This window comes from Colias philodice, chromosome 6 (assembly GCF_061535455.1).
Source record: "Colias philodice isolate Cphi_HAF_F1 chromosome 6, ilColPhil1 Martin Lab GWU primary, whole genome shotgun sequence".
NCBI lineage: Eukaryota > Metazoa > Arthropoda > Insecta > Lepidoptera > Pieridae > Colias > Colias philodice.
In genome coordinates, this window is record NC_143091.1 from 5,339,492 (window position 1) to 5,411,580 (window position 72,089).

Sequence of the window (72,089 nt, forward strand, 5' to 3'; positions counted from 1 at the left end):
AAAAATTCAGTATAATTTTATCTCAATTTTATGTATGGCAATGTTAAAAAATCAAACGGAACTAAAATTTAACGTATCTAAACTTCTATTGATATCCAATAATAATTAAAGCTGTAAAAGTTAATTAAACCTCAAACACACATTATGTCCTTCAATATCCTGAATTCGTGCACTTTCTTCGAGTATTGCCAGTACAAATAGATAGAAATAAGAAATAAACAGATCCCTTCCCATTTCGTCAATGTTTACACGAGTAAGTAATAAAGTACTGTGCCATCTCCCGTGCGGTTTGTTATAGCCAAGGGACGGGGCTCGTAATCGAGTTTAGATCAGACATTGCCAAATATTACATCGTTGTGGTTTTTTAAAGGGAGTTTCGAAATTAAATTGAGATCTTTTCTGTTTTTAATATAGTTGCATTTACTCTACAGTCTCTACATTCCTCATTGATACGTTCCTGCAAAACTATAATAAATTGTACCTTCCTTAATCTAATCAAATGTGATTGTTATTGTGTGTGTGTTTCTCATTAGTAGATATTTTAGAGTAAATCGATGTGCTAATTAAGTGTAAAAATATTATAATGCTAATTAGTTTTGTATAACTCACGCTTATGTTATAAAGTTAGACCACTCAAGTAATAAATATAGCTTCTGGAATCTGTTCGAATACGAATCGTATATTTATAAAGTTACAATCTGATGCAGAACACTCTATTAATATGTACCCTATGAATCTCTTGCAGACTGAGAATTTACTGATGTTAAACAACTTTACAATACAAACCTTAGTTGGATCTTGTTGGTTGCTGGTCACGTAGACAGATGCTCGTCGACCAAGCAGTGTCCGGCTTACAATTGAACTGCTTCGTCGTCCAGATAAACGATCTTGTGGCACTGGCAACATTTTGCACACAATATTCTATAGACTATAATGTATTCACTTGGAGATTTAATATCAAATGTTTCACACGCTTTTATATTTTACACTTATTCTTTTAAATTTGTTATGTCTTAAGTAAATCAGTATTTGTACAGGTATATATATTAGAATATCACTAAATCTTTTGCCATAAACGAATTTAACAATTGCTAAATTAGGCTACTGTAAAATCTTATCATATGGGCCATAAAATGTATGTAGAGACAATGTAAGGCAGTGTGGCTACACTATTTAAGCGATAAAGCACTTAATATTTTAATCTTTCTTTCTTTAAATATATTTACACTTTCCATTTTATTTTATTCTGAACGCTGACAATCGCGATTAACATCTGAAACAAAAGAATTGTGATTTTAAGAAACCATTTTAAATAATGAGTCTGTTTTGTAGGTATTAATAAAAGTGACAGTGATTTTAGTTGATGGCGAAAAATAGTGACCATCAACCCTCCAAATGATTCCTCTCCGTAAGCGATCTGTAGAGGGTCCCTTGAATCGATAATAATATATAATAAAGTACGTGTCAATCTGAGTAATCTTGTCATTTATTAGTAAGGTCGAACTTCGAAGATATATTTGGATCATAGAAATGGTAATATCAGAGCATGCGTCTATTACTCATACCCTTTTCGTACTTGAATAATAATGTTCAATCTGCGTTGTTCTTTTCTCTAACTAATATACCTACTTAATATGTATGAGATGCGACATTGACCTAATTATGCCTTATTGCAGAAAGTGATGGCCTAAACATTTTAGCTTTTGTTTTATCCGTACGTATATTAAATATCTGGTGGGAAATTTAACAGTTTAAATCTTAGTATACTAGTAATTCAACATAGCCAACTTTAAGAGGTTGAAACGATCAATAATCAAATAAACTTAAGTACTTAATACTTATAAGGAATATTTCTTTGAGAATAATTATTGTACTTATGATAAACGTTTTTTCTTAGAATTTAAATGCCTACCTTTAAAACACCCATTCGCAGTTCTCTCAAACTAATTACTCGAGGCAAAGAAAATTTCTATGCAGATACAAAGATAAACAAGACAAATAGCTACACCAAGTTCTCGGCCTAAGAGTAATAAATAAAATGAAGCGTACTTAGCTTGCAAAGCGGACGTCGTCGACGTGACGGGAATAACGCTTTCGTCTAGGTCTTGCAAGCTCTATAATGGGCTTGAAAGCTTTCGTATGACTTACATGATTTTCCTCATACAATTACTTTGGAAGTTAGACGGTAAGCCCAATGGTATAATGTAGTGTCCGACCGAAACTGGTTTCCAGGCCGAAACCGAAACCGAAACCGAATGTTCGGCCGTGGCTTCAGTTTCGGCCGAAACCGAAACCGAAACCGAAACTCACGTGGTCTAGTATGAAATTTCTAAAAATACTGAACTTTGGTGCATTTTACCTATTATTTTGCCTTAATTAGGGCATGAAAGGAAAACACAGTATATTAAATTTGTTGTAATCATTTATTTAATATAAAATAAAAAAAATAATATTCTTAAAATATTAATAATAACAAATTTAATTTTTATTATTTTTTCAAATTAAGTTCTCGGTAAAATCAGTCATCTAAATCAAATCAGTAATTGTTACTGTTACTTTAAATACTAAGTTTTGGTATTTTGAGATCTTTCTCTTTATTAAAGAGTCTTTAATACTTTGGATTGGTATTTGTACTTAGAAGAATAATAAGTCTCTTTTAGGTACCTCTTATATAAAAATAATAATTATTAATTACAATTACACCCAGTTCCAATCTCAACATAGATAATCAAAAATTGTTTCCACCAGCGTGGGTCAACCAACGCTTTGACAGCGTCCGTCAAAGCGTTGTTCACAAAGTTCACTGAACTTGCGAAATAAGTTTCGGTTTCGGCAAAAGATTTTGGCCGAAACCGAAACTGCGGCCGAAACTTGATTTTTGGCCGAAACTCGGCCGAAACCGAAACCGAAACCGAAAGTTCGGTCGGACACTAGTATAATGTATCAATCAAACTTGAGCTAGATTTTAGACGTTGAAGCGAAAGCTTTTTCATTTATAGTGTCGTAAGTACACTTGCCGAGTGACGTCATGGTACAGTGTAGTATAGAACTATTGAGCAAAGAAAATGTTTGTTGATTTAGTTGAAACAATATTTTGCACTTGCTCACTCGTTTATGCCTTCAATACGGTCGTACGTTTACGGACTAGTGGGGAAAGGCCCTGAATTAGAGCTAAGTTACGACATGAATGGGTGCAATACCTGACGCTAAGTACCACCTTGCCACTCAAGCCCAGTGTCAAGCAGTTGTATTTAAAATAGAATTTTCTTACTACAGTTAGGTACAAGCTCACTTTTTAATGTCTCACTTTAAATATAGATTACGATTAAATTTCCATTTTCATGAAAAATTTCGCCAATAAGCATAAGCTGAAATTAATGGTCGGGGAGATAAATTCTTACATCATCAGTGAGGAGGCGTTCGAACTATACGAGAAAGGTAATAAATATAAGTATAATATAGATCATAATATTATCTACCATCTAATAATGTCCCAGTTTCAAGAATAATTGCCATTCCAATAATGCTCTACAACGCATACTTGCAGTGAACAGAAGAAAACAAACAACTGTCAACCGCAGTGGATATTCCAAGTATGACTCGTTAACCCTTGCATGGCATAAATACTGAATTCAAAATGTACAAATACGTGCCGAGTTTGGCACGAGGCTTTTAAGAGAACAGATAGTTTTTATACACGAGCGCTAGAAGTTATGAACAAATGCTTACATAAGCTTTGTGAAGTCTGAATGCAGGGATTTTCTTCTCGCTACATTATCTTTTTACTTCTGGGACAGATGGAAAGTTATTTTACTGTTAAGGAAAAAATGCGGTGAAAAATTATTGTGTAATTAGGCTATAAATTATTTTTTATTAAATTTAACATTGAAGATTCTGCATTGGGTTACTAAAATGATATGTAACGTCATGAATAAAGTAGCTTTCTGCAAGTGAAATTAATTTCATGATCGAATACGTGCTTCAAGGTCTATTTATTAATGAAAAAGCTTTCAAAAATCCTTATATAATAGACATTGAAAGTTTTTTTACTCCTTACACAATTCAAGTCTACTAAAGTCAAATACAAAATAATCTCTTGTACCTTTAATGTAAACTAATCAGATAAAGAAAGTATATTACCCACGAGAGTTTGTCTGGCACAAGGCTTGTTATAACACACTTCTTCTTAATTTACTTTCAATAATCTTATATATTATATAGGTATATGTGTACGATGAAAATATGTAGAACGTAATCGTATATCTACCTACGTATGTATCTAGGGACAATGATTATTCTTTTTAATAATGGTCTATGTTTAAAAGAACCACTACCAACATTACCAGGACAAAAATCAATATTGATATTAAAAATAACTATTTTTTTTTTTTAATTTATTATCAGAAACAAAAAAGGTTTACAGATATTATATGTATTAGTGTACAGTTGTGAATTAAAAAACCACTGAAGTTTATAATAATGTTCGTATACAATAATTTATAAACAAAACAATTTCGGTAATAATAACTAGAAATGTAATACATTAGTTTGTATTGAATGTTAATTTTCAAATGAAAATATCTCAAGGACTAAAATTATACTCAGTATAATTTACATTGGATTAGAAATTTAATTATAGTTTACCAAAATAGCGTGGTTATCACAATAACGGATAATTAATTATAGTAAACTCATAACCTACAGTAATCATCTTTTATTGTCATCACTTTAATATCAGTCTCGACTCTAGAAACGATACTTTTACAAAAAATATATTTAAAAACAAGATTTTAAGATTTTCACACTAAGTAGAAGCACATGTATAAAGTTATAAATTTCTATTCTTTATAAAGCATTTGAATGCTATAAAACTAAAAATATCAAATTCAATTTATAAAGTTGTTACAAGAACTAGGTATGTACTAAATAAAATATATGGAAAAAGGGTCTAGTAATATAGTACTTATTTAATCATAATCAAGGTCTATACTTCTGGATTAACTTGGGAAAAAAATTATAAATCTTAGCGTGAACTTTAAATTGTAATTATTTTAGTATATTTACCAAAATTTCCAAGAATATATGTTGGAGCCATTGTAAACACAGCTTCGTAGGAACTGTTGCTGTCATTGATTTATGGCTATTTTGCTTTATGTAAATTCTGCTCTCAATTTGCCTAATAAACAGTGTTCTCGGTATAATAATGTTTATGTATCATACTCGTGTTATGTCAGTCAATCCCTAAACAAAACAAGTGCTTAGCCTCAACATGGCAACATGGTTTTTGTAGCTTGGGCTTGGGCGATAAAATTGTTTGAACAATAACTGGAGAATTTTTATGTGTATGTTTTAATCCTACCAAAAAACAGGTGAAGCGATAGTGCTAGGTATTACATATTATGAGGTGTGAGGACTTAAATACTTGGGTGGTCGCTTTAATACGAAGCTAAAGTCGAAAAAGCAAATAGCTTAGAATGCAAACATAAACTGCTAGGCTCCTATTATCTAATTATTACGAATGTCTCATGTCAAGTGGAATTTAATAAGATTTTTTAGTATCCATATTTCCTGCGGCACTGTCCGCTTGTCGTTATACTTAACGCGAGAATTCGCGTGATAAGAGGCTTTTACGATGTACTTCTCGTTTATGTTCTTTGAATACATAGCATTATTGAAGACGTTTTTATTGCTAGTTTAATAACGAATTAGATGAAACTTCCTTCCTTACTCCTACGGCAATAACCAAACATTCATACCATTTTATAATGCAAAGGATGTTTATGCTGAATAATGCAATATGTAAAGGTTTTTACACATATACCTACAAGGACTCGGTATAACATTATATAACATACATATGCACCTAAACGTTTCCAGTAATTTGATGAACAGTTAATTACCGTGCTAGAACAAGCCCGTAATGGCTACAATTACAACAAACTGTTTAGGGTCTTGCCACTATTACTGCTTCATGAGAGCTTCTTAGCATATTTAACCCATTCGGAGGTAAATGAGCAATGATGGCGCTCGAGTTCACGGGGCCGAAACGAGCCCTAAAATATTCCGTCAGTTCTTAGTTAACGAAACGAGACAGGTGCCCTTTTACGCTCTCACACTCTCGCTTTTTAGGGTTCCGTAGCCAAAATGGCAAAAACGGAACCCTTATAGTTTCGTCATGTCCGTCTGTCCGTCTGTCCGTCTGTCCGTCTGTCACAGCCGATTTACTCGGAAACTATAAGTACTACAGTGATGAAATTTGATGGGAATATGTGTTGTATGAACCGCTACAAAAATATGACACTAAATAGTAAAAAAAAGAATTGGGGGTGGGGCCCCCCATACATGTAACTGAGGGATGAAATTTTTTTTTTCGATGTACATACCCGTGTGGGGTATCAATGGAAAGGTCTTTTAAAATGATATAAAGTTTTCTAAAAAACATTTTTCTTAAAGTGAACGGTTTTTGAGATATCAGCTCTCAAAGTCGTAAAAAGTATGTCCCCCCCCCTCTATTTTTATAACTACGGGGTATAAAATTCTAAAAAAAATAGAGGTGATGCATGCTAATTAACTCTTTCAACGATTTTTGGTTTGATCAAAGTATCTCTTATAGTTTTTGAGATAGGTTGATTTAACTGTAATTTATTATATTTGCTGCTACGGAACCCTTTGTGCGCGAGCCCGACTCGCACTTGGCCGGTTTTTACTATAAAATTTACGGCACTTGCGGAGTTGGTGTCGTAATATATCTTACATTTCAGTGAATCCGGTAAGCGCAGTCGATCCGATTGGCAATTACATTTTCTCCACGGAGTTTGTGTTTATAAAGAAAATCCGACCCTCACGAGAGTAACGGAAAATGAAGTGGTCAGATGTAGACTGTAAAACTTTATGACTCAAATATCAGATGCAGTTTCAGTACAGTTATGTTGCAGAAATTATATAATATGAAATTTATGGAAAGTTATTCATACTTTGGATATTATTTTCTATTTAATATGATAATACCTAGATCTTTATATAGCATACATATTGTCTCAAAGATTGTATAACAATGAGAGCGTGTCGCAGTTTTCCCCACAGAACTGTAGTGCTATTAACATTACCATTAGTCCAACAGTTTGTTCTCACGGATTCTCTACCACGAAGAAACATTAAATAAAATTGTGTTTATGTTCAATATGAAATTAAAGATTTTACAACATGCTTTAAAAACGAAGAGGTCGCTTAGTAGAGAGTTGTAAAATGACAAAATATTGTCTGAAAACAAAACTTAATAAATTATCTTCATGTTATATTCGTTGTCATATCACTTGATAATGTAAAAAATAATAATTATTAAGTTTTATCTTTATTTTCTATGTCAGCTTTTATTAAGATTTCCGAAATAGAATGTCGAGGTGGTGAAAATAAACGCTTTCGTATTTCGTTTCTAACTCAAAGGAACCTCAAACGAAAACCAATGACCCGCTAAAATAGATTTTTGTAAGGCAGAAAGACTGATTATAATTGGTAATTTTCGCTCAAAATAATATATGTACGACAATACGACTCTAAACTCTATTTCGATACCCATTTTGAATTATATTCGTGATTCACGACTATTGCAGATACGATGTGTAGAAAAGAAGATATTATATTCTATCTTATGAATTATCCTTCACCATATATATTCCATTAATTATTTACCTTATTTTAAAAAATAAAGATATTTATACCATAATGAAAAACATCTAAAAATAACCTTATCAGAGAACTTATCATTTTTACTTACTAATCAAGAAATAAAAATAATAGTTTGTAGTTGTGACACTAAAGTTAATGAACATAAATTGTATCTAATGCAATTATGTACAAAAAAATTGGGCCAATCGAGCGTTCAACGAGCTCTACTACTCAAAATATTACTGTCTATTAAAAACTGTACTATAGATCAAAGTATTCAGAGTATCCCAGTCTTAATATATTTACAAACGAATGAAATAAATTTATCTTTATTATTCTTGTATAATTTAATATGTAAAGATAACGATGATAAAAGGAAAGAATGATAATTTAATCAAGCACAAACTTCTATTATGTTACAAAAATTCTTCAAACTTGCAGCCAATATCGAATATTATTTATTTTCAAACAAGAAATCCTGACCCAATAACGTAACCGAGTTTCGAAACTATTCCAGTTATAAAATGCTTGTAAAAAGGAAAAGAAGAAAACGTTAGTCCGGAAAGTAGGAAACCATAAATTGTCTTTACGTACAGTAGAACTGGCAGGTATATAGATTGTAGGCTTGGTGGGATATTTCTGCGTTGACCACCACACATTAATTTCATGTAAAAGTTACATGCTGCGTACCTAAACTTTATTTTCACGGAACAGCATTATTTCATACGCAATTTATGTCTCTATATTGTACCGTATACATTATACACGTCCTTATATACAAAAAGCAACTAAATATCCATATTTTTTAAGGGCATGTGAGTTCATAATAAATAATATTAATAACAAATATGTAATACCTTTAAGTAATTAAGTATAACCAAAATTGCAATCGCCTGTCGTCAATACTCAGATGTAGTATCTACGTAAGACGCGCAAAGTGAATAAACTCATTCATTCCATGCGCCAAGCGCGACTCAATCAGAATCTCTCTTAAAACTTATACTGTAAGCAAATGCTTTCCCATTTATAAAGAATTCAATTTTCGAAGTGCATCAATATAAATGTTAGGATGCACACAGCGCTCGGTAACATTTCAATACCTATCCATACGACTCCAATCAATTTATTTTCCATCGACAAATGTTCTGCATTGTTCAACTTCATCTCTAAAATATGGTTATGAAGCAAAATGTTAGTGGCCTGTATTTCAGCAACCAAGACTCAAAATAATTTGAATATCGAATTTCATGTGTACCATTTTTAAGAACCTATTAATAGTCGCCGTGTAACGTGAGTAAGGGTGTAATTACATGATGGATATGCAATTTTTTCCCTCAGCTCGAGTGTAATCTGTACCATTAACTAATGGAAGTACGTGTGTTTTACCATAAATTAGGAAAGCATTTTTAGGGTGAAATCTTGTGAATACACGAAACGTTATTTCACTCCAAAAATAGTTTTAAGTCTGGGGCTTTATTCAAAATGTAATGTGTTATGTGGAATTGTTTAACGATTCTGTATTATTTATGCTTATTTCATACAGCTTTACTACTTCTAAATGTCACGTGATATTAAAACTGTAATGGCAATATTAAATTCAACATTAAATATTTTACTGTAGGTAATGAAGTTACATGTAATTTACATTCAAAATTCATAAATCTTATTATGTTTTCACATATAAAAGTAATAATAAAAAAAATGAATTAAATTTGAAATGAACCATTACGAAAGTGTCTTGAAGGGGAAAATCGTGCTTGGTCACTTTACCCTTCGTTCTCTCGAATGAACCTTTCTTAGTCCGAAACGCCGACGTCATATCTCTTTGTGGTTTATTCAACAATGCTTCGATGAATTACACATTACACGACAGAACTAAATCGTCTGTAGAAGGAAGGAGTTTAATTTTATATGATTTGTTGTAAAATATATTTGGTTCCAGTTTTTGTTACGGATAAAATATATTTTATATGACTCTACATCAGGTACATACTCAACATCAAGTTATATTATAGCGATGATTTGATCTGAATAAATCTTGGGCTAGGGTGCTATACGACAGACAGCATTTTTATATTATGCAATTATAGATATTAAAAAAAAAATAACTATTAAAAATGTGTCCATAGTTAAGTCACCCAAACAAAATATATCTAAGTGTACAAAAAATGTCTGTTCAAAAAAGTAGACTCGGACAATTTTCCACCTGCAGTTATTACAAATGTATGACGTTAGCTATACTGAAACGTATAGATATGAGTTATTCGATTCCATTTTATTATCTATAGTGATCGTGTATTATTATCTGGAATTTGGATCGTCGTTACGTGAGCGATATCATGTGAATATTACGATACATATTACGTTGTTAAGTATTCCAATATCCTGAAACGTCGTTCGCACAGGAAACCTAATATGTAACATCTTTTTCTTCACAACACTGTATTGGGTAAAAGGTGTGAAATTGAATTTTAGCACAGATATGAAAGATCAATGAAAAAATAATGGTGTGAATAGAAATTTGAATTGACACTTATTTAAGGAGTTTCGGGGAGTTTTTTGAGAGTATATTTTCACTGTAAAATTTAAAAATTATTTGAACTATTATTTATCTACTTATGCATTTTTAGAGTTTTCTAGCTATGATGTCCAGCGAAATATTCTATTTAGCATTCAATAGAGATATAAAAGTCCAATCCTCACCCATAAGGAAATGAGACTATTTTTAACATAATAACGTTTGAACCTAGTAAGTAAAGCCAACAATCTTTCTCACATGAGTAAACTCAAGGAAAGTTTTAATTAAACGAAATTTAAGTTCACGCAGCGCGCAGTTGTTCTTGTTATATTGTTTTCCAACTAAAACGACTTAATTAACGGAAAGTGTCTCCCGTCATCTAGATAATTATACAAATATTGAATGTCACCGACTTTCAAAGTCGATTATGAGTGCCACTTCAATTTCATGTGAGGTTGAAATTAGGATCGTTATGGAATATGGATGATCAAATATCAAGAAGTTTGTTCCACTTTATTCCGGTATAACTACTTATTTTAATGAAGCCTATTATATACCTTATACTGGTATATTATGGGTAGTCTTCCAAAATGTAAAAAAAAACGAAAAGGATCAAATTTACATGAATCTATCATTTCTTGATGTCTTGACAGGTACTTCTCATCGAATGGTCAATGATTCCTATCAACATTTTGTGTCGATTCTTCGAAAGCTTTAAGCTGTAGATTGGAGCGAACCGGATGCTTACACTATCGCATGAGAAAACCGGGTAAACCCGGTCGGGAATAGCTCTGAACGCTGATAGCAAAGAGACATTAGTTGGAGCACCGAAGACTGATTTCTTCTCCGCTTCGCCTTATTTAAGACTTAAGTATGAGCTTTAGACGCTTTTAAATCATCACATAAAACTGTTTTTCTAAAGCGCCTCTAAATGCGATTAAAAATTATTTAAACAAACAAACAATTTTAAACAAACAAACAATTTATTTAAACCTGATTTATATGTTCTTTTTTATACATTTTAAAATGTACATTTTTGAGACAAAACATTTAAACTTTATTAGCTTTTCAGACCTCAACGATAACATCTTTTCATCAAAATCCCTAAAAGTGTTCTAAAATTATGTACGAGCACGTGTTCATTCTAATTTATGTTTTCTTTGTATAAAATTCTAATTCAAAAGATTATATTCATCATTTAGATTTAAATAAATTCTTCTTAATTATATTGACGGTTAACACATCTAAATGTAGTTTATTAGGTACATTATCTTAAATAAAAACAATTAGTAATTAAATAATATATAATTAGAATTACTGTTTAGGATCCTTTGGGTCCTTTAGGACCTTAACACAACAATCGTAAATAGTTGATATTTACGATTGTTGTGTTAAGGTCCGGATTATTTATTTTTATTTATCTAATATTAGATTACGAAGATACCTACCTACGTGAGTTTATAAATATCTCTGGATCTAGTAATATCTAAAGCTATCAGCACAAATAAAAATAAAAGAGTCTAAAAAATATAACGCAAAATTTAGATAAGGCACCAAAAAGGAAAAATTTAATTTTATTTATATGCGGAGCGTATAAAAATGTCATATAAAAGGAACACTTTTATGCAGAAAAGGGATAACGGATGTGCTATAAAACGAAATCCTATTAAACAATAAAAAGACAAATATAAAAATTACAGTAAGAAGGAAAACATATTCATTTTTTCTTATAATTTGAAAAACTTTTCAAACGAGTTCGATCATTCGCTAAGAAGCTTAAAGTTCTAAAGAAATTCCGCCACTTGCCTTGAAAGTTATCTCGGCATATCCAGTAACACTAACATTTCGTTAAGGGAGTATACACGAATAGCTATCGTGGAATTCTGTGCGCGAAACTCTCCAGTGCAGACTCGCGCCCGATTCGATTAAAGGGCAACTGAGAACTGGCTACGGCTACGAGCTACGCGCTACGAAATGCTGCCTCTGTACTTAATCGACAAGTCTTTTGACTATGTTTATGTTGGGCACACTATATAGACGTTTAAATGGAGAGCTCTCGGAATTGTCTATTGCAGCCGTGAGTAAATCTTGAGGATTGCACATCAACTTCTTTGTAAACAAACGACGGGATCTGCCATCAAAATCAGATGTACACACAAATTAATAAGCTTTTAGAAATGTTCTATTTAGCGTCGCTTAAGTAAATTAATAAAGGTTTTATCTGTAAGGTATTTCGGTTAATAGCAAATGGTGTGAGTGTAGGTAATGAAAGTAATAGGCGAATTAAATGATTCAATAAGCTAACGAGAGACTTGAATTTGTTCTATTATAATTTCCGCAATACTGGACGCTGCGCTCCTAAAGTTGCATTGCTTTGGTATGACACTGTGTCCCAGTTTGCAACTATGTCGACCAACAGACAAGTAATACAACCTATCCATTACAAACACGACGTTCGCCGATCGGATTGATTGATGGTCCGAATTTAGTAATTGCAGGTTTAGTTTTTACTCATGATTAATTGGTTTGATTTAGTTATATTTTGATTTAGTTTTAACAACACTTTATTTTCAATATAACATTTTTAACACAAACATTTAATACAATCGAGCTAGTAACAATTATTAATGAGAATAAACTTTAAAGCGAACAGTTTTGACGTAAAAAATAAATATTTTTTGCATTCTTTTCGAATATACAGAGAATTTTGAAGCTAAAATTTAATCGTCTATGCCTTACATTTCTAGTGCCTCATTAAGATATTATGCCACTCAATTAAGTCAATGGTAATTGATATTGCTAGTAAAACCTTCATTTAAAAACAAAAAGATTTCCCAGTAATTAAAGTTTCAGTAGATTTTCTGAAATACTTACATTACTTATCTAAAGTCTAAACTGAAAACTTAGAAATGTTCAATTGCCTGCAGCTGCTATGTTATAAATTTTATGGAAAGTTTTAATTCGCCGTGCGTACTTCTTCTTTTATTTCTGAAAGTAAATGCTTGGTTAATAAAATCATAGTAGTATAATATTATATGTATTTGTATTTAATATTTTTTTATATAATATAGAGATGAATTCAATAATTACTTTTCACAGTAAGTAAATAAGTATATTATTTTATAAGTATTACTTACGTAGAGTATAGTAACTGTTTAGAGCATTTGAGTATTACCATACCAAAATCATTGTGTTCCAACAATCTAACATGTATAGGCATAAAGATATTTGGAACAAACATCAGTATTATCATGACAATAAAAAATACACGCCGTGGGGTGTGCAAAATGTCAAATTCTAAAATTCCACCAACTCCGGCGGTAACATATCGGCTAAAATAAATTATAGAGAATTACAGTGCCGAGAATTGTGGTACAATTAGTGGTTTGGCTCTTCCTGGCCACGCTGATATTCACCAATAGCAGTATAATTATTATATTCCTATGTTCCTTTTCGCATAAATACGAAACTTATAACGCTTTAATGACCATTATCTCTCCAAACATATTTCAGCGATAAGACACGAAATGAATAATTATACGTATTCTGGAGAAACATAATTTTCTACATTTCCCTTTTGATACGCGCCCGCCATATTTTTTGTTGTCTGGGCATGATTAATAGCATCATGACATTTGGGATTGGACTTAGGTCTTGAGTGAGGGTTTTGCTAGAGCTTTGGAATCTGTGATTGTTTTGCTGAATGTGTTTTATTGCTCTTCGCTGTGAATATAAAAATTACATAAAACATTTTGGTGATATGATTAAAGACTTTCTAATTAATCACTATTAATTAGTATAAAATGATTATTTAGTTATTTACTAAGTTTTGGACGAAGTTACAACCGAAATCTTTTCATCGTTTCATGAACTAGGTACGTCACAATCATAAACTACGACCACAAGTGCTTTCATTATTTTGACATAATTCTTACTTTTCAATGTAAAAGCCTTCAGTGTTAATAAAAACAATCCTTATAAGGCCGGTATTCCGCAAACTGCATTTACATTTTGATTGGTAAGCCGTGACCGAGTTGAGAGATAATTCAACCTTTTATTTTTTTACCAATTTAACTTTTGCTCTAGTCAATTATACATCATTGGTAATTTAATAAAAGCAAGAGAAATTGCATTTCTATTGAAGTAAATAGTAGTTTGGTAACGTCGCTAATATTTAATTTGCCATACAGTATTAATAGTGTTCTACCTTCTTTCACAGCTTCAATTCTACTTAAGTCAGTTTTATGTTGATTTAATTCAGGCATTATATAAAAAAGAGGTTATGTAAAATTTGTAAAATTACTTTTTAGACTTCTGTTGTTAAGAATTTATACTATACGTGGACAAAGACTTTGATGGTAAAATCTTTGCTCCGAAAAAGCAGAGAGAAGAAAAATTTTAGTTGCAAATTAGTTATTAGTATGCTGAACAACGCACGAGGTACGCGTTCGGCTCACTGTTTTTATAAAGATAAGTTATAATTTAGGTACGTTTTATACATTACTGTGATATTTAAGGAAATCTGTTTTTAAAACAAAAGAGGTTGGACATAATTGTGATTATATCGGTTCTACGTTTTAAATACTTGAATAATGAACCAAATTTTGCATCGCTTCATGGTATGTATGCCAATTTTCTATGTATAAAATTCTTTCAAATTCGTTTTGTAGTTCAGGCAGAGGAAATAGATATGATATGTAGGTACTAGAGTAATTTTTATAGCTATTACATATATTCAGATAGACATACACATTGTTTCAAAAAGAATATAGCGTCGTCAAGAGAAAATGCTTCTATTACATGAAGGTTGTAAATTTTTACTGCCAACAGTACGTACTCATTGTAGATACCCAAACATGTCGTTACAAAATGTTACATCGTATTTACTCGCGATAAAATGTCTTGTAGTCAAGTAAAAGTTGATTAGAATTTTTTTTTGTTGAACCCAGTAACACAATATGTAAAAAAATATTATTGAAGTGAAACTTCTTTATCGGGGGTGGACAAAAATTTTGTGAGACATTTTTTGCGTTACGCCGCGCGCGTTACATTTTTTGCGTTACGCCGCGCGCGTTACATTTTTGCGTTACGCCGTACTCGTGACATTTTTTTTCTTATCCCTACCACGCGTGATTCGACGTATACTTTCTCCAGCGGAGTAGGGATATCGTATCGTTTTAACGTACGTCCTACCACTTTACTTGACCGTTTTTCTATTGCACTCGTATTTATTTCCAACGCTCTATGGTGACGTGATAATATTATATTAAAGTGATCAGCACAATCAAAGTGTTTATTTTAATTATTCTAATTCCAGTGAATTTAAAAAAAAAGTAAGTAATTACATATCTTTTTCTAATACTTAGGTGTAATTATGGTATTTATTTTTCTAAGTTATTTAAAATTAACCTCACTTTTTGATTGTATTAATTCAATCATAAACTGAGAATAACTGTAAATATTTTAGAATTAGAAAAAATTAGAAAAGTAAAAGAATTAGAAATTCTAAAATATTTACAGTTATTCTCAGTTTATGATTGAATTTTTTAAAACACCAACACGTGGGCGTGATCATGTTATTTATTTTTCAAGTTATTTAAGCTTAACCTCTGTCTTAATATGTATATATATACGTTTTAATATAGAATATTTTTTATTTTACAACCTTTACAACTTGATCATTAGGAATTTATTACCTCTATTGTTCGAACAAAAATAAGTTACCGACTTTAAGAACGTGCCGACAATGTAAGTACACTATTGTTTCTTAGAAAACATTTTAGGAGTATACGATAATAAATCTATGACTCACGTAAACACGTGTTTGCTTGATTGGTGTCAGGTGTTCAATTATAATTTTATGAATTCAAAATTTATAAGAATAAACCTCAAACTCTCTGTCCAATCAAAATCCGCCTAAGTCGAAATCCTTTATAAGCTGAAAACGGCAGTGGCCGGCGTAAATATTCAAATAGGTAGCGAGGAGCGAAGCGACGAGCATCTTAGGTTAACTTTTGAACTACCGCACGAGCCAAGCGAGCGAAGCGAGCGAGTCGCGGCAGTGGCCGGCGTAAATATTTAAATAGGTAGCGAGGAGCGAAGCGACGAGCATCTTAGGTTAACTTTTGAACTACCGCACGAGCCGAGCGAGCGAAGCGAGCGAGTTGCAGCAGCGGCCGGTGTAAATATTTAAATAGGTAGCGAGGAGCGAAGCGACGAGCATCTTAGGTTAACTTTTGAACTACCGCACGAGCCGAGCGAGCGAAGCGAGCGAGTTGCAGCAGCGGCCGGTGTAAATATTTAAATAGGTAGCGAGGAGCGAAGCGACGAGCATCTTAGGTTAACTTTTGAACTACCGCACGAGCCAAGCGAGCGAAGCGAGCGAGTCGCGGCAGTGGCCGGCGTAAATATTCAAATAGGTAGCGAGGAGCGAAGCGACGAGCATCTTAGGTTAACTTTTGAACTACCGTACGAGCCGAGCGAGCGAAGCGAGCGAGTTGCAGCAGCGGCCGGTGTAAATATTTAAGTAGGTAGCGACGAGCGTGTGACTAACGTATTTCTTTAATATTGTATATAGTAAATTATTTTTTGAAAAATAAGGACATAAAGAAGTTTCACTTCTTACGTGTGTACTCTAGTACACGCACACATTTTTTTAGTCTAAATTATCTTCATAACAAATATCTTTGAATGGTTTTATTTTTAAATTATACATAGATTTGTCAGTACCAAATGCTGGACTGAATCAAAAGTTTCTTTCATGAGACCTGTAGATAAAAATTATAATTAAACGTCCTATCTTGTCAGTTATTTTGTTATGTATAAATATATGCTTGTTATATCCAATTTATATTTATTACATACCTCTTTAGAATAGATACCGATTATAATTGATTTTAATGTACAGGTCTGGTGAAAAATAAATATGTAGTTATTTAAATTTTGTATGTAGAGTTCATATTAGTGCCATGTTTATCGTTATTAAAAATGGAGTGAAACCAAAACAAGTTTTAAAATTTCCAAGAATCGACGTCTGGTATCGCTCTGTTAAAGAAAAGTAAAGGTATATAATAAATTACTGCACTGCATTTTGATACTTATCTGGTGGAGCATGCTCGCTCGTAAAATAACTAACTATAGTGCTTTAGCAAAACAAAGATTGCTTTAATGTGAGCAAAAGGTGGATTTTTATATCACATGGTGTAAATTGCTCCAGAAATTACAAAATTAATATTCTTAAATATTTAATGTTGCAATTATTCACAGGACTTATCCTACGTCTTAACGTAGTTAAAGAGACAAATATTTTGTATTCGAAAACTACCATATCTTTTATATTACCGAATATAATATAAGGTGTATGTGTGTACTGTGTATGTACAGGAAAATAAGGTGTAGGTATAATATGACTAGCTTATAGAAAAGCAAATAGCAGAATATCAATAGTTATGACGAGTTCCCGGATTACAACATCAGTGACGCGTGTACCCCCATTCCGCTCGAAGCGCTAACTTATCCATTCAAGTATGAATAAGATTTACTTTCAGAGATGTATTTATAAATTTTCAAACATCTCTGTAACGCTAATTGAAATTAATTTGTAATGTCGTTTAGGAACTTATTAATCCATACTAATATTATAAATGCGAAAGTAACTCTGTCTGTCTGTCTGTTACTCAATCACGCCTAAACTACTGAACCAATTTTCATGAAATTTGGTATGGAGATATTTTGATACCCGAGAACGGACATAGGCTACTTTTTATCCCGGGAAAATGACGCAATCCCACGGGAACGGGAACTATGCGGGTTTTCTTTGACTGCGCGGGCGAAGCCGCGGGCGGAAAGCTAGTATATTATAATGAAAGGTATGGAATTGACTCTACGAATCTTAATCTTAAAATACATATGCTGTTTGTTGTATATTATTTTGTTGTTATAATATTAATTTGTGATTGAAATTAAGTCATAGTGTCATAGTGACAGTTTACTGTCGCGTTCCGTACGGTGAGTGAGGGGTCCGGAGGCCCACATCCCTTCCTATCCCCTACCCATCCTCTCCTCTCCTATCTTTAATCCCTCCCTTCCTCGCCCCTTTCTCCCTAATTCCTTCCAAATCCCTTAATCCTGGTAGGCAACAACCATTACCTCTGTTGTGGTCTATGGGCGACGCAACCTGCTTACCACCAGGCAGTGCGTCCGCTCGTTTGCCTCCCCATAACATAAAAAAAAAAAAAAAAAAAGTAGGTCTTAATTTTCTTCTTTAATATATGTATACTTTACTAGCGGTCCGCCCCGGCTTCGCCCGTGGTACATATGAAAAATAGATGTTGGCCGATTCTCAGACTTTCCCGATATGCACAGAAAATTTCATGAGAATCGGTCCACCCGTTTCGGAGGAGTATGCAGACTAAAATTGTGACACGAGAATTTTATATATAAGACTAGCGGTCCGCCCCGGCTTCGCCCGTGGTACATATGAAAAATAGATGTTGGCCGATTCTCAGACTTACCCGATATGCACAGAAAATTTCATGAGAATCGGTCCACCCGTTTCGGAGGAGTATGCAGACTAACATTGTGACACGAGAATTTTATATAATTAAAGATAAGCCAAATTCTTAGCTTTTTGGCTTTTAAATCATAAACGTAGCAGTTGGTTTACTCTTCACAGTAGCCTTTTGTTATCAAATATTATATTTATTGAATATCCCATTTTCTTCCATATTTACGCTATTCAAAATACCAGAAACGAGACAATTATTTCGTTCTACGTCAACACACAAATATCTACAGCGTAGGCGAATATTGACAAATGCTTACTTGTACATTTTTACTCAATTGAATACAACAGCTGTGATGTTTATCGTTCCTTTTTATTGAAAACAAATCGAATTTAAGTGTTCCTCCTTTTCTGTTGAATATATGATGAATGTATATAACAATAAACTGTCGACTCGTTTGCACATTCTCCATTAGAAATATAAATAAACTAGATTTCCGCCCGCGGCTTCGCCCGCATTTGCAAAGGAAAACCCGCATAGTTCCCGTTCCCGTGGGATTACCGGGATAAAAACTATCCTATGTGTTAATCCAAGTTACCCTCTATATGTGTGCTAAATTTCATTGTAATCGGTTCAGTAGTTTTTACGTGAAAGAGTAACAAACATCCATACATCCATACATCCTTACAAACTTTCGCCTTTATAATATATATACATATATATATATATATTAGAAATATTAGAATAGAATAAGAAGAAGGTCATGAAACATCAATGTGTGCACTAAACTATTCCCATCAATATTTTCTAAACACATTCTCCTGTATACAGTAAATTTTATCAAACCTTAAAAATATGTACTTACATACAACTCAAAAAACAAACTCTCCTTTACAGATTTCTAAAGTACCATGATAACAAAGATTCAGACTTACCTACATTTAGTTTAAAAAAATACGAGTGACATTGTAAATTATGCACCATGATAAATAAATATCTAAAAGGTATGTTTTCTAATATTCTACTTTTCAGTTGGAAAAGTCAGAATTCAAAATAAAAAGTCTGACCCTTACTAAGAGGCGAGTACAAAGAGAATAACTTTCCAGCCAGTCGCTAGCAAAAATGTTTGCTATTAAATGCTTCCATCAATGCTTCGCAGTTTAAATTGAAACTCTATAAATAAGAGAACTTTTCTTTTCCGATCACCGACGCTAATTTACATTATTGGATTAACCTTAATTTGTATATTTGTAAACTTTATACTTTATCGAATTGAAATCACTTAATAATATAATGTCTTTGTAAAAAATCTTAGAAAACTGATTATTTATCCGAGACACTCAAAGTTAATAAAATTGTAATTGACCTAACTACAAATCGAATAAGAAAACCTGTTACAATTGACACGTGCCTACAGCGAACCCTCGATAATTCGGCTATTGATTAAATAGGTAACCGTAATATATTTCCCTTCACAATCCCTTCTTATTGAAACGGGAAAGTTTGAGCTCTTTCATTGTTTATTCTGCTCTTGACTATTATGAACGTCCAGTTTTATTCGCAGGACTAATTTTACGGTACAAAATCGGAGCTACGTGTGAACAATAGCCCTTTCTTTAGTATATAAAAAAGTTAAATACCTTTTCAGTGGACTAGAACCTTTTGTAATATTGTAGGTGCTTTAACTAGCCGATTGTCGTAAGACCGTTTATTACGCGAGTACATTATAAATTGCTAAAAATATATTGAATTTGTAAAAACTATTTTTAACTTACGAGTTGTGTGACGGGGATGATTAGGAACTGTTGACATTTCATGAAGCAGTGCAATGCCACAAGTGTTTATACTCGGATTACATGTCTAGACGTATTTTGGAGTCGAGTGCTTCAACCAGTGCACGAGTGGAGCTTTAATTTTAACCAAACAATATCCCTTAATGCACCAATTGATATCCTATTTTATATAAATGCTATGCATAGCATATTTATAAATCTTTTTATCCTGCAGGATGCAAGAATTATTCATTCTTCAAAGATGATAGCAGTAGGATCAACTAACTGCATGCCAGCAACTACAGAATATATGCATTACTCCGAATCAAGAGATGGTTAAAAACAAATTGATCACATGATTTTTTAGAGTTACTATTTCTCATATTTTTTCATTATTATTACATAACTTAGAAATTAATATGACAATAACTACAAACATACTTGTACCTATTATGAATTTTTGTAAAAAGCAATACAGCATATCACAAAATATACAGGGTGTCCCACTGTTAGTATACTAAGCCCAAAGGAGGTTATAGATTTGCATACGCTAAGTACGTAAAAAATACTTAAAAAATTCCAGACGCATTTTTTTTTCAAGTTTATGAATTCTTAAAACTCTATGTGTACACCCATAACAAGCAACCCGCCCAACTTTGTCACCAGCACATGAGCTATCGTTTAATATTATGTTTTCATAGACAAAATGCTCACATTAGAGAAGCGGTATATGCCGGCTGCGCGAAGCTAGAGAAGAAAACATGGATTTTCAGGAAAAAATTAGCAAAAATTTTTGACGTAATTTTGTTTTTTAAGTATTTTTTACGTGATCAGTGTATGCAAAAATATATGTCCTTTCGCGCTTAGTATACCAATAGTGGGACACCCTGTATAAACCAACATAATATTTCATAAAATAAGATAAAATTTTAATCATTATTTTTAGTTTGCATGTCGCAAAAATATCCAGGGTTAATTTATTGTATGTGGAAAATTTATGATGGCGTAGACTAATTACACAGGAAAAAATTTGTAAGAGGTTATGAGTGGCTGTATTTAGCTTATTAAATATGATTTCCATTTTGCGTTAAAACTATAATTCAGTTGCTGATTTTCGTAAAATTAATTAAACTTTAAAATACATGTACATGAATTGAACGTAGATTTTCATTCCTAATTTTTCAATCCACTTACTCAATTACCTCCGATCGCTCGTAGCAGCCCGTTTTCCCTGACAATAGAAGGAATAAAAGTGAGTTAATGAAATAATGGGAGTCCGCAGCCACCCTTGACGACCTCTTCCTTTAATTAATGTTGAACATATTTCGCTTCATTGAATTTATCCCACATCCCTTAATTACTGACAGGTTTATTATTAACAAGCTGTTATCAAAAGCTTCATGATTAAATCCCCAAATAATTTAAATTTAAATATGACATTATAACTGACCTTTACGCTATTATTGAAAACATATCAAATATGTAACCTTACTCTTTTTTTTTTTTTTAAATCAAATGTATTAGGTATGTAAACCTTATCTATTACTATATTATGCACGCATCCTCGTACACACTCACACCTACACACACACACAATCACACTCACACTAAAATACACACTCACACACACACACACACACACACACACACACATACTCACGTTACTATCTTTTCCTACGTTTTTACTCACGTTATAATGGCACTGTGTCATAGGAGTGGAAAGCGTCGATCGCCTATAGCACAGGTCTAGTACCTAGTTTAGGCGATCGTCGTGTCTCATGTATGTAAACTTTTATAATGTGGGTCCAAATAAATATTTTTTCATTTCATTTTTCATTTTCATTTCATTTCATTTCATTTCATTCATTTTCACTCTTGGAGCTCACATTAGGTTGTAAGTTCTTCGTATGATTATTATTAATGATTAAAAATCTTATTGTTTCTTGTGTATGCTCTTTCTATTTATAATTATGAATAATAATGATTTTGTATAATTATCTATGTTTCCCATTAAATATATTTATCATCATATTGCCTCAATTGCTTTACAAAACGTTTCGAAGTGAATTGCTCGCTCATTTATCAAAAGAAAACTGCTGTGTTGACGTATTTTTCGTGTGAATTGGAGTATAGTGTACTAATTCCTACGAATGAATAAGTAGTTTATACCTTATACAAAATTTTATTATTTTTTGATTATATTTTCATGATAAATTCAAACATAATATGTATACAAAATTTCATGTCTATTTATTACAATATTAGCTGAAAGCATGTCGGTACAACAATGTAAATTAAAAAAAGATTACCTACCATATTTTAAAAAAGAAAGCATTCTTTGAATATTAATATTATTGTCAGTATTCATAATTTGTAAAGCGTTCTTATCATTTAATACCGGTCGTGTAGTTAAAAAGTTCTCATAAATATCATTCACACAGAAGCCTTTTAATAAAAATAAAATGATGTTGGCTTTGAGCCACAGTGAAGTGCTGGTTAAGCTGCAGATTCTCGGTAAACAAATGGGTTAATTCCAAAAGCGATCCTTAAATATACTTTAGCAATTCATTCTCTTAACTCACACACATAAATCACTTTCACAGTATAATAGTAATTATTTATATACATTTTTGTTGTGTTAATAAATTCAATGTTATAAGTTACCTAATATTATTTTATTAATGCAGTATATGAAAAATAATTACTGAACTAATTTTATAAGTTTGGATATATGAATGGATAAATGTTATTATTATAATGAAAATAAAACTTTAAACTGCTGTCATTTTTGGTACGAGAGTAACGCAAAAGCTAAAATAATATCTTTTGCACGTGGCTATGGCTAATATCACGGTTAAACCGGGAGACACCGGGGTGATCGGTTAGTATTATTGAAAGATGATTTACATAGAGTCAATAGACTTACTATCACGCTTTTAAAAGCCCACACGCTTTTTTGATAATAATTATGAATACATACCTACCTATTTATAATTACACCAATCAGATTGAAAAGCAAATTTACATGAACGATCGCCATAAGAATCTTAATGTCTATGGATTAAGAACGGATTGGAAGTTTGTGGGCAGATAACGTAGAGGAATATTAATGATTTTGATCTTAATGTGAAAGTTGTGTATGGGGCAGTTGCAATTGGTATACATCTGTTTCTAGCTGATCGATTTTCTTACAGACATGTAAAGTTTCATGATAAAGAGAGACATGTTTTTGTAAGTCCGGGAATGGACACTAAGACCGCTCTCGGCCACATGAGTAGAAAGACGGAACAGAGACTAAGCTTCAAACAACCGCGCGAATCGATTGCACTACTACAAGTACGCGGGGCATGTGTGTGTGACCGCAGGCCGCTTGTCGCGTACGCAGCGATTCTGGAAAAAAACCGGTTTGCGCTTGCACAGGCTGAGGACAGTCTCAGGGTTGATACGACGCACGTTGTTTGTTTTATTAGTTGCAACTTGCAAGTTTGAATATTTTAATATAAAACGTAATATTTTATTGTTAAAAATGGTTGTTTATTGTACTGTGTGTATGAATAATACTAGAAAAACTAAAAATATATCATACTTCAACTATCCCAGGGAGTACAATAGGTGAGTAAATATTTTGATTATTACTTTTTCAAGTAAGTACCTACTTGCGTTTATTTTATTAGGTCCTTTTTTAATAAGAAGAGAATTGTACACGGTGTGTTTTTACCTTTCATTATTATTACAAGTTTAACATTTGTAAGTATGTATGTAATTGTGTGTAATTATAAAACTATTTAACAAATGTTTTGTTTAATTTGTCTTAACCTATTGTGACAACCCTACCAAAATAGGTAACAATTTTGCACGTTCTTAAGAAGCTTAGTCTCTGTTCCGTCTTTCTACTCATGTGTCTCGGCTCTGTTCTATGCTAGCATACTTACCGTACAGTGGTGTAGTAAAGAGATAGTAAATTATAATCAAGATGAGCAAATAATTGTTACAAAATTGCCAAATTGTCTCCCTAAATAAATAATAAATTTTAGTTGTAAATTATCCATCTGATAACCTCAATAACTTGTCCAAATTCAAAAATTTACAGCAAGTTTTCTATCCGTTGGATGTTATGATTCAATCCATTGACTTGCAAAGCGAGCTTGTTTTAACTTCTAAAGCGGCCGAATCCCAAAACGGTGTCTGGTTTTGTCATATTTTAATTCCTATTTCGCAGTCCACCAGACGCATATTGTAAATATTACCTCTAAAAAATTCAAGGAAATTGGTAGTTAAGGGAATAATGTAGGCTATGCAGTTAATATTGTATCGGTCGTAGAAAAACTAAAACAAATCGATTATGACAACAATTGTACTGTAATAATTGTGCCATAATAATATTACAACAATTTGTTGAAATCTTAAATTTTTAATGTACTACGTAGAGTTCACAATATTTAAAAATTGTGCAATTTTAACATACCAAGAGTGCCGCCGGCTTTGGCTTTATTTCCATGCTTTGTAAGTTGACTTCGCCGGTAGCAAGAAAGGAATGCGGATTAAATATTTACCTACATTCTTTCTATTTTCTTACGTTTAGCTTGTAGTTTTTTCTGGCATAATAAATTCTCACACTTCGTGGTATGCTTACAATTTCAGTTGATATTTATTATAGTTAAACATCTTATATTTTACAGTATAAAATGGTAAGTAATAAGCAATCAAGCTTTTGCTCACAGTAATTTTGTAAATTGAAACCATTGGTAGCTTTTTATTCCAGCTCAAAGAATAGAAAATACAGAGCGCTGAAGAAATATTCGTACGGTTGCACGAGAATTTGGATAAAAAGTATTTTGCGCTACCTACACTTTTATTCCTGTTTTTCCATATACACAACTCGACCTATATCAACATTAGCTGCCAGTCGCACACAGGAAACTAACAAGAACACGGAATAGATAATGGCATAGGGATGCATTTTACATGGAAATTGACTTGCAAAATAGCGTGCTAGGCTGTATCGCTCGTAACGCTTGTAACTGTCAAGAGCCACACTTCATAACTATGATGTACATCTTCTGTATATTTATTATATTGACCCTTATCTTTATAATATATTAGCAGCTACACATGTTAGGGGTTATTTAAATCGTTAGGGCACAATTAGGGAAAATGAAGCTTAAGATTAAAAGTTCGGTATTAATATCTTACGTAAAATTATAATGATAACACGCCTACTGAATTTGATACTTATACTCACCTTAAAAACACCTAAAACTATACAACGACGAGATAATATTTACAATTTACCAAAAAATCGGATAGGTTATAGATATTTTGTAAATAAATGAATGCTTTTTACTTAGGTAATCAACTTATTGGAGTATTCAACATTAACAGTTTTATCATATTATCATAAACATAATGTGAATAAAATTTTAATTTTATTTAGATTTATACTGATACATGTACCTAAGTAAGGTTCAAGTTTCAGATATCCTTTTTTATATCCTGACTAATTCGCAATTACTTTTGTCTGTTCGAATCACAGGTTTGAATTATGAACTACATATTTTTAATACAAATTACGTTAGAATATTAGCGTTAAATGGCTTGAATAAAACAAACTAAGCTTTTGCAACTAGAGTTCAGTTGGGAATTACTGATAGTTGATACCCACTAGAAAAATTCAGTTCACGTACACAGTTATTACGTCGTTGAACTAAATTTCGTAGAAACGTGTTACTTAGATTCCAAAAGAAGTATTGACGACTTAATCCTTTATTTTTAGATAGGCATATCACAATAATTTTTATTTAATTTTTATTTTATAACAAAAGCTTTATATGATCGACCTATTTCTAGAAAATAAACATTACCCACGCAATGTTTCATGCATAAAACAAAGCAGTAAGTTGTTATTGTCGCGACGATTAAATGTTCTGTTAAAAAAACCTCAATAAAAAGTGATGTAAACTGTCTCTGTACTTTATTACTCGGAAACTGTTCACTCGCTAAAACGACACTACGTAGATTCGTAGAATATAGGTAGATCAATATCAAAATATTGTTTTAGTACAGATTCCTGAGAAGTATCTATTTTTAATTTTAATATCGATTAATACTGGACATTGAATGAATATACCACGATATTCTTCTATCATATCCTGTGACCTGTAAACTGTATACCTATGTACTTATATTAACATAAAATATGAAAACCATTCTGTTAATTGTAAAATTTATAAGTATTTTAGGATTTTTAGGTCTCAAGTCAATCGTCTATTTTATTGGTCATCTATATAATTATAGGTACAATCAAGAGTAAGTACAAGCTATAACTTGTGACACAGCTAATATTTTGGACTATATTATTTTATTTATGTGGCAAGTTAATTAATATCGTGTGTAAGCTCATACATTTATGACACTCTGCCTTCCTCAGATACAAATAACCTTACAGGTTTTATGTCCCACATAAACTGATCCATATAAATTGATTAACAGAAATATATGAAATAATATTGCTATAGATTTCATACTAAGTATATATTATGTCTTGTGTAACTATACTATGTGTCTATCTATCTTTTACCTAAATAATTATACAAGGACGGATACCTAGGTACCTACATATTTTATATTCAAAACAAATCGAACATTGCAACATTGAACATGAAACTTTACTTTAATCAAACCCATTTTAATTTGGTTTTAAAAAGTATCGTGCAATAAAGCTTGGGGGTGTAGATTTATCCTTAGGAATAAGCCTGTACTCGACGATAAGCTGCACTCGCCCGTCGCTCCGAATTGAATGCTTACTTTTTATTACCCCCTGTTTCAGTTCGCGTCTCATCGTCTTAAACCACATTCGTCATTTATTCGTTCAATCTCACTAAATTGTTTCATTATGGTACCGTATTATTGGTTTTCGGTTTGACGTAAACAACTTTATGCAAATCTGCGATGAATTGGCGGGTTTTGTTTATCTGAAGATTAATTATCCCTGGGAACTTTTTTGCTGTGTCGCCTTTTTAAGAATACATTTCGCAAAAAATAAATTTCAATAAATTCCTTTCAATAATATATTTAACGTGCCTCTAATAATCCCATTACAAATATGTACATAGGTATACAAGTAGGTACTACTGCAGCCACTGAAATTTTATTATTGCCAGTTGTCTCCGGAGGTAGAATTTATAGAAAATATGTCCAAAAAAGTTGGCGCGAACCGTTCATTATGACACAATGCCCAAAGGACAAAATGAACCTTTGATCGGTGTCATAAATGTAGAAAATGTTTATAAAAAAGATACAAAACTTTATTTTCGTTTTTACAACCGAGAAGACTCTAGCGATAAATGTCAGATGCTTCTCTGAATTCGTGGCAATGAGCATAAATCATTTCTACTTATTCCATGTATCGTCTAGTCACGCCGCATAAAAATATATGCAAATGTGTAGGCTTTAAGCGCTTGTGAAAGCACGATATCTTAAATCCTGATTAATGTGCTCTTGCGAGTAAGTTCGCCCATGAGGAAATTACTTCATTCATTACACGAAGACAGATATCCGTACTCCGTTGTCACCTCCTCAAAGAATGATTCTATAAGTAATATTCGAGATTGACACGCATCGATTACTAACTAATCGATAAGTCATACTCAAGTAATACTTACGTATAATATTTTTATGGTGCGCATATAAATACTTATATTAATAGTGTTTATTGCCGTTGAAATTAGGTTCCTATTATTACAATAATAAAACTACTATCGCGTGGAAACTCAATTTCTTAAGCGTAGACTCGTTCCATGTCAACATAGGTTAATTAGAAGGGAAAGTCAGGTAAGTTAATTTCCCTCGTGTATGTTTAAAATAAATAAACAAATAACCTTACGTACCTATTATAAAAATGGTAGAGATACTAACATTTTGTGAATAAATTACATTTTTTTAAATAAGTACTCCACCCATCCAATCACTGAAATAATGATCCGTACTTTGTTTTAATAATTGAAACCGATTCCTACTCGTTGGCCTAAATGAATTTTAGTCTCATTCGAAAAAACACAAAAGAGTGCTTGGAACATAACGTTTTACGAACAAAAGTTGACCTCTTTTATCGAATTTATTTGTCACTTTTAGGTAAGCATTGTTACTTTCTTAGTATCTTGGGAGTTAAGAAAGGAAAGTAGAATTGAAGGGCACTTCCGAGAGAGTTGTAGTGAATACAAATGACACGATGCCGGAACGGTTGTTTATACGGAATTAGATTTAAACAGTGTCGATCGAGTCGCCGAAATCCCGCGGGATAAGTTTAGTCCCTTGTTCATTACCCTACATGTTCCAACTCCCAACGCCTTCATGCCGAGATAGCGCTGCAATCTAATCTCGCACAGATTAAACCTATGTAAATTGAAATAAAGCGAGGCACGCGCGCCATCTCGGTAAGTTCTTATTGACGCTACGTCTAAATTAAATATTAGAAGATGTAATCTTAATTTATACGAATATATGTATAAGTAAAATATAGGCAATAAACGTTCTAAATTTTCTTTTAGTTTTAAGGTAACTAACGTATTGCTTTTCTGTGGCTTTTCTGTACCTAACAAAACAATTGTTAAACTTTTAGGGCCGATTTTTCAAACCATGGTTAAAACTTATTCGCCCACTAAAGTATTACACGAGAACATTAAAATATCACCCGTAAACTGGTAAAAAGAGGCAAAGAATACATTTTTGAAATGGTAGTTTAATACGTTTTTCGACGAATAAGTAGAACCTATATTAACCAAGGATTGAAAAATCAGCCCTAACTAGATGGCAAAAAACCTATCAGTTATAAGTTTATTAACTAACGTCATTTAGGTTACATTGATAACATTATATATTATTAAATAAATAATTTACTTCACATAAAAAATTTAAAAAATTAGAGTGACCCAGGCTCTGTGCCCAGGCTCCTATATCCCTCCATGATCCCAGGCTATATATTATAGGTAATATTGATAGACTATGTATAAATAATGTAAAAGGAGATATTTGATATATTGTATTTGCATAGGTACCTATGCTTATTTATTTTAGTAAAGAATAGAAATAGTCATTATTAGGATAAATCGTGCGTTTGTAAAGCCTGTGAGCGATTGAACGTCTATTCTATGAAGCCTCAGAATTATTTTATAGTTAAATTTATTTTATTATACCTACAATAATTTATGCAGTATACATACTACAGTTACTTACATTAATTTTACAGTAACAATATTTTGAAGTTTTAAAATGTTATTTAAATATTTATTTCCGTACGATCGTTTTCATATCAATTATCTAACAATAATTGTCTAATGAGATTTATATTCAAAAACTTTATTATTCTCGTAGAAACGCATAGATGGATAATATGTATCGAAAGTTTTACGAGCAGCCAGTAAACAGCCATACTCGATCAAATCTGCGGTACTCTGTGGGCTGGCCTCTCACTTTCCATCGTAAAATTGCAATAAATTCAACGAATCTTATTTTACTGTTCCTATTCAATTTCATGAATTCAATTGATAAACTTAACAGTCGATTCAGCAAAATGTAGAATTGGCATCCAACGATGGCTGGACAAACTTGAAACTTTTGCTCGTCTTGAAATCATTCTTCATTCTTGAAAAAATATTAAATTTGGCATTATTTAATGCTCTTTATATAATCGGGATCGGGATTTTAAGTATAATTATAGGTTTAATAATATTTTAGCTATTTTAAGTACATATTAAGTATTTATTGAAAAACCCGACTCTCTTTTATTAAAATTAGATTAGATAATTATTAGCTGTTTCAGAGATTAGCCCGAACCTTCATACACTCGTGGGCTACAAGTTACAAGATACGCGTGGATGAGCTACAAGCTATAGCAGCTACAACTTAATTCATATAAGTAAATCTAAATTGAACTTAGTTACATTGTAACATTTTTTGTTTATTTAAATGTAATCTAACGAATCTAACATTTCAGCCATCAAATGAAGTTTCTGGGATTAGCGAGAACAAACAAACCGACAGATAATAATTATTCTAATAATCATTATAGGTACCTATTGAGTACCTTACTACTTAATTATCTTAAGTAAAAAAAAAACCTATCTACTCAACTCTCAGGTACTTATGGCATGTCTCTTCCAATACATTCTTCATGTTCAGACAACGATCAGCTTCATTTTTAAATGAAGAGATTTTAATATAAAATACTGCTTGCGATCGGCAATCAATAACGATATAAGTTGTCTATTTGGAAAACAAATTTTAATAGGAGGATAAAGCTTCTTCGTTCCAGTTTTCTCATATTTTATAACCACCCTGCCATATGTGCATAAATAATATGCTTTTGTGCTATGCTACAGTCAATTTTATGTACACTAGTAGTTCCACAGTATACAATAAACATCAGCGGTAGGTATACCTACCTAGTTAGTTTACTTATTTAACTAATGTTATATTAAGTTTGTAACGTCAATCTTCATCTTCATTTCAATAATATACAGATAAAAAAATCCTTAAAACAAAAATGTTATATGTAATTACACGAAGATTGAAACCAACATTATTTTAGTCGTTACAGACAAAACCGAACAAGACAACACCTGCGGTTGAAATATGTTACGACTCAATTTATCCTAAATTATAGGAGCAGGAGAATTACAGCGAAGAATGAATGTTGTAATTTTATAAATAGCTTTCCTTTTCTCACCTTGTAAGTTGTATCTATGTACTTACAATTATCTACAGGCTACACAAGATATACATTATACATTTTGAGAGGTTTCAACTTACAATTACAGAAAACATATTCGGCGTATAATAGGTCACTAGATACGTTTTCCCACGGTAAATAAGGAAAACAGTTGTCTAAATTGTCGGCCACAAAACCTTTTATTTTTCTCTGTAGTTTTTACCGAATAGAAAATAAACAATCTACCTACCTACATAGTTACATATACACTATTATATTTTTTTATTTATCAATTTAATATACCACACCAAGTAATATTTACAATTATACAAAGAGGATTAATATGGTAGGTAGGTACATAGGGCGGCCTTATCGCTTACTAGCGATCTCTTCCAGACTGCCCAAGGTAAGAGATAAAGAAGAAACGTACCTACATGTTACGCCTTAATGCTCTAAGTGTTACGCGGGTTGCTGATATAATAAATAAAATAATAGTATAGATTATAGAAGATAGAATACATAAAATACATAAATGAATAATAGGACAGGATTAATAGGTACATAATATTAAATAGAAGGATATGCCAAATTGGAGGAGATATATATTTTTATCCTTCACATCTTTTTTTATTTCGAAAATGTTTACAAAATGTGTAACTTTTTTTTTTAATCGCCAAATTATACATACACATACACAATACAGAATCACGCTAGGCAGAAGATATAGGATGATAAATTGATAATATTCTAGGCTCGTTATGTTTTTGTCTTTTTGATCTATTATTGAAATAAAAATTTAATTACCTACGTTTATTAATTACTAGCGGTCCGCCCCGGCTTCGCCCGTGGTACATGTTTACGTTTTCTCTACATAAGAACCATCCTCGTACTTCAAGGATTATAATAAAAAAAGAATTATCGAAATCGGTTCAGCCGTTCTCGAGTTATGCGCTTACCAACACATTTTGCGATTCATTTTTATATATAAGATTATACCCATGGCATTCTTGCAAATCATTATCTATAATCTGTATCATCAGCTCATGTTTGTTCCTCCTAGAGAGATCCAGAACATGATTCACCACGCTGAAGTACGCATTCGATTTGATGACTATTAAAAGTACCTACCTATATTTGCGCTGTTTTCCTTCACCGGCATGTTTATATTATAAATTTTATTTTTTGCATAACTAGACTCGAATTCGATACTTGATTGAAGTAGAAGACATTAACCGATAAGCCACTACATGCTGACGTAAATCATATTGTGTTACTGTGTTATGTTATAATTCGATCCTAATAAGAATAGAATCGACCATAGTTCTGTGATCTGTGGAATCGACTTAGCGATTCTAAACTTAAGTCGCGCAATAACTTTTTATTTATTAAATGTAAGGGGAGGCAAAGTAAAATAAAATCATTATTATATGCATAAAGGTTTTCCAGGTAGTTAAATCGTATTTTTCAAATGACTTTCATATTTTTATAAGTACATAAAATAGTCATGATATTCCCAAACTTATTTAACTCTCTTAATATGCACTAGTCACTATGCACCACTATATTATAACACCGGTTGCGGTTAGCTATTTTGCTATTCAAGTGGTATTTTAAAACTTTCCTTGGAACAATGCCAACGCCCAACTCCACAAGTCCTTATACTTAGTTATTATTTCTTAATTATTTAAAGACAAATGGTCAATGTAATCGATCGAATAATTTATAATATCAATTCTGTAGAGCTCTCTTTTAATCCCGATTTTGAGTGGTATGCTATCAATAAAACAAAATATAGATGTTTATTCATTTTTATTAAATTATTATACAACAACAATCAGTACCTAAAGTACAAATGACTAATATCAATAGTAAGGAATGCAATTGAATTGTGCAAACTTCAAGATTTTACACGACATTTATTATAAAAAGAGAACAAGCAATGTTCGTTGAAAAGACTCAACATTTTACTTTTCTGAGAAGGTTTTTTTACTAAATAACATCAATAATTACTACTATCAAAAATATTGGAATCGAGCTATTCTGCTCATAATACAGGGAGAAATCTTTATCTTATGCAAAAACAATAATACTTTTTCTCAAAAACGTGTACAACCCCGAGGGCTTTCTAAGATGTCATAAATGCTTCAGAAATTTTGTCTTGCAATCTATAAAGGGTTGATTAACAATTTATTCCTTTAAACCGTCAATGTGTTCACTTTCCATTTCTTTCTCAGGTTGATCGCATTTCTCCATATTTTCTATTTCTTCTTCAGTTTTAATAACTTCCTCGGATTCCATTTCATCTTTCACTTCAATTATTTGTTTCTCTTTTGTATCTTTAGTTACCTATAAATAAACATAAATAGTTATTTATCTTTCTTTACAATAATATATTGCTTTTTTACGTTCAGTATGTAGGTATATACTTTATTTTAATTCTATATATTTTTAATTTTAAGAAATCTTATAAAGTTTTAATTTGCAACTTCATTCTCTTCAGGCATAATAAATGTAATTTTTATAAATGTATTCATGTATACTTCATCATGATATATTATTGTAATAACAAATTACCAACTGAAATGATTTGTCTCAAGAATAACTAAAAGAAAAATATTACCTCATTCTTATTTGTATCAAGTTCCATAGAGGTGTTCCGCGTGTTTCGGTGACTGTTATTTTTCCTCATAGCCATATGATATTCAAACTTTTGTATAAAATCACTCTGATTTACGTAATCGGCTGGCCTTCCATCGAAATAATCTGGATTTACGATAATATCTGAAAGAAAGAAAAATAATTGGGTATTTTTATATTATTGTACTGTATAATAATTGAGGTACAAATATCATATGTTACAAGCATGTCTAAATTTAATTAACAAAGTTACATGAAAGATACAAATCGTTTGAACTATCTTAACCAATTACACATTACCTACACACATTACCCAATCTATACTAATATTATAAAGAGGAAAGGTTTGTATGTATGTATGTATTTGGTTTTCACGCATAAACTACTGGATCGATTTTGATGAAATTTGGCACAGACAATCTTTAGACCCTGAGAAAGAACATAGGCTACCTTTTATTGCGAAATATGTACCGGGAGAAGCCGGGGCGGACCGCTAGTACACAATAATTCTTTAAACAATGCTTCTGCCCATAATGAAATGTGAAATAATGAAATTTTATAAATTAAATTTGACTTTTTCTAACTTAATTGACGAAATTTTTTATTCATAATCATCAGGTATGAAACTAGTTTTTTGTAATTATTACTTGTTATATTATGTCATAATTTACGTAAATATCTATATTCATTGTAAATGCTACGCACTTTTATGCCCACTTTACTTTTTCATTTCCTTTTCAGATGACTACGAAATTTTCTTTATGTAGGTATAGCAATACAGCCACCACCTATACTTACATCTATACCATAATAATATAAAGCTGAAGAGTTTGTTTGTTTGTTTGAACAAGCTAATCTCAGGAAACTACTGGTCCGATTTGAAAAGTAAGACTTATCCAGGAAGGCTATAGGCTATATATATCATCACGCTAAGACCAACAGGAGCGGAGCAATGCGAGTGAAACCGCGGAGCACAGCTAGTCATATATATTGCGTTGAATAATTATTTACCTACAAATCTGAGTTCAAAGAATAAACTTCAAATATTAAAATAAAAAATTAGTTGTCTGTAAAGTCGGTTTACTGACGATAGTTGAACGTGACAACGTCCGATTGTGCATCTTTGTCGCTCGTTCCGCGCTCTCGCTTGCACGAGCACACAAGCCTTACATGGAACGCCTCAGATCGAGGTAACGCCGCATGAGTCATGTTTTTTCGTGCGTCCAGCCGGCTCTATCGAATTATAAGACGTTGTCACGTCAATAAATATAATTAAAACTCACCACTGCCAATAATTTCAGGAACCATGAACGGGAACAGCCATCCCACGAGCGGCGTCTGCCCCGCGGTATAATGAGCTTTCTTGTGATAGAACAGCAAACCGTCAAGTGCAGGGAATTCTGGATCTTCAGTGGGTGGATATTTTGAGAAGAACCTGGAAAAATATTTATTTTATCAATTTGACTGTAACTTTGTATTTTATAACTAGCGGTCCGCCCCGGCTTCGCCCGTGGTACCTACATGTTTAAACTATCCTATCTCTCAAGTTGGATCGAACTGCACATAGTGTGCGAATTTTATTATAATCGGTTAAGTGGTTTAGGAGTCCATTGAGGACAAACATTGTGACACGAGATTTATATATGTTACGGCTAAAGGTAGGTGAGAACATAAACTTAAGATTAGCCGGCTAAACTTAGGTTTATTTTCGACGAGGTGTTAATGTTAGTTTGTTCTATCTTTAGCCGGCTAAACTTAAGTGTAACCGCAGGCCCGTGGCTAAAAATGTCGGGGTGGGTAGATTTGGTTACTATAATACATGTAAGGAACAGGGCGAGTGTTTTCTGGCACTTCGCCGGCTGCTGCCGCAGCACGCTCGCTGCGCTCGCTCGGCTCGTGCGGGTCTTAAGAGTTCTAACCTAACCTAACCTAGCCACCAGCTTTCTGCCCTGAGTCGGGGTGGGTAGATTTGGTTACTATAATACATGTAAGGAACAGGGCGAGTGTTTTCTGGCACTGTGCGGGCCCCTCAAGCCCTCCACCGGCCCGGCGCTAACCAAATCTACCCACCCCGACATTTTTAGCCACGGGCCTGCGGTTACACTTAAGTTTAGCCGGCTAAAGATAGAACAAACTAACATTAACACCTCGTCGAAAATAAACCTAAGTTTAGCCGGCTAATCTTAAGTTTATGTTCTCACCTACCTTTAGCCGTGACATATATATATTTAAGATAAACCTATACATTATTTTTTTACTATAAATATGTTTATAAAAGACAGATGATTAAGAATTAAGATACTTGCAATGTTAATTATATTTAATCTTTTTACTTATAAAGTGTTTCAGTAAGTTAGATATAGTATTAAGAAACAATAAATTAAATGATTATACATATGATACATGTTTGACCTCGTTTCATTGTGTTATTCTAAACCCTTAAGAAAATAATGTTATAGTTCTGCTAATGGTATCAAAACTATTTTATAATTTATCATTTTCCTGAGGATTCCTATTTTCTATTATAAGCTGAACCTGTTAACCTGTTTTACTTGGCACATGATTATTGTATAGATGAGAAATTTGGAGGATTAATAAACTATGACAATTTTCCATTTTTCAAGCAAACACAAATAAATATTTTATTCTTCAAAAAATACATAAAGTTATGTACTTACATATTCAGACGGTGTGTTGTACATTGAATCATAGGTATCAATTTAAACACTGTTTTATTCCATTTAGAAATAGTCTTGAGTGCAGCTATTTCTTCTAGATGTGACTTCATCCAAAATTGTCGAAATTCGGTCTGTAATTATAAAAAAAATATTCTTTAGTAAATGATTATCATCTTAATGACATCCATGTTCATTGAAGTTATTTTATATAATACTACCATATTTTCATAGGACATTAAAGCTTGTTTAGGAAAAAGCAATAGATATGTGAGTATGCGTTACATTGAAGTGTTAATCTGATTCTGTCCATATTTACAAAATAGAAGTGTTGAATAGAAACAGATATAAGAGTGCAAAAAACGATATAACATTTTCGTATGCAATTTTGCATAGCAATGGTTGCATGGTACCTGCCTCTCTCAAAAAGTGTAAATGTGTAAACTTTTCCAACAATATTTTTATAAGCATTACATTCAAGCTCATTACAATCTATAAAAAAAAAATTGGTTGTCTGTAAAGTCGGTTTACTGACTATAGTTGAACGTGACAACGTCCGATTGTGCTTCTTTGTCGTTCGTTCCGCGCTCTCGCTTGCACTTCAAGCCTTACATGGAACGCCTCAAAGCGAGGTAACGCCGCATGAGTCATGTTTTTTCGTGCGTGCAGCCGGCTCTATCGAATTATAAGACGTTGTCACGTCAAAATGGCTCTAACCTACCTCTCCATCAGTCATAGGCTGAGCATTCCAGGCAAGTATGTCCAAAACATACATAGTGTTAGTTGGCTTGTAGTAGAAGCAGTCCAACACACAACTATTGTCTCTCACAGCTGTTCGGGGATTACCACCCGGTAGCGCTGACCAATACTCAAATTTGAAATGACCATGTTTATTGTAGCATTTCGTCATTCCCTGTGAATAGAATTAATTTATATGTTGATTTTTGATATTCCGCACTTTATGTTTTTCTATACAGTTTAATATTTGCCTATTTTGTTAGTTTATATGTATGTTTTACCCTCTCATTTCTCATTTACATTTTACATGTAGATAAAGTTAATGAGAAATTGCAAAATAGAATTGACTGGGATATATGGAATTAACTGAGATAACGCACATTTACTCTTTAAATTTAATTTCTCCTTTACAAGGTTTTCTTTATCAAGGGCAAATTGGTTGAATGATGAATAAATTTTAAACTATACTTACATGATATGAAATCACAAGCATTCTGACTCCCTTTGGACAAGGTGCCATGTACCAGTTTGTCTCAAAATCAACAGGCTTTTCCACCATCCATTCAGATAACATAAGCACATTGCTATAAGTCAAGGAAGTCTTGTGAAATCCTGCGACGTAAATGCTTGGTCTATATGAAACCTTAAATAGTAAGTAGAAATTATAATATAGGGAAATTTTATTTCTAAAATTGCACATTGATGTAATTCGCACTGCATAAATTGGTCAAATTATATAATTATCCGTAAGTATCTGTGAAATATAGTTGTATTACTGAAATAATAAGTTAATTTTCAATGAAAAGGTGTTTAAAAATTACAATTTAATAATCATATTAATATCATCAATGCAACTCGCCTTTTTGTATGGTTCAAAAAGTTTTCCGTCTTCTACAGTTTGCACAAGTTCCATTATACCTCGGAACTTATCAATTCTATTTAGTCTGTTACTAAAATAGAAGAAAACATTAATATAAAGCGTATTTAACCATAAAGCACGAATAATACAAAAAGAATTCCTTATTTTATTAATTAAAAAGTAAACATTTACTGTATGTTTATTCTCTAATAAATTAAAGGTGTCTTGTGAATAACTTCCTCTGTTATCTTATTTACCTTTTTTGAGTCTCTAAAAGCTCTTTGCGTCTTTGTTCTTGAGATCCATATTTGCCCCAATTTTTATAGAGGTCTTTATGAGATTCATCTTGTTCTTCTTTATCATCCTCACGAGTTGCTTCTAACTTTAGGATGGCACGTTCAAGTATTTCTAGGTCCTCCTCCATTTTGGCACACCTAGGCTGTAAAATAAAATTGTCTTATATTATCTTATGATAATGTGGGAAAATATAAATTAAATCACTTAATAAATGATGAACAATTAGTATAAAATTAGAGAATGGGACTACAAGGTCCTACAAACTTGATGATGATTGACTATTACCTATAGCTATTTTCAACAAACTAATAGTAAAGGCTACATAGCTACGATCAATCTCCCTTAATTGAGGTGTGCTAAACATTTCGTCATTAGTTATTACTACAATTAAAAGCTATTAATAAAATTTCCTTTTGAAATAAGTAGAAACTACAAATACAAAACATTGGAAGCAGGTTACCTTTGCCGTGATTTATAAAATAAAAATAGAAGGTAGTGCTTATTTCCTGATCTTAGCTAATTTATAAACTAAATTCACAATGTATCTATGAATAAAATATCCAGTCTTATTAAACAATGAGTTAAATAATTAAAATCGGCACTCGGCACCAAGTTAAAATAATTTAGGTATTGACTAAAAATCCGACATAAGTTGTCAATGTCAGTACTAAAAACTCAGAGCAATAAACCAAAAATCAATCGATTATTATTTAATTTTTTTTTAATAATTTATTTATCACCATGGATACAAGTCTTTCAGTCGCAAGATTATTATTTAATTGGATTCGGGATTGCCATTTTTTATGAAGTAGAAATAAAAGGAAGTGCAAATTTCGAGTATTTTTATTTATCAAAGTCCGGTCGATGAAAGATATAAAAATTCTCATCCAGCTGTAAATAAGCATTTTTTACCGATACATAATTCATAAAAAAAGGTTTTTCATGGTCACCCTTGGCAAAACGTTAGACAAGGATAATTTACCGTTGAGAGACCTCTCGCTCTAACCGCTTTTGGTTATCTAGCGCCTACAAGGAAAAAACAACCCTAAATCTTACCCTAAATATATGATTATAGATTTTATTTTATAAAAACTATTAATATTTTTTGGAGCACCGTGCAGTTAATAGTAAAACGTCTTTGTTATAACCTCAAACGCTAAAAAACACAAGAAAAAATAAAACACCCCATCGTTCCGGTACTTAGAAAAAATTTGTTGAGAAGGTCAAAAGTAGCTTTTCACTGAAACAGTAAATTTTATCATTATAATATTCTAATTATTTCTAGTCATCGTTTCTGACATATTATCTCTTTTATTTTTATTCAAAATTATTGTATAACGTATGTTATAGCACAGAATAATAACTAGCTAGTAGCTAGCTAGTTAGAGTAAACTTTTATTTTTTTTCTTCGGTATTTTTGTATTGAATCTTTAGCGATTATGTTAAAATTTTAGGTCCTTGGGAGATTCATTATACATATTTGGGTAATTTTTCGAATTTGATATTAACAAATCAACTACTTACCTATTTAATTCTACAAAATAATTTGCTAAGAATTTGGTTCTTCTTTTTTCGATACTATCTACTTTCTGATAGAGCTATTAAATAGCGCTATGTTAGGATCACATTAACTATCAGAAAAGTTTTCATGATGAAATGAAGTGAAGTCGATCATTTACTAACGATCACTAACATCACCCACGACCCACCGCTAAAAGCTCCTAGACGGAACGCATCACGCATGTATATAATATTAAAGACATAGTCTACAGTCTACACTAAAGCCTTTAGTCCAATGTGCATTGGATTGATATAGGGGTCCGATGTCCAAGACCCATTCTTCTGAGCATTCTGGGTAGGCGTTTACAGCGTTAACTTAAAAAAAAACACACACATTCAAACCGTTAAAATTTTTTTCTCATTTGCGCCATTGAGATAATATTATGTACTAGGTACTTTGCGCTCACATCAGAAAAGGAAAATTTATTTGTAGTGTTTCAATAACTTTTCTAAACAGCTGTTGTTTTTAAAGAGATTAGAGGGACAATAATTAATATTTCATTTAATTTTTACGCAAATTCTAATCCACGTAGTTAACTACTTGAAAGTTGTAACCTATGATATTCAAACCAATAAAAAATATTAGTTGCTTAATCGTCTCTTTGGTTTTCATTTAATATAGTTAGGTAATAAATAATAATTTACGAGAAAAAATTTTTTTGAAGAATACATAAAAAAATAAACACTAACCATTTTAAGCAGGTAACTTTTTTATTTTCACGCACGTAGTTTACTTAGGACGAGTTGCACCTGAAAATTGATTTATTATTAAATATAATAGTGTCTGTGCTTATGAAATGAAATGAATGAATTTATGAGTAATGTTAACACGCAAATAAGACTGTCATTACTTGCAGCATATGTTTTTACTTTTTATTACTAAATAATTTTAAGAATAATTGTTTACGTATTCTATAAAAAATGGGTTATAATGTAAACATTTATTTATAAGTAGTTATATAGGTAGATAGGTATGTATTAGGAAAGCTTTAAATACCTACGAACGAATTACATACCTAAACACTAATTATTTTTTATTTACTTTACATTCACAGCATCTTAATTTATTATGTAAACCTAATAAAATATTTATAGGTAAGTAAGTAGTTAGGTACATAAGTTCCAGTGTCTGCAAAAAAAAAAAACAAACAACTAACCTTAGATTAAGGATTGGTCTCCGCGCGCGCGCTACGACTAGATGCCGCCGGCGTACTTGAAAAATGCGGCAACTAAAAGTACGCCGAATTCGGCGTACCCAAGCCAGTCGTGTCACAGTGGTGTCACAAGCATTGTGTGGAGAGGGCGAACCGATAGTTTATAAAGATTATGAACAAAATCTGAAGTAAAGTGCCTATTTGTGTCATAAAACTATTTAAAAATAATACAACAAAAAATAAGAAAGACACTGGGATCACGTACCATAACTAAGTATCGTATTATTCGAAATTTCTCCTTGACTTCGAAAATTTTTTCTACGAAAATACGACGCCATTCAGTGTTGCCGTACTGCGTATCCAAAAAAATACACGTGGTTGAGGAAATCTTTTAGCAATAATTTGAACTTTTTTTTTTCAATACTATTACTAACACATGTATTAAAGTAAAAAGGATTATAACAATAATTTATTTCTGTTTAACCATGTTTAACTGACTCATATAATATGTTATTTTTTTTATTTCCGCTTTTTTACTTTTAAACAACCTTTGTGACTATAGTATAGTAGCGTCGCAAGTGGATTTGAGTTGCATATTCATGGATTCGATTCCCGGCCAGGTCAGGATGAAAAAAAATATTTTTCAAACTTCTTTCCAAGATGCCAGATTTCCCATGTATGGGGTAAAATTTATGTGGCTGGCAGCCCCATTCTTCACACACACTAGCGTCTTTACAAATTGCCTAACACACACTACAGAAATGAGTTGCCGCACTCACAGAGCTATTGTTTTTAGGTGGGGCGGTATCTAGTCGTAGCGCGCGCGCGGAGACCAATCCTTAATCTAAGCAACTAACCTTGTATGCGACAGCCGGCTGTTAATTTTAATATTTATATGAATTTACAACAAAAATGATTCCCTTTGTTAGTAAGTTACGAGACTGAAACCGGTACGTAAAGCGCATGTTAGCTGACATGCGCAGCGCTGCACTTCCATTGCAAGTGGAAACATGAAACAAGTCTAGATATTATAGTACCTAGGAAAGCAATACATATTATAACAATAAAGGTAGTTATAGCATTTATTGTACAGTACAAGCAGCCCGCTAGTTTCCTCCGTGGCAGCAGGCAGTTATGTTTCATGAATGCTACGGTACGGGCATGTCCTAGGTTTTTAAGCACGTTTAAGGGTTGAAATGAATTATATAGAAGAATTGCTTCATAACTTCGGTAGTTATGAAGTGTAACAGCTCTGCATTATTTAATGCAGTAGGTATTATATTTTCTTATAACGTAGTTTACTTGTTTTGTCGTATTACTTAATTCGTTGCTTGGGTAAAGTGAAAAAGGCCCTCTATGTTTTATTAGAAACTACTTAAACTCCTGTATTTATTTCAATTACTCTATGATTTAAATTAATATAATAAGTAGTAGGTACTTTAACAATTATTACATTCACATATTTTAAAATGTGAGTAGGTACTGTATACCTATTTTAAATTCAACACGATATGAACATTGCATTGAAGTTGTTACCTAAATGAAAAGTGCTAATTTAATACTAATACCATGATAAATTCTTTATTCACATCAATATCACTTAAGAATTAACACAAGCGATGGCCGATGTGTGACCTAACTATACAGATTACTTAGTCCGACAGAGCTTTATAAGCTCTGTCGGACAGAGGTTGTACGCAGTTGAGTGATAAACATTTTTGCTGATACATGTTTTTTTTTGTAAAAAACGAGCAGTAAGTAGCAGCTTTATTGCTGGGGAAATCAACTGCAGCTACTTGCGGTCGATTACAACTGCAATACATTTGCAAGTGACCCTGAGCCTAAATGCATCAAGCCCACTTTATATGGGGGTCCCTTTTTCAAAGAGATATTGTCGATTCTTCTAAGTAGAGGGGACAAATTGTGTATGGCTTATGAAGTCAAAACCAAAATTTTTATTGATAGATTCGATGGAATTTATTTATCGTATGTTCTATTAGACAACTTACCTATAGGTACGTTATGTACCTAATAATATTTTTTTGCCGTACATAGGTACATCATTGTACGTTCTGAACTACCTAAAAATTTAAAATTGAGAGCGTATGGAAACTTAACATCGGATGGATCGTCATGGAGCTAAGTCATGGAGTCAACCTAGGTACGAATTGAGTAAAATCTCTAAGACTCAATACCTACTCTAATATCTGAGTATCGTAGTATAAAGAGTATCTACAACGTGAAAGCGACTGCATCCATATTTTAATAATATAAAGTATTAAATAAAAAGGTGTACAAGACTACAAGTATTTTATTTATCGAATCGCAGAATATATCTGTTATTATTTTTTATGTTAAATGTAGGTTAGGAGTAGGGTTGCCAACACTTCATCATCAAAATATAGTATTTTCCAAAATAAGGTGTAAAAAATATAGTACATTAAAAAAAAATATAGTATTTTATGGGAAAAACAAAAAAATAGACAAATATATATTTATTTTTATAAAAACTATATTTTTTTGCACTTCTTGCACTGTGTAACAGCTTTTTGTTTTAAATATAAGTGTCAAGCTTTGTCACATTCAATTTTTAAATTAATATAAATCAAAAGCTCATTTTTTATTATACACATTATTATACACTACTTCTGTTTCTTTCTTCTCGCCACTGGTATATGCGCAATCACTATCATCACTACATAGTATCACTACATAGTATAAAACAAAGTCGCTTTCTATGTCCCTATGTCCCTTTGTACGCTTAAATCTTTGAAACTACACAACGGATTTTGATGCGGTTTTTTTTAATAGATAGAGTGATTCAAGAGGAAGGTTTATATGTATAATAACATCCATTAAATAGTGGAGAAGTACTGTTATTTTTGAGGTTTCTAATGTGATGTCGTAAATAATTACATTTTTTCCGCTTACATTGCGAACGCAGGCTGAACCCTACGAGTTTTATCAAAATAATGTACTAAGTATTGTACACATTGAAAAGGTCTACAGAAAAGTCCGCGATGGTATATGTCTATCTCTTATGGATAACCCACAATAACTTTTTTTGTCATTTACTTTTTACGACAAATAATGGTTAATTTTCGAAGCGATTTTAACCAATACAGCATTAATCCTTAACGAATTAAATACCTTGAATACATTGTTCATTTAATATATTATATCTATATGGCCCTTTACATCGTATGATTTAAGTGAATATTTTCGAAGATATTACAGATTTAAAAATTGCGGGACGTAGCGTTTGCGGCGGTACCGGCCGGCCGCCATTGCACCCGTGCGAAGCCGGGGCGCGGGCGGGTCGCTAGTAGATTATATGACTTAGCCATCTTAACAATAATTCAAACGCGCGTTCTTATTTTTTTTAATGAAGAATTTGTTTTTAACATTTGTTGGTGTTGAAAATATAGTATTTTTGCGTACTATATATGTTTTCAACAGTATATAGTACGCAGACCCGAAATATAGTACAATACTATATATTATAGTACGGTTGGCAACCCTAGTTAGGAGTGAGATTATCGTGTTCGAAATTAGACCATAAACAAACAGAGTTTGAGTCTGTCTCTCTGTGTGTCTGTCCTGAAAATGAATAAATAAAACTTCGCAGATTAATTATTAATTGCCTCATTGATTTTCTTTGAAGCTTTGGAAAATTACATACAAATATTAGTACCTATGTAGTATAGAAGATCAACCTACGCGGATATAACGAAGACTCCCACGTAGTTTACTAAAAATAAAAACATTTGCATTTAGTGACTATTTTGATAAATTTATCCCGATTTATTTTTATCGCAGCGTCAACAAACATAGGAAACAAATTAATGTACCTACATCAATTTTAAAATAAGGAATTAATATTACATTAGGGGCCATCCATAAATTACGACACGCGAATTTTAGAACTTTTCAACCCCTCCCCCCCTCCTTGTCACAGGTTATCACATTTTTAGTACCCCGTCCCCCCTAATGTGACGTCACACATTTTTCAAACTTGTGCATGTATCTAAAAATAATCAAAAGAAAACAGTTATTTTCATTTTTTTTACTTTAATTTTTATTAAATAATCTAAAATATCCAAAGTTTAAAAAATCGTAAATTTTAGTGTCCCTCTTGCATTACCACATGAGTGCGAAATTATAAATACATATTATATATGTACTTAGGTACATTAAAAATTTTCTGTTCAAAGTTTTTTGCTCATGTACAAATTTCGTTTCGCTAAAGTATTTTATTATGTCACGTCACAAAGCTTTTGATCCCCCCCTGCCCCTTGTCACATTATGTCACATAAATTAGATATCACAGGATGATATCCTCCCCCCTTATTAACGTGTGACGTAATTTATGGATGGCCCCTTAATAATTAGAGTCGAAATGAAAGCATAGCGAAATTCAAAATCTTTGAATGATACCTATTAAGTGGATAAAAAATTACTACAAAACATAAAACAGTAACCGGAGCTTTTGCACTGTACATTTAATATTTTATAACGGAGTAATTGCTATGCGGTATCCCCAATATAATGCTTAGTACTTTTTCTGTTTGTCTGTTTTAAATTAGTGAAATAAGTCAATCACGAAAAACTACTGGTCAAATTTGGACAAAATTTTGACCAAAGCAGGTTTATACTGTATGTACCTAATTATTATGTATAGTGTATACCTATAAATTAATTTAATGTACATACCACAGGTACTTACATACTTAAATTTAAAATAGGTGATATGTATTAATATGAATAAAAAAAATTTTATGCATAGTTCATTAATTATCTATCTCTTGAATTTTGATGTAATATCCATTTCTAAAAATAAATTAATATTAAATTAAGGGCCGATTTTTCAATGCTTGGATAAAACTTATTCGTCGAATAGTATATAAAACTACCATTTCAAAAACGTATTCTAATTGCCCGTATTTGATAGTTTACGTGACATTTTAATATTATCGAGTAATACTTTATTGGACGGATAAGTTTTATCCAAGCATTGAAAAATCGGCCCTAAAGGTTAAAATAAAAATTATTTTAATTATCTTATAAGGGTATCTGCATACTTACATAATAAATATCATTTTTTTATATTAAAAATTAATTTATTACGTACATATTAAAAGCAATAGAAAACTAACTACGTTTAACTAAGTATATTACATTGATGACATCGATGAGATCAATTTTAAATTTGCCGCCAGAAACAATAAAATGCCATGTAAGTGTCCTTTTATTTTAAATGAGACCATATTCTAACTTAAATATAATATTTATTTAAAAATTCAAGTTAAAATATTTTTAACGTTTACTTAATTTAAAAAAATTGCCTTTTATAAGAATCGAATAATTTCTGCAAAGCTATGTTTTGACTTCAGTGCCTATGCAGTGTTTCCAACTTTTTGTAATATCCTAATAATGGGGAGATTTAAATTTTACAAGCTAGCGACGTATTAAAAGATACTCATTATTTACAGTGAGTTGAATGTATCATTTAAGTAAGAAAGTTAAGTATTTAATTTAATATAATGAAGAAAATTTTACTTATGGATATCATTAAAGTGCAAATATAATAATATATGTACTAGAAATATATTGTACTTGATATTGCTAATATCATACAATCTATGCAAGTAGAAATTTATAGACCGTAAAATATAATAATATTTGAATGACTCCAAGTTTTAATTACAGTAGTAAAGGAATTTTTAAAGCAGGAACTGGCAACATAGCTACCAGGCTACGATTTAAGCCGAATGTTTTTCTATTGGATCCGAGAATATCCGAACGTATGATTAGGTCACGTGGTACTTTTGGAGTCTTCGTGGCGTAGCTTGTTCAGCTGCTCGTCGAAGCGGCTGTCGGACGGTCGCCTCTTCGCGATTCTGCGTACAATGTAGCAGCCATTTTTGTTCTTAGTACATAATAGCGTGCGCATATTTAATGTATTTAGGAGAATATCTAGAAAATTTTTCACGATGACTATAATAGTCTTTTTAATAGATACATCTGCATCTATGAATCAAAGAGCTTATTTGGGCGGACGCCCAACGTTGCTCGATGTAGCCAAGGGCGCTGTGGAAACATTCGTAAAGGTACGTGCAGTGTCATCGACATCAACCGCCTCATTTTTGTGATCGATTAGTTTAAAGCTAGTTTGTGTTTGCTATTAAAATGCTATTATGTTGTAGGTACGTCAGCGATCTCCTGAAAGCAGAGGCGATAGGTATATGCTTCTAACTTTCGAAGAGCCACCCGCGAACATCAAGGTTAGTGTATCAGAGTGAACACGTTTTGGTGATATTACTTTAATTTTTGAATGCATTTATAATTTTAGCCGGCTCTATAAAATCCATTCGTAAAGCACTGCAATCTGGGGTACAATACATTAACATTCTTTGATAGTGAATTAACTAAAATACAGCACGACGTAAACAGGACGAGCGGCTGCCGTTGCTGTCTTCGCGATATCGCTCGCGACTGCGCTCTCCTCGTTCGCTCATTGGTCGAGTCACCATTTATTAACGAAATGGCGAATTGGGGGGAAATATGAAATCATGATTCTGTTTGGGCATTGTGGAATGTTGTGTGGTTTCGTTACTTGTGATAACAAAATAGATATCGTATATTTACATTTTGACGTGAATATATAAATATTCAATTCGTACTAGTTTTTAAATAATCTTATTGGTATTACAGGCCGGTTGGAAAGAAAATTTAGCAACATTTATTAATGAACTGAAGAATTTGCAATGCCTGGGACTTACTACAATGGGTGCTGCATTAAAGCATGCATTCGATGTTTTAAATATAAATCGTATGCAAACAGGAATAGACACTTATGGACAGGGAAGATGCCCATTCTACTTGGAACCATCTGTGATTGTTGTTATAACTGATGGAGGAAAACTATCCAGCAATGCAGGCATTCAAGAGGAAGTAAGTGAATTATTTATTTTCAATGTTAGTTATGAAATGAAATAATATGTATTTGCAGGTATATAAAAGTATGAGAAATGATTATCATTAGGTACGAATTAATTTATAAATTTGAAATGTTTTTATTTATTTTTAAACATATAATATAAAGATAGATAGCTTGAAAATTGTTTTATTTTAAATAAAAATAATATTTAAATAAAAAAAATAACTTAATTATAATGTTTGTAATATGTAAGAGCAATAAAATTATGTTAATTTGTATGTTGCAATGATGAACAAATTTTAAATGAATCCTTTATCTATTCAGTTTAACCTGCCGATGAACTGCCCTATACCTGGTTCGGAGCTTACCCGAGAACCATTCAGGTGGGACCAAAGATTGTTTTCATTGGTTCTGAGGCTTGCTGGTACTCCCGCTGTGGAGAGAGATTCTGGACTTGTACCATCTGACTCCTCGCCCATAGATGCTATGTGTGAAGTTACTGGCGGTAAGTTTTAAATAATTTTAAGCTATTGCATAGCTTCTATCGCGGGCCTTGAGCACGGGGACCGAATCGAGAAATTCCGTAACGAAAAACCTCACGCTCCCCACTCCGACGGGCGCGGAGGTGTGGCTTGAAGGCATAGCATGCAATAGCTTTACCGCGGCAGTCCCCGAGTGCCACACGTCTTTTTTATATTTGTTTTACATAAGTTAATGCTTAATTTACTGAGAAACGTTAATAATAGAGAGATAATTTATTTTTGAATGTTTTTGGTTAAAACCTGGATTATTGAGAATTCAGGAAAATTCTTTCTGTGGGGTGAAAGACTTATTCCTTTCAGCCTATGCTATCGTAATAAAAATAAACCTAATTAGTGAACCTAAGTATAGGAATAACTTTTGTATCCCAAGTCAATATTGAAAATAACTGACCGAATGGAAGAAATATTTCCTGCAAATATAAATTCAGTGCCACAAACAAAATAGCAATATTTTTTATAATAACTGTTAGGTTATATATTTATGTAGCTAATTAATTATTTTATTTCATAAAATAAATAGACATGTAAATATTAAAATATATTATTATTGTACTTTTTCTCCAGCATGTTTAATGTCATGTAAATTCTTACATTATGGTTATTTTAAGGTACAATAAAATAAAAATAATTTGGAAAATCCAAAAGTGCACGCCTCATAATTTTTTTTTAATAAATATTTTTAATTATTATTTTTGTTTATTTAATAACAATTAAACCACATCGAATCAGACCCTGAAAAATGAAAGGGTTCTATTCCTGAGCATACTCAAGCGTAAGAGAAAAAAAAGACTCGATTAGTAAAGTATTTCGGTCGCTATCGTGTTAACAAGAAAAAGGATCCGCACATACAGACACACGGACGTCCAAGACAGAACTTTTTTAAACTGTTTTTTAACTAGTTTAAATAACAAAAATGACATCAAAAATATCATGAACGTTAAAAATAGTGTTTTTTCTTAATATGTGTGTGTATGTATTATCTTACAAGTGCAATGTATGATACATAAAGACATTTTAAGTTGGAAAAATCAGATGTTTTGCGCGAAGCGACAGTAGTACCCACCTCAACGCTTCGCTTATGAGGCGTGCAAAATGCAATATTAATGTGCATTTTAAAAGTTAGTTTGATACTGCAAGTGTGATGGTGTCATATGGTGACCTTCAATTTAGTATTTTTCTCAGGAAGATGATGTTGGTACGCATAAAACCACATTCCAGTAAAAATGCCCATATCTTAATTCAATTTGTGCACGGAATTATCCTGATTTATAGAATTAGTTGTTCATTTTACTTTGAGTGTTTTTTTTCATACTTTTACATGCACAAAGTTAATAGTAAGCTAGGCATAACAAGCCCTTTAGAAACCTGTGTAACAAGTTTTTTTGAATAGAATGCATTTATTGTTGAGGTATTTGTAGAGGTTTAAATTAGTTGCATATACTTACGCTGACCTTGATTGTTATCTTTTATATTCCTTTATAAGGTTTGAAGGGTACTCACTCTCTTAATAAAGACGTTGTAAACCGAATGAAAAAAAAACTTATTTATTTTTGAATGTTACTTACAGTTTTCTATAATCTATGCAGTTTTCTATTCTAAAATCTTTTGGGCAAATTATTTATGTAATATTTACACCTTAAATCAAATCTAGTATGCATATAGCAAGAATATTAATCCAATAAAGAATTAATTATCTACAGTGTATTTTACATATTTCTTTCAATTTCAGGTCGTTCGTACTGCATCACGTCGCATCGTATGTTGATGCAATGTATCGACAGTCTGGTACAAAAGGTGCAGAGCGGCGTAGTGATTAACTTTGAGAAAATCGGTCCGGATCCACCGCCCATAGACGGAGGCACGAACAGGGACGGCGAAACTGACGAAACACATCCGGATGATAAGGAAATGGAGACTGATAGCGAAAGAAATGGGGTAAATGCATATTTCCTTAAGCCATTAGTAATATCCTACTACTATTATAAAGGCGAAAGTTTGTATGGATGTAGGATGTTTGTTACTCTTTCACATAAAAACTACTGAATGGATTTGAATGAAACTTTACCACAATATAGCTTATACATCAGAATAACACATAGGATAGGTTTTATCCCGGAAATCCCACGGGAACGGGAACTATGCGGGTTTTCCTTTGAAAACGCGGGCGAAGCCGCGGGTGGAAAGCTAGTAGGACATAAATACGAAGAAACAAACAGTTGTATGAGAGATTTGTATGTAACTAGCTTTCCGGCCGCGGCTTCGTCCGCTGTGTCTCAAACCTAATAAATTCTACATATTATAAACCTCCCTCTTCTATCACTCTATCTCGTATCGAAATCCGTTGCGTAGTTTTAAAGATTTTATCATACATAGGGAGAGAGAAAGCGACTTTGTTTTATACTATGTAGTGATGCATCAAAGAGTCATGGACCTTTACAAAATAAAGGTTTAGATTCTAAAATGTATAGTCATTATAATAATAATCGTAAAAGCATAATTATAGATGATATTAATACAAATATTAGTGCAGCAATAGTACATAATCTAATGTTTATTAAAATTTATTTCAAATCAGATATAAGTAAATGAGTCATTCATTACACTGTTGCTAAAAATAGCTATACACATAAAGCTACTATGATCGCATTTGATTGAATTAAATAGTAAAAATTAATCCATACTAATATTATAAATGCGAAAGTAACTCTGTCTGTCTGTCTGTTACTCAATCACGCCTTAACTACTGAACCAATTTGCATGAAATTTGGTATAGAGATATTTTGATACCCGAGAAAGGACATAGGATAGGTTTTATCCCGGAAATCCTACGGGAACGGGTTTTTCTTTGAAATCGCGGGCGAAGCCGCGGGCGGAAAGCTAGTAAAAATATATATTTGAAATTCAATTACAGAGATGGAATGGCGGTCCATACCAAACGAATATGGGAATGAATCAAGCTGCCCCACAAGCTTGGCATTCTTGTAGACGCCTTATATATGTACCAAGAACAGTCTCTCAGAAAGGATTTGCTGTTGGTTTTTGGCCGATTCCTGAATCATTCCGACCAGATCCTAATGCGCCTACACTGGTAAGTAAATGTTATTGTTCACATTTATTAAAATAAAATGTCTGTTATTTTAACATATATTTAGTGAATCTTAATATTTTATTAATAAATGTTATTAATGTTTTTAGTTTATTTGATTACTAAAATATTAAATGAATTGACAAATTCTTATAAAGTACGAATGCATATTTATGTATTCATATACTATTTAAGTGAATAAAATGTAATACAAATAGTATAGTACATATTTACAATTTATTTGGAAGCACTTGTTATTTTATTTTAGACTTCATTGTTTTTTATATAAATATAATAAATAAGAACAATACTTATGGTTACAACATTTAATTACAGCCTCCTCGCTCGGCGCATCCGGTAGTTAAATTTACATGTTCCAGCCAAGAACCAATGGTGATAGATAACTTACCGTTTGATAAATATGAGCTTGAACCAAGTCCACTGACACAGTTCATTTTGGCTAGAAAACAACCCACTATATGCTGGCAGGTAAGAGCATACTTTTATATGAATAAATTTCTAGTAGTAATCCTTATATTTAAGCATGTTGTACTTAAGAACGAACGAAATTGGGATCATACAAAGATAATTATTATTCAATTTTTACTTCTTGGTGTGATATGATATAATGATTGTTACTTTTATGTTACCACATTATACATAGTACGCATTATGTATAAATAACAATATTAGGCAAATATTATTTTGTTCTTTATTGAGTAATCATGGAATATGATGATGATGGATATTGAGTTGCATAATTTGTGCTTAGTCTGTGTTTTTAAGTAAAAAGTTGCTAACATCATCTATCTAAATATATTTGATAATTAATTATAATTTAATATATATATTAATTTGTTATTTATATATTTTACAGGTGTTCGTAGGTAACACTGGTTGTAAGAACGCTGAAGTGAGCCATCCGTTTGGATACCTAAAGGCCTCAACGAATCTAACTTGTGTCAATTTGTTTGTCCTTCCGTACAACTATCCTGTACTTCTACCTCTTCTAGATGATCTGTTCAAAGTGCACAGATGCAAACCAACGCCTGAATGGAAAATGGCTTTCCAGCAGTATTTGGATAGAATGCCTTCTTATTATGTTACGGTAAGGTGATATTTTTAAGGAATTTTTATGATTTGACGGAACAAAATTATTTAAATGAAAAAAAAATAGGATTTATCATAGAATCACTCTTTTTTTAATTTCATTTGTAGCATCACAATGTCATCAAAAGTCGGTCATAATTAACCATATATGAATGAATTTATTTTTGTTTACAGCCACTTCGTCGAGCTTTAACGAAAATGGGTGCCTCTGCGCCTCTAGTTCAGAGCTTAATCCCTGAAACTCAAGATAACTGTTTTAGTTTTTCTGTACTGAATTATTTAAAAAGACTGAAGAATCAAGCTAAGATAGAATTTGAGAAATTGTGCGCCGATGTAATTAATAAGGCGTCGACTAATAATAATCAAAAGGTAATTTTCTATTTTATTAATAAATAATTAATTGTATTATTTCATATTTTAAGATATAAATAAATATTTATGACACTACAATATCTATCAAGCATTCCTCATAAATGTTTAGTATCGAATTACGTAACTTCCCACTTGTAAGGAACTGTGCGAGGAAACCATACTTGTAAAAACTTAAATGCGGATTTTTCTTAAACAAAGATTACGACGCGTTTTACGTCACTCCTTTGCGTCACGAATCATATATGACGTATGGAATTAAAAATATGGTTTTCTTTGACGATAACTAAGATATCTGATTATGAGTTTCATAAGTAGACATGTAATGAATTAAATTAAGATGTTTTGGATGTGATTTCAGAAAATGAAGCTAAAACAATTTTGTTAAATATATGAAATCAAATTTAACTCTTATCTTGCTTTTTTCAGATAGCAGAAAGTGTTCGTGTTGTGCCTCGTTCGCCACTTAAGAAAGATCTAACAACCCATCCCTGTCTACAAGACAAATTTACTGCGTTGCGTGATCAACTCAATGAGTTTGGAGGCTTCGTCGTGGGTTTATCTCGTGGGCGACATAAGGCTCAAGCACACACTTATAGAAACCCATTTGATATACAACGGAGAGATCTGCTGGACCAGGTGAATATATTCTTTTGGATTATGTGTGATAATTCCCCTTAATACAGGTTCTACCTAGTAAGGGGGCCTGAACCCCAATCTATCGTAACTTAATTTATGAATTCAAATAAAGATTTTATTTATTTATTTATTTAATTTGTAGTGAAAAGGTTAATAGGGGCAGGTTTTCCAAATATATAAAAAACTTAAGTAGTTTTCACAGTAATTGTATGTTCATTTGTACTTTTTTATGTGTAAAAAGTTGTTTCTATTTTATATTATGACTAGCTTACCGCCCACGGCTTCGCCCGTTTTGTCTAAAACCTAATAAATTATATACTAAAACCTTCTATATACTAAATCGCTTCTTGGCCTTTTGGCTAAGATCAAAGTGTAGTATACTAAAACCTTCCTCTTGAATCACTCTATCTATTTAAAAAAAACCGCATCAAAATCCGTTGCGTAGTTTTAAAGATTTAAGCATACATAGGGACAGAGAAAGCGACTTTGTTTTATACTATGTAGTGATTTTTCATTTCACATGTAAAAGTTTTTTCTGTTTAAAATTACCATACATATGAATTAAAAATTATTTCAATTTCTTAAATAATGGGTTCATTTATTTATTCCTTTTCCTAAATAAATTCCAGGTGGTACGAATGCGTGCAAACTTCCTCCAACCATCGCTAGCTCATACACGCCTCGTGGACGAGGACAGTGTGCACTCAATGCCGGTGGCTCAGATGGGCAACTACCAGGAGTATCTCAAGCGAATGACGCCGCAGTTGAGGGAGATCGAATCGCAACCCGTGCGCCAGCATATGTTTGGAAACCCCTTCAAGATAGATAAGGTAGAACTCAACATATTTATATTATATCTTATGATATAGAAATGCTTTTTGAAAGTTGTGTACGTTGAATTGAAATAGATTTTTTTAAATCCTTAATGTAATGTAATAATTAATTGGTTTTTTAAAAGGTAGCCTATGTTCTTTCTCAGGGTCTAAAGATTATCTGTGCCAAATTTCATCAAAATCGGTCTTTCATCAAAGTAGTTTATGTGTGAAAACTGAAAACCATACATACATACAAACCTTTCCTCTTTATAATATTAGTACAGATATTGCTGTTTCGTTTTTATCTCTACTTGCGTATAATAAGGGTAGTAAATAAATTTAACTATGGATTTGCTTGAATTATTACACTCATTGATTTTAAATATTATTAATTATATGTTGTGTCTAACATATCCAATAAAAATTCCAGCGGATGATGGTAGACGAAGCGGACATTGATCCAATGGGCACAGTGCGGAGCAGCGGCGGGAGCGGAGTGGGCAAGCGCGGCGCCGAGAGCCCGCGCGCCGCTCCGCCCAAACGCAAAGCGGGGCCACTACCACCGCACATTGTAGCGCGTCGCCCATCGTCACCTGTTATATCCCCGCCGATGTCGCCGGCCCTGCCACCCGTGCCCATGTCGCCGATGTCGCCGGTGTCGCCCGCGTCGCCCGCTGCGGCGCCGCTGTCGCCCGTGTCGCGGCGGCCAGCTTCGCCCCTCGCGCCCGTGCCCTCGGACTTGCCGTCTGGGAGACCGCCTGAGGTAACTTTATTGCAATATACAGGCTTAACAATTTTTTTTAGTATACGAAAAATTCATAATAACGTTTTTGGCTTTATGGACTTTACACAGTTTTACACATTGTCTAAGTTTCTGTGTGAGTGTGTTTATCCAAATATTCTTAAAGTCCTTTTGAGTCAATAAATAAAACAAAATAAACGTTTTTCTATTTAAGACGTAATAAAGTAGTTAAATTGAGAATGATATTTTCAGGAGCCACCTAACGTGGAGTCTGGTGGGACACCACAGCCAGCCGGACCAGCCGCACCAGCCAATCTGCCGCCTGTCATCAAACCTTTCCTCAATGGAGGTAATTATTCTTGTTCCTTTTGCTTTATGTACTTTTTATTAGAATGCTGTAATTGTAAATACAGAATTTAGTAATGTTGTGAAATACGACGCTTGGCCATATTTAGTGGGATAATCAAGGTTAAAAAATAATTATTATATTCCAGTAGATACATATAACACTTCATGGAAATTATTTAATTTATTAGACAGAGAATTGTGTATTAATTTAACAAACACGCAACATTCCAGACGCATACACAACAATGGGTAGCAAGATGGCGCGGTCGCCGTCCCCACCGGTACCGGTGCCGGTGCACGAGCCGGTACCGGTGCCGGTGTCGTTGCCACCGCCCCCGGACACGCAGGAGCTGCAGATCAATGCTATCCTGCAGGGCGTTGCCGCGGAGAATAGCAACAACTCGCGGAAGAAGAAACGGCGGAAGGTATGTTATACAAACAGCTGTTGGATTAGGATAAGGCGTCGGTACCGGTGCCAGTGCACGAGCCGGTACCAAGAAGCTTTTATCTAATACACTGGAGATTTCAGTATGAACATTAACTTGTAACAAGAAAATATGACGTTGAATGACGCCTGTATGTTTTTTACCTAACTTGCCAAGTTAGGTGTGAAAGGGAAAAAAAAAACATACAGGCGTCATTCAACGTCATATTTTCTTGTTACAAGTTAATGTTAATACTGAAATCTCCAGTGTATTAGGTATAAGCTTATTGGCCGGTACCGTTGTCGGTGTCGTTACCACCGCCCGCGAACACGTAGAAGCTGCAGAGAATAGCAACAACTCAAGGAGGAAGAAACGGCGGAAGGTGATGATTAAATTAAAGAATAGAAATAGCCTAAATGCAAGCTCGTATTATAATTACGGTTTGTTACTGATAGAGTATAATAAACTGTCGAAAAAATAATGCGTTTAACAGTAAATGGAGTTGTGCAGTTCACAATTTTGTCTCTTTACGATATCGCGAGATAGATTCTAATGATGTTTATAATCATTCAGTGCCATCGATATATCGAAATGCTTAGCGAACCATAATATGTTATGAACGCGAATAATAACTTAATATTACAATAAGCATTTTATATTTTAATCCTAAACCAAACCAAAAAAAAGGATTAAAATATTTTTTATGATTTTGGTTCACAAGAATATAACTGTGATATTATTTTCCCCAAATAATATAATTTAAAATAAACATCCTAATAGGATGCCCATGTCTGCAGTGGGAACATATTATTTAGCAGAAAATAATAAAGTTAAAAAAATACCCTAATATATTGGACTAATTGAATTATCTCATTTGCTGATGAGCATGCAGTGCCGGCGTTAGGGGGGGGGGGGAGAGGGGGCGATGGCCCAGGGCGACAAATTCTGGGAGGCGCCAAGGTCTGAAGTTGGAGTCTCTTGCCTCTCCTGGTGCAAACCTTCAGAACACCTCAAGTGGACGCCACAATATTTTCGCCCGGGGTGTCAGTGGCCCTTACACCGGCACTGTGAGCATGATAAAACTTAAAATAAATAACTAATAGCATTATTCCATATAAACAGGAAGAAAACGCATTGCTATCATCCGTGTTGCTCCCACCGCAGCCGTCGCGCAAGGAGCTCGCGGACATCAAGAAGCACAACCTCTCTGTTCGCTCGGAAGTGTATCGCGCTGTGCGTCGACCGGGCAGAGGTAATCTTAATAAGTATCTTTATATATAAAAATGAATCCCAAAATGTGTTGGTAAGCGCATAACTTGAGAACGGCTGAACCGATTTCGATAATTCTTTTTTTATTATATTCCTTGAAGTACGACGATGGTTCTTATGTAGAGAAAACGTAAATAGGTACCACGGGCGAAGCCGGGGCGGACCGCTAGTATAATATAAATCTCCTGTCACAATGATTGTCCTCAATGGACTCCTAAACCACTTAACCGATTATAATAAAATTCGCACACCATGTGCAGTTCGATCCAACTTGAGAGATTGGATAGTTTAACCCGTGACGCGTCCGGCGCACAGCCGGCACCGATCCCGATAGTGTCAAGGGAGTTCACGAAATCTAGCTTTTTTATGACTACCGAGTTTGAAAATTTTATTTACCCTATTGTTCTATAATTATATGCCATGTATGATATATTTTTGGAAAGAGGAAGAAACTAGTTATAGCATAAAAATGTAATCATGACGATATATTTTTTCTATAAAATTATAAAAAATTGATTTTCTTTTGTTTTAATTTTAATTGCTTACATACTAACACTTACATGATAATGCTGAGTCATCAAATGATCATATTCACGTTTTCATATCACTACACGATTGCCAAATACATTCACTTATATTTTCACACATTTAACACAACGTATTTCACTATGAATAATAACAAATCTCCATTATTCACAAACAAGAAAAAAAGCGCCATTTTGCGTCTTCCGCACTGAAAAGTTGAGACACTTTTTCACTGAGTATTCTTCAAATATCCCTAAAACCAATATCATAAACGTATTCTACGTAAAATTTCCAGTAATATACGTCTCAATTATCACTCATCTAATTATTCCTCTCGGCATAATTCACAATCCAAATATTCGTTGAACAAGACAAATGTCACAAACTATGGCCGATGACACAACTCAATCAATGATTCACTTTTTTTTTTTATTTTGTGGTTTTAGTCTTTATTGCCAGCGTCGGAGTCGTACCGATTCGAATTAAAAATGTATAAGGCATAGACAAATATTTTTTATACTGGAAACATTCACTTGTAAGCAGCTACAGGTGACCTTCAAAGTCATTGGTCGCGTTATGAACAGTCGTTGTTAGAGCGTTTTCACATTATCCGATCCGATATCGGATATCGGACGCCGATAGCCGATATCCGATATCGGATACAATTTGCCTTTTCACATTGTCCGATAAAATCGTTCCGATATCATCATGAGTGTTGCCAGAAATTTTTAGAGAAAACTAAACTAAATTGCCAGTTGATAAAAAAAGGTATAATTAAAAAAAAATCAAATGTTATAAATCATAGTTGTACATGTACATTAAAAATAACTACGATAAAGAAAAACAACTTCAAAAAAGAAAAGTAAAATGTAAAAAAAGATTTGATATCACAAATTACTGCATATTATTTAGATGTGCTATTTACTAAATAGTTTTGATATCGGTCATTTGTATAACATAATATACTTTATGTTAACACATTATAAATTAAATAAATTTATATCAATACCTACTACAACCTAGTATTAGTTAATAGTTTTAGTAATACACGTAGTATATTATTATTAGTCTGTGGTAATACATATTAGTAAATACCTTTCAAAATCTATTAAATGTATTTTTAGCAAGACGTACCTAGTCATTTAGTCATTTTTTCACTACATCACTACATAGTATAAAACAAAGTCGCTTTCACTGTCCCTATGTCCCTATGTCCCTATGTCCCTTTGTACGCTTAAATCTTTGAAACTACACAACGGATTTTGATGCGGTTTTTTTTAATAGATAGAGTGATTCAAGAGGAAGGTTTATATGTATAATAACATCCATTAAATAGTGGAGAAGTACTGTTATTTTTGAGGTATCTAATGTGATGTCGTAAAAAATTACATTTTTTCCGCTTACATTGCAAACGCAAAATTAAATTGAACCCTACGAGTTTTATAAAAATACTAAGTATTATACACATTGAAAAGGTCTACAGAAAAGTCCGCGATGGTATATGTCTATCTCTTATGGATAACCCACAATAACTTTTTTTTTGTCATTTACGACAAATAATGGCTAATTTTCGAAGCGATTTTAACCAATACAGCATTAATCCTTAACCAATTAAATACCTTGAATACATTGTTCATTTAATATAGATCTATATGGCCCTTCACACCGTATGATTTAAGTGAATATTTTCGAAGATATTACAGATTTAAAAATTGCGGGACGTAGCGTTTGCGGCGGTATGGTACCGGCCGGCCGCCCGGCTATATATTTTATACCCGTGCGAAGCTGGAGCGGGCCGCTAAGTTTTTATATATACAACGTTCACAGTTTTTATGTAGTGTATTTAGTATCAGCAATGCACCCGTGCGAAGCCGGGGCGGGTCGCTAGTACATTTATAAAAGTTCATGTAGTACCTATGATAAATTTATTAAGTGATACAATCTTTGTTCACATTTTCTTTTCTTTTTCATAGTACACTGTAATATCCTAAAATAATATTGTCACTCGTTCAAATATATTTGTAATATGATTGTTGTAATTTCCTGTAATGGTTAGGGAGCCAGGTGCAAATTTGGTTCATTATTTCCTCTCAAGAGATAATTCGTCAGACGCATGAGAGTATAGTATTATAAAGCCTCGTGAACGTCAGCTGGCGCTCGGTTGGGGGGGTGAGCGGTTGTAGCCTCCCACGCACATAGGAAAAAAAATACATTCATTCATTCATTTCCTCTCAGCTAAAAATTTGTCAAATTGTAGCTAACCCAATATCTCAACGAAAAAAAATAGTCAGCTGGTTACAACATGGTGTATTATACGTCAGCTGGTGTCTCGAACATGCAAGTTAAATTTAAAGAAAAATTTATTTTCCGTTATTTCCTCTCAAACAAAAATTTACCTGATGATAGCTTATATGTAACTGTGGATAAATATATATGTCAGCTGGCTGTATCTTGGTGGAAAAACCGTCAGCTGATACGGGAGGCTACAACCGCTCTTCCCCCCAACCGAGCTCCAGCTGACGTTCACGAGGCTTCATAATACTATACTTTGATGCATTTTACTAATTACCGCTTGAGAGGAACTTGGTCATAAAATCTGCTGCTGGCTCCCGGACCATAATTAAAGATACTTAAATTATTTTATTCTCATAAACAATTATTTTAGAATTAAGAGTTTTCAAAGTTTGTATTCTTTGTTGTAAATTCAAAATAAAAATAAAATCGGTGTGAAATCTCCTCCTTTTTTTGAAGTCGGTTAAAAACAAAGCACTCAATGACAACAATACAATAAACAGCACAACCAACATCCGAGTAGGAGGAGGAGCGAGGCAGAAGGAGATAAAATAAAGATGATAGACACTAATGTTTCCGAAGATAGATATTTGAATTTAAGAACGCAATATATTTTTGTTTGCTTCAGTTCAGCCAATTGCCGTATATTTTAATACGGCAAATAAAAATACCTGCCGTATAAATCGTATTTTAAATGCCTATAAATACTTAAATGTGTGTTTTCTTAATAAAAAAGGTTTCTTTTAATAGAAAGGGTTTTAGGTTAAAAGCAAAGAATTTTTTTAAAGATTAAGCGCCCTATGAGACTGAAAATACACAAACTAGTGCTTTTTTGCTGTTGGTATACTGCCTTTTCGAAAATTGAGTTGGCAACACTAAACATTATCGTCCGATAGCCACTGGGAATATCGGTGTCGGCTCCGATATCCGATATCGGACCGGACAATGTGAAAGACAGGCACATATTTCATACATTTTACTTCCCTCCGATATCGGATATCGGCTATCGGCTTCCGATATCCGATATCGGATCGGATAATGTGAAAACGCTCTTACGCAGGACGCTACAGTACAGTTTTAGTTATGAGCAACCGCCTGTACATAGGACGCGTCACGGGTTAAACATGTAGGTACCACGGGCGTAGCCGGGGCGGACCGCTAGTTGAATAATATATTATTATCTATTAATCTAATTTATAACTAGCGCGAGCGGTTCGATATTGTATATTATTTAACACATCTCAGGTTTTTTTGGCTTTATTAAATCGATTTTTTGTTGCTATTTCTACATGGTAAATTATTTGTATGCAGATTTATTACAAGTAAATTCTTTGAATATATTTTGGAAGTACAATCACAATCACATATTATGACAAATGGTTTTATTCACTCACCACTTATGTTCATAATAGGTTTATAATTTACATCTACTTTACCTATTTTCTATTACCTGGAACTTTAATATTAATGTTATCAATATTTTTATTTCAGATTTTACGAAGTTATTCGAGTATTTAAAACAATTGAAAGGCAGTGTAGAAATTAAAAAGGAAGTGATACGAGACGTTATAAGTGAATCGCTAAGATTTAAAAGGAAAGCGCTCGCAAAATTATTAGAAGACTTTCTGGTTGGTCTCGAGAAGAATGGAAGTAGTGCCTCAGTGAATATGAAGAGATTAACTAATAATTCTGTGTATAGTACGAATAATCATAGCTAGTGATGAAGTTCGAATGATTTCACCAAATTGAACAGTTTAATTGTGCTCAAATATGTATGAAATATCAATGAATGTGGTATTTTGTGTATTTTGCGAAACCGTATGTTTTACTTATTAACATAAATAAAATGTTTGAATTTGCATGTTTTGTCGTCATTTGACGGATTGACTCGCCTCTTTAGGGCTGTGATGTCTACGGTATGTTCACGGTGTTTGTTGTCTATGTTAAGGGAATCGTTGCGTATTTACGAATATTGTGATCGAATGCTCCGCCTTCCTGATCTCGCCCTACATGTCGTCAGAATCACATATTTTACACTCAGACAGACGAAATAGGTCATTAGAAATCGCATTTATGGAAGTATTTAAGAATTGTGCCTTGCGGTACATTTTAATAAATGAATGGGCATTTGAGTCGAATCTAACGGTATTGGAGCTAGCGTCAATCTTTGGTATAAGAGTTGTTGAATATTACATAAAACTTTGAAATGTTCATTGTTGCTAGTTTAAAATTTATAAAAGTTACCAAATGATCGTCGAGTGTGACTCGGCGTCGGTGTTAAAGTAGATGAATTTCGTTTTAGTCAACCGTGTTAGAAAAGAAAGGTCGAGTCTAATCCTTTTTAATCACACTACTGTTTTCTTGTGGCATTTAATTTATGACGTACCATTTCAAAGGTTCAGTGTTCTTAGCTTGTCCTCGGTTTCAATGAAAGGAACTGTTCGAAATTAAAACCCAAGTATTTTTGGATGATATGAATTCAATGGAAGATTGTAAATATACTGTACATATTAGTTTGTAACAAATATTACCAATGAAGAGTAGGGTGCTGTTGTGCATCAGTAAATGCGGCCTTTAGTAGGACAAGACCTTTACGAATCTGACTTTTGGTTAATTAGGTATTAATGAAATATTTTACATGCTTAAAGTATTGAAATAAAGTATCATTCCCAGTATTTGTTGAATGATCAGATTCGAGGACGGTCCTGTTACGCTAGCGGTCGTCTTGTCAATTGTAAAGTGTATATATCATTTTATAAAATAAATTATGATCCTTATTGGATTTTTTAACATGTCTTATTATTTCCCTTTTGCATGCCATTTATAAGTTGAATATAACAGCTACTGTTCTGAGCCATTTTTTACTGTTTAGTAGTTAATATAAGACGTACCTAGCTGATTTTGTAGTGTTAATTTTGTTTCATAAAAACGTTCTGAAATTCTACAGATTAGCGTAAAAAATTTAGTTCAATATTTAAAACGGCTAGTAATAGTAAATAGTAAAAGCGCTTTAGAATGAGGAACAGTGAGGATGTCTTAAACTGATCACAGATTTGAAGTAACTACGAATATTTATAAATTTTAATGACATTAGAAGTTAAGTAGGATCTTACAAAAAATTCCTAATCATACTGTTATCTTAAACTAACAAAGAATCAAGTTTCCACGTCACTTCATCATTGGTGAATAAATAGAAACAATAATAAAAAGAATCACACTGTCCCATGCTATTTCTTAGAAAATTATATAGTGCATGTTGTCAATTGCTTGTTAAAAAAAATTACAATATGACCTCATGAATGAATGCATCATTGCCCATTGGCGTCACGACTTATTTACACATTTTTCTAAAGCTACTATTAGCCTAGATGAAAGTAGGTCAGTAGTATGTAGGTATAAAAATCCAAAAATATTTCACTTAAATCTTTCGTGTTTAGTTTAAAATTGCCATTTCAAGTGTCGAGTGGGGATTAGTGAATACAAATCTTGCATGACCTAAATTGGCTATTTAAAATTACTTCTACTACTTGTATGCATCATTACTCATTAGAATGCAATTGGTTGTTCTCGTTATTACTCAAATGTTCTGTATTCTCGTAAATGTGGGTATGTTATACAAACGGTAATTATCATGTCAGACATTCTAATTTTCTAGTCATACGGATGCATTACGTGAAATTGTAATAAATTTGTGCTGTAATAGGTATATGTAGGCTTCTGATTCTTGCATCACAGAATAGGTAGGTCCTACTATACTAAATAGGTAGGTAGGTAATATAGGTAATAAAATAATATCTCTCAGTGTAACGGTGCAATTACATCAAACGAACATAGAGCAAGAGCATTCTTTCGTGGTCTTTTAATGTAAAAGAAAACTCCTATTCAGTGTTGTTCAGTATTAGAAAATTGCATAGAATCAACGATATATTGTTAAAGGTCGCTTGTTTACCTATTATTTCGTTGCATTGAATATTTTCGAACGCACTAAGAACAACGAAAGAATGCTCTACGCCTGTTTACACTAAAATAATTTGACATAATGGGGTTATAATGGTGATATATTCACATTCAGTCGTTTGATGTAAATGCACCATTAACAACAACTTACAATAATTAACTTAGTATGTAACATACTTTTTAAAATTAATCTACACTAATATTATATACCATATAAAACTATCAGTGATAAATGCATTAATCCGCCTATTTGTTTTGTAAAGCTAAAAGTCTCTACATAAAAAGCCATCTTTCTCCAACAAAAATATATTGCGAGTGGGAGATTTATAATGGTTTGTATCCATTGGCCTATCTAAATTACGTGCTTTATCGCTATTTGTCCGGTTAATGTGATTTTTACTGCCCACGATGATTCAGCGCTTATGTATTGTGTAATTTTAATGCGTTCCTTTGAAGTCAAGGCGATCTAATTTGTATGTGTGTCTAATGTGTTAAACAATAAACAACTATATGAATAACGCAATTAAAAATATATACTTAAATGTTTTATAAATTTCAGGAGACACTGATAAAGTCACTGAAATCCTTGTATCACCTTATATCGTCTCATACGTTATTTATTACATAATATTTGAACTGACGGACAAGATAAGGAGAGAGAGTGAGAGATATGAAGAAGTTATTAAACAGTCCATACCTAAGTCTATAGGCGGTGTATATTTAATGGGTGGAGACTACAATACAGACAATAATTTAATCTACGTATAATATAATAATTATAATAATATTATAATGCCTAGCCAACATACCAAAAATCAATTAAATATACCTAGGTACCTATCCAATTCATGTAAAAGCTCTTTACTCTACCTAAAGGAAATTAACAGAAAGCATTAAATATTTCATAATATTATTAAATCCGGTACCGCGCGGAAAACTTCGCAAACGAAAACGAAACGAACATTTTTTTTTGAATAAGTTATATTGGGAGAGCTTGGCTTTCGGATTTATGTTCGGTTACACGTTATTTTCAGCGTGGTCTGAGAAATAACTTGTTTTTCACGGTTTCTGTTATGAATTAATTATTAGAGCCTCTTCAAACTAAGTTCTATCTTTCAGACTTTGGTCCTCAGCTGTGAATTCAAGTGGGAGTAGGTATGTGTTTTAGAATCAAAGAGACCAATAAATATAATATAACAATAATTAAACCCTTCGTCCTTCGAAATACTGTTCATGTAACTAATATAAAAATAACAAGTAAAAGTAAATCGTTTTCTAGAATTCCTTTTAAGCTACTTTATTGCAGCTGCCTCATTATAATATGAAAAACCAGCAAAAGCAATAATATTTTTAATAAAGTCAAAAGCAATAAATAAGCTGCTGACTAAATTGGATTAAGGTACACATACAAGACGATTGTGATATGCGATAAAATATATTATGGTTGTGGCAATTTTAGAAATTATCGTGTATCCACAAGTTTGTCGATAAACAATGTCAATATTTTATCTTCTACATGCCTATTTGTTTTATGTTTATATAATGGTACGGGAGCCAGGTGCAAATTTGGTTAATTATTTCCTCTCAAGAGATAATTCGTCAGACGCCTCAGAGTATAGTATTATAAAGCCACGTGAACGTCAGCTGGCGCTCGGTTGGGGGGGTGAGCGGTTGTAGCCTCCCACGCACGTAGGAAAAAAAATACATTCATTCATTCATTTCCTCTCAGCTAAAAATTTGTCAAATTGTAGCTAACCCAATATCTCAACGAAAAAAAATAATCAGCTAGTTACAACATGGTGTATTATACGTCAGCTGGTGTCTCGAACATGAAAGTTAAATTTAAAGAAAAATTTATTTTCCGTGATTTCCTCTCAAACAAAAATTTACCTGATGATAGCTTATATGTAACTGTGGATAAATATATAGGTCAGCTGGCTGTATCTTGGTGGAAAAACCGTCAGCTGATACGGGAGGCTACGAGGCTTCATAATACTATACTTTGATGCATTTTACTAATTACCGCTTGAGAGGAACTTGGTCATAAAATCTGTTCCTGGCTCCCGTACCATTATGTAAAACAAACAAATCGCTTTAAATATATGTAGTTCAAGAGATAGTCCGAGTGATAGATACCTACATTTATTTTGTTTCTCTCAAATAATTGTTCAAACAAATAAACGATATTACTATCATGTCATTTTATACAAAACAGATCCACACTTACTTGGTACCACATTACACATATCTGGGGGCACGGTAGTGCCCCCGCCAAGACGAGCCAAGCGAAAGCGAAGCGCACGGGCACTACCTACCTTTTCTCGAAGCGCTTCGACGTTTTTTTGAACCCTCATAACTTGGGTTTGGATTATGCTAGATCAACAAAATTTTCGGGATATATTGTCAATTGGGGGACTTATTGAACATATTAAGTTTTAATTACATTAGCTTAAATTATACTTCAGATTTTATTTATATCTAAAAAACGCTAATTTCGTCACTGACTCACTGATGATCATCAAAATTCTTAAGGTATTTCCTAATGTCCTAGAAAGCTGAAATTTTGTATGTAAGCTAGTATTAGCACACAAACAACAAAAAAATTATAAAACTTGTAACTTTCATCCCCCAACCCCTTAAACTAGGGGATGGGAGTTTGTATGAGACCTGTAATTTTAAATTAAATTTTGATTACGCTAGAGGTCTAATCTAATAATCTAAAACTTGGTTCCCCTATATATATGTATAGGTACTCCTTCCCCTATATATATATATGTATAGGTACTCCTTGTTAAAAAAAAAAAAATAAAAATTTAATCGACATATTATATTGAGACATATACTTCAGATCAGATCATATAAATATGAATGAATAGAAGTGTTGCGAACGTCTCCTGCCTCTTACGACCACTCAGTAGCTAAAAATAAAAAAAAAAAATTGTCATTGACAGCGAGCGCGTCGATTGTCGATGGTCTTGCTACTGATTTAAAAGTAAACATGGATTGTGAAATAGTTTCACTTGAAGAAAATCTTGGACCTTGCCATCATCCTGTGTCAGCGAACAGCGAACAGCGAACAGCGAACAGCGATAGCGAACAGCGAACAGCGAACAGCGAACAGCGAACAGCGAACAGCGAACAACGAACAGCGAACAACGAACAACGAACAACGAACAACGAACAACGAACAACGAACAACGAACAACGAACAACGAACAACGAACAACGAACAACGAACAACGAACAACGAACAACGAACAACGAACAACGAACAACGAACAACGAACAACGAACAACGAACAACGAACAACGAACAACGAACAACGAACAACGAACAACGAACAACGAACAACGAACAAAGAACAAAGAACAACGAACAACGAACAACGAACAACGAACAACGAACAATGTGAATGTGAATGTGAACAGCGAACAGCGAACAGCGAACAGCGAACAGCGAACAGCGAACAGCGAACAGCGAACAGCGAACAGCGAACAGCGAACAGCGAACAGCGAACAGCGAACAGCGAACAGCGAACAGCGAACAGCGAACAGCGAACAGCGAACAGCGAACAGCGAACAGCGAACAGCGAACAGCGAACAGCGAACAGCGAACAGCGAACAGCGAACAGCGAACAGCGAACAGCGAACAGCGAACAGCGAACAGCGAACAGCGAACAGCGAACAGCGAACAGCGAACAGCGAACAGCGAACAGCGAACAGCGAACAGCGAACAGCGAACAGCGAACAGCGAACAGCGAACAGCGAACAGCGAACAGCGAACAGCGAACAGCGAACAGCGAACAGCGAACAGCGAACAGCGAACAGCGAACAGCGAACAGCGAACAGCGAACAGCGAACAGCGAACAGCGAACAGCGAACAGCGAACAGCGAACAGCGAACAGCGAACAGCGAACAGCGAACAGCGAACAGCGAACAGCGAACAGCGAACAGCGAACAGCGAACAGCGAACAGCGAACAGCGAACAGCGAACAGCGAACAGCGAACAGCGAACAGCGAACAGCGAACAGCGAACAGCGAACAGCGAACAGCGAACAGCGAACAGCGAACAGCGAACAGCGAACAGCGAACAGCGAACAGCGAACAGCGAACAGCGAACAGCGAACAGCGAACAGCGAACAGCGAACAGCGAACAGCGAACAGCGAACAGCGAACAGCGAACAGCGAACAGCGAACAGCGAACAGCGAACAGCGAACAGCGAACAGCGAACAGCGAACAGCGAACAGCGAACAGCGAACAGCGAACAGCGAACAGCGAACAGCGAACAGCGAACAGCGAACAGCGAACAGCGAACAGCGAACAGCGAACAGCGAACAGCGAACAGCGAACAGCGAACAGCGAACAGCGAACAGCGAACAGCGAACAGCGAACAGCGAACAGCGAACAGCGAACAGCGAACAGCGAACAGCGAACAGCGAACAGCGAACAGCGAACAGCGAACAGCGAACAGCGAACAGCGAACAGCGAACAGCGAACAGCGAACAGCGAACAGCGAACAGCGAACAGCGAACAGCGAACAGCGAACAGCGAACAGCGAACAGCGAACAGCGAACAGCGAACAACGAACAACGAACAATGTGAATGTGAATGTGTATGTGAATGTGAATGTGAATGTGAACATACACAAACACGAACACGAAAACGAACAACGAACAGCGAACAGCGAACTCAAATTTTTATTCGAACACAAACACGAACAACGTACATCAAACAACGAACAACGAACAACGAACAACGAACAACGAACAACGAACAACGAACAACGAACAACGAACAACGAACAACGAACAACGAACAACGAACAACGAACAACGAACAACAAACAACGAACAATGTGAATGTGAATGTGAATGTGAACAGCGAACAGCGAACAGCGAACAGCGAAGTAGTACGGTACGGAACTCTTCGTTGCGCGAGTCCGACTCGCACTTAGCCAGTTTTTTGTACATGGCGCATGTACATACAACATGATTAGTCGTCTAGTAGATACACGGCTTTATAAGAACTAATAATATTTTGCAGTCGCCATATACCTACGTATAAAAGCCACGCGGCTTTATTGTTTTGATTTAAAGCTTTTTTCTTTTTATTACAGAAGATAACGAAGAACCTTATACGTCGGTGCCTCTGGAGAAGCTTTCTTCACCTTCTAGCGATATTCAGCCCATATTACATCTCATTCCACAAGATGCACAGAGTTTTTATAACGGTCTCATTAGTGATGATGCAATAGAAGACCACAGATGGACTAGACATGGTGGATTTTCGAAATCCCATTTGATATTAACGTCGAATAAACGTCCTCTATAAGTATTATTTTATATATTTTTTTAATTAAAGCTTTATTACGATATTATAAATACATAGTTTCATTTATATCATTCAATCCCTGGATTGTGGTTCCTTTTTGTATAAGAGAAAACCTATCAATTGATAAATGTTAAAAGGAACCATATGCACATTTTCTTAATTATCTATAAAGTTTAAGAGTATTCAGAGCAAATTTATATACACATACTTAAATAAGTAATTTATCAATGAATTTAAATAAAATAAATTTTAATTTTACTTCATCTAACAGAGCTGCAAATGTTTTTGTAAATCCTTTGATATCTCAGAAGTGCATGTTTGCTAGGTGGTTCCTTTTTGTTTAAATACGGTCAATTTTTTTTAACCATGATAGCTTCAAACTGTTTTCAGAGAGCTTTTCGGAGAAAGTTTTAATATACGCACTTACTTACTAATAAACAACAATGAATGTTATTGAATCGATTTTTATGTGTGTGTACTTACACATAAAAATATCTACAATGCAAGTAGTTAAAACCAATATAAGTTGCCTCATCTCCAGTCAAGCTCGAATAGTTTTAATAAAATGCTTTACAATTTTATAGCATTGAACTATCTAGTATTTTTATGTCAATAGCAAGTAATTAATCGACAACAAACTATTTTTTTATAAATAGATTAAATGACAAAAAAAATATAATGTACATTTAATAAAGATCTAAAGGTAGCTCTTCTGCTACTTTCATGTTTACAGAACGACGACGGGCAGTAAAGTGTGACAGGTAGGTAAGGGTCAAGGCTGTCCGGGGTAAATCTATAACTTCAAGAATATATGAGATTTACACACCGCTTTTACACACGTTTCATTCAAAACTTCGTCATAATGTTCAATGACAAGGGAATGAGGAAGTTTTTTACTATTTTTTTTATTTATTTGCTAATAAATAATATATATTATGAATGTATGTCAGTCTCACACTGTAGACTGTAGTACTTACCTGTCTATATCTACCATATCAATTAGCACACAGCATAGCATATTATTTAAATCTCGTTTGTTTTTTTATGTCCAATAATAAATAACAATATTAAAATAAAAGGTTTTTCCATATTTTATTCTATCAAATAAAGAATATTGATCGATTAGGCTAAAACAGTAGAAAGGCTACATTTATCCTGGAGCTATAGCGCTGTTTGCAATAATTATTAATAAAAATATTATTTGATGAATATATTTAATTTGCAAAAATAATATTTGGTATTTATAGAAAACCCATGATGGAATTTCTTCCTCCTCCTTTTTCTATATCAATTTAGAAAAAAAAAATGTAATAAAATATTTATGATAAGACTAGCAGTCCGCCCCGGCTTCGCCCGTGGTACATATTTACGTTTTCTCTACGTAAGAACCATCCTCGTACTTCAAGGAATATAATAAAAAAAGAATTAACGAAATCGGTTCAGCCGTTCTCAAGTTATGCGCTTACCAACACATTTTGGGATTCATTTGAATATTATACTTTCGGTCCGCCCCGGCTTCGCCCGTGGTACATGTTTACGTTTTCTCTACATAAGAACCATCCTCGTACTTCAAGGAATATAATAAAAAAAGAATTATCGAAATCGGTTCAGCCGTTCTCGAGTTATGCGCTTACCAACACATTTTGCGATTCATTTTTATATATAAGAGATAAGATGTGAAATTTCCAAAAGTTACATTTTAATTTTGATTGGCGCTGTTATAATTATAATATTAAACTTTGATGTCGAACATTTTTGTGAATATATGCGTTGAACATGAATATAAATTAATATAAAAGTAATTGACGGTGATGTATCGACGCTAATATTGAATAGGGGCTGAATAAAAAAGTGTTAGTGCGATATTTTTTTCAGTTTACATAATATGAAAAAGAGGCTATTAATAGGCTTAGACAGTGCGCGCACGAACAACTTTGTCTCCGCAACTATTTTGTCTTCGCAACTATTTTGTCTCTCCACCCATGGGCTAGTATGAAAGTGCGCGCACGTAGCGACGCAACTCCCCATACAATTGATGGGAGAGACAAAATAGTTGCGGAGACAAAGTTGCTCGTGCGCGTTAGCTCTTATTCATCATAGTAGAGCATGAGACTTAAAAAGACTTCTTTTGACAATTCAACTGGGAAAGTATGGTTTGAAACGTACGCAACGTTTTTGATAATACAATGATTTAGAATTGAGTAGGCTCCTATTAGAAAACGAATAAGTATTATTTAGGTGTCTAGAACACGTCGGTCGGGGATGAATTCTAACCAAATCCCGAGGCACTGTGACTGAAAGCCGCTCGACGGAACACAGTGGAGTTGGTATCTATTATTAATAGCAGTTAGTCATACAATTAAACTCAAACTCAAACTGAATAATTTATTAAATAACTTCACTCCACTTAGAAAAAAGATGACGTAAAAAGTCTGTACCAAATTTGATGAAAGCTTTACTAGTTGATAGTTTATTATATAAAGGGAAGCAGTATCCAATAAGCTGTCAGCTAATTCTTAAATTATAAAATAAACGTTAATCACTATACTATTCATGCTTCATTCGACTTTATCTAATTATTCATAACTGAATTTTAATGATGTTTAATACTTAGA

General features: G+C 33.1%; 2 protein-coding genes across 3 annotated transcripts; one reads left to right on the forward strand and one right to left on the reverse strand.

Moving 5' to 3' along the window:
- Positions 1-32,956: 32,956 nt before the first annotated feature.
- Positions 32,957-42,069, reverse strand: Snup (snurportin-1). 2 transcript variants are annotated; one of them, XM_089696306.1, is made up of 10 exons: positions 41,942-42,069; positions 40,621-40,680; positions 38,331-38,512; positions 38,074-38,164; positions 37,687-37,857; positions 37,198-37,389; positions 36,480-36,610; positions 35,085-35,236; positions 33,785-33,945; positions 32,957-33,510 (listed from the first exon to the last, which is right to left on the reverse strand). In XM_089696306.1, exons 2-10 carry the CDS (start codon positions 40,621-40,623, stop codon positions 33,352-33,354), a joined length of 1,242 nt encoding a protein of 413 aa, XP_089552432.1. In that variant the 5' UTR covers positions 40,624-40,680; positions 41,942-42,069; the 3' UTR covers positions 32,957-33,351. The 2 variants fall into 2 exon arrangements, with proteins under 2 accessions (XP_089552432.1, XP_089552433.1); XM_089696307.1 differs by lacking the exons at positions 40,621-40,680; positions 41,942-42,069 and adding an exon at positions 38,831-39,014.
- Positions 42,070-46,907: 4,838 nt separating this feature from the next.
- On the forward strand, positions 46,908-62,975 carry IntS6 (integrator complex subunit 6). Its single transcript, XM_089696326.1, has 16 exons — positions 46,908-47,194; positions 47,291-47,368; positions 47,799-48,038; positions 48,349-48,529; positions 50,296-50,501; positions 51,478-51,654; positions 51,988-52,140; positions 52,529-52,759; positions 52,936-53,130; positions 53,560-53,769; positions 54,399-54,599; positions 55,015-55,347; positions 55,579-55,675; positions 55,906-56,099; positions 57,222-57,351; positions 61,677-62,975. The coding sequence occupies exons 1-16, from the start codon at positions 47,078-47,080 to the stop codon at positions 61,901-61,903; spliced, it is 2,970 nt and encodes a 989-aa protein (XP_089552452.1). The 5' UTR covers positions 46,908-47,077; the 3' UTR covers positions 61,904-62,975.
- Positions 62,976-72,089: the final 9,114 nt, after the last annotated feature.

Coding starts and splice junctions, on each gene's coding strand:
- Snup (XM_089696306.1), bottom strand. Junction 38,165..38,330: donor CTTTTAGAGACTCAAAAAAG/GTAAATAAGATA, acceptor CTTCTATTTTAG/TAACAGACTAAATAGAATTG. Junction 36,611..37,197: donor AGCCTATGACTGATGGAGAG/GTAGGTTAGAGC, acceptor TTATAATTACAG/ACCGAATTTCGACAATTTTG.
- IntS6 (XM_089696326.1), top strand. CDS start 47,078: ATGACTATAATAGTCTTTTTAATAGATACATCTGCATCTATGAATCAA. Junction 50,502..51,477: donor CTGATAGCGAAAGAAATGGG/GTAAATGCATAT, acceptor ATTCAATTACAG/AGATGGAATGGCGGTCCATA. Junction 57,352..61,676: donor TGTGCGTCGACCGGGCAGAG/GTAATCTTAATA, acceptor TTTTTATTTCAG/ATTTTACGAAGTTATTCGAG.